The sequence below is a fragment of the Scyliorhinus torazame genome, chromosome 3, assembly GCF_047496885.1.
Source record: "Scyliorhinus torazame isolate Kashiwa2021f chromosome 3, sScyTor2.1, whole genome shotgun sequence".
NCBI classification, from domain to species: domain Eukaryota; kingdom Metazoa; phylum Chordata; class Chondrichthyes; order Carcharhiniformes; family Scyliorhinidae; genus Scyliorhinus; species Scyliorhinus torazame.
Genome location: NC_092709.1, coordinates 280278948 through 280351036, shown reverse-complemented (window position 1 = coordinate 280351036; position 72089 = coordinate 280278948). Strand labels below are relative to the sequence as shown.

The 72089-nt window shown below is 46.1% G+C and overlaps 1 protein-coding gene across 1 annotated transcript; it reads right to left on the bottom strand.

Moving 5' to 3' along the window:
• Positions 1 to 19944: 19944 nt before the first annotated feature.
• Positions 19945 to 57774, bottom strand: LOC140409139 (complement C1q tumor necrosis factor-related protein 3-like). The gene is made up of 6 exons (XM_072497312.1): positions 57616 to 57774; positions 53322 to 53436; positions 49117 to 49271; positions 42578 to 42707; positions 26732 to 26831; positions 19945 to 21120 (listed from the first exon to the last, which is right to left on the bottom strand). The coding sequence occupies exons 1-6, from the start codon at positions 57700 to 57702 to the stop codon at positions 20961 to 20963; spliced, it is 747 nt and encodes a 248-aa protein (XP_072353413.1). The 5' UTR covers positions 57703 to 57774; the 3' UTR covers positions 19945 to 20960.
• Positions 57775 to 72089: the final 14315 nt, after the last annotated feature.

Here is a 72089-nt window from a genome sequence, read left to right as displayed (position 1 = left end):
CATCCCCATCTTCATCCCCAAGGCCTTTTTCCAAAACATAGACAGGCTAATCATGGCGTTTGTGTGTGTGTGTGGGGGGGGGGGGCAAGAACGTAAGAATTCCCAAGCCGACACTGCAAAGAGGGAAAGTCAGAGGGGGCCTGGTTCTACCGAACCTACAATACTACCACTGGGCAGCAACGGCAGAAAAAGTGAGGGGAAGGTTACAAGAACCCGACACAGATTGAGTACAAATGGAGGAGGCATCCTGTAAAGGAACGACCCTCCGAGCCCTGGCTACAGCAGCACTCCCATCCCCCTCAATAAGATACACAACAAGCCCAGTGGTAGCGGCCACGCTGAGTACGTGGACCCAGTTGAGACAGCACTTTGGGATAATCAAAATGTCCCTTATGGCACCCATCTGCGGCAATCACAGATTCCCCCAGCCACCTTCAAAAGATGGAGGCGGGACAAGGGCACACTGATGGGCGGGGACTTCTACGTAGGCCGCAGACTGGCGACACTGGACGAACTGACAAGGAAGTGGAACTAGCAAGAGGACAGGAATTGAGACACCTCCAAATAAATCACTTCTTCTGCAAAGAGACAGTAGGGTACCCCGGGGCCCCAGAAAGCACATTACTAGAGGACCTGATAGGCACAAGCAGCGAGAAGTGGGGCTATGTGGGAAAATATATGGACAGCTACTGGACAGAGCCCGAACACCACTGGACGGGACCAGACAAAAATGGGAGGACGAAGTATGGGCTGGAGCAGGGGGAAATATTTGGATACATGCAGTTCGAGACTTTGCCAGAAAGGAGATTCAGAGCTCCCCAGTAGAGTCGGTTTCCACATTGCTGGAGGAGGCGCTGACGACAGGGGGACTAGAGAAGGGGGTAGTATCGGCGGTTTATGGGGCTATTTTGGAAGAGGAGAAGGCGCCGCTGAAAGGGATCAAGGCAAAGTGGGAGGAAGAGTTGGGTTAGGTGGATTGGCCATGATAAATTGCCCTTAGTGTCCAAAATTGCCCTTAGTGTTGGGTGGGCGGTGTTGACCTTGGGTAGGGTGCTCTTTCCAAGAGCCGGTGCAGACTCGATGGGCCGAATGGCCTCCTTCTGCACTGTAAATTCTATGGTGTGAGGTGTTCCGGAGGGTGAATGCCTAGACTTTGTGTGTGAGGTTGCGGCTGATACAGCTGAAGGTGATATATAGAGCACATCTTACAAGGGCGAGGATGAGCCGGCTGCTTGAGGGGGTAGAAGATGTGTGTGAATGTTGCGGGGGGCAGGGGGGGGGGGCCCGCAAACCCCATTCATATGTTTTGGTCCTGTCTAAAGCTGGAGGATTACTGGAAGGAGGTGTTGAGGGTAATCTCTAAAGTGGTGCACGTGAAACTGGACCCGGGCCCTCGGGAGGCCATATTCGGGGTGTTGGACCAGCCGGGTTTGGAAACGGGTGCGGAGGCAAATGTTGTAGCCTTCGCCTCGTTGATTGCCTGAAGGCGGATCCTGTTAGGGTGGAGATCAACCTCTCCACCCTGTGCCCTGGCGTGGCGGGGGACCTGCTGGAATTATTGACTCTTGAGAAGGTCAAATTTGAACTGAGGGAAAGGTTGGAGGGGTTCTACAACTCATGGGAGTTATTCATTCTGCACCTTCGAGAATTGGATTACATCGAACATTAGGGGGGGTCTGGGAGGTTGCGGGGAGGGGGGGGATAGTATGTGTTCATGGTGACTACGGGTAATTCCTGATTCCTTTTTGTCATTTGCTTATGTTAACATGCGGGCTAATGTTTGGGGGTTTGGTGGGAGGATGGGATCGTTGTTATTGATATGGGGATTGGCATTGCAGTCGTTACTGATTATTGTTTATTGTTGGGTGTAAATTTGGGAGAAAATGTGAAAAAGGAGGAGAATAAAAATATTTTTGAAAAAATTTCTGCTGATGGTTTAAGATCTCACTGCATCCGCTGAAAAAATAAAGAAATTTGTCCTCAAACTCGCCATGTTTGGTCTTTAAATGTCTTTGAAGTTTTGAGGGTTTTAAAGTTTCAATTGCACGGCGCGGGCAGTACAGTAGCATAGGGGTTAGCACAGTTGCTTCATATCTCCAGGGTCCCAGGTTTGATTCCCGGCTTGGGTCACTGTCTGTGTGGAGTCTGCACGTTCTCCCCTTGTGTATGTGGGTTTCCTCTAGGTGCTCTGGTTTCTTCCCACAGTCCAAAGATGTGCAGGTTAGGTGGATTGGCCATGTTAAATTGCCCTTAGTGTCCAAGAAAAGGGTAAGTGGGGTTACTGGGTTCCAGGGATGAGGTGGGGGTGTGGGCTTGGGTGGGGTGCTCTTTCCAAGGGCTGGTGCAGACCCGATGGGCCGAGTGGCCTTCTTCTGCACTGAAAATTCTATGATTCTATGATTTGCCAGTGCTTCCATGCATACAACTCACATGAACTTTGAATCCTGATTTGCACTGGAACAATTAATAACCCATACCTCAAGTAATCATCTTTTTCTGCTTTGAAACCAGCACAATGGAGGAATCTCTCTCACACCATAACACGTGATGTCTGTGCACAGGATGTGTGACCTGCTCTCTGCTGCTGCTTCTGGTGGGAGGACTCCATCATTTGCAGAAGAAAACTGGCCCGGGACAGTGCGTTGACGTCAGGAGGAGGCTCCATCTATCATGCATGGCTGGCAATCTCAAATGTCCGTCGTGGCCGGCTTTTTTAAAAGCCAGCCGCATTGTTGGCCATCCCTCCTGCGATCGGAAACTCCGCAACCGAGCACCATGGACCTCCCGAAACCAGATCGCAACCCACCCGCGGGTCGCGACCCTGAGTTTGAAAACCCCTGTCCTAGCCTATGTCACTCAGCGGGGTGCAGTGCTCCAACTGTGAGATGTGGCAGATCTGTGATGCTTCCAGCGTTCCGGTCGACTACATCTGTAGCAAGTGTAACCAATGGTAGCTCCTCACAGACCGCGCAATTCGGTTGGAGCAGCAATTGGATGCACTTAGGAGCATGCAGGTGGCGGAAAGCGTCATAGATAGGAGTTATAGAGGCATGGTCACACCCAATGTGCAGGCAGAGAGATGGGTGACCACCAGAAGGGGCAGACAGTCAGTGCAGGAACCCCTGTGGTTGTCCTCTCGAACAGGTTACCGCTTTGGATACTGTTGGGGCGAATAGCCTATCAGGGGAAAACAGCAGCAGCCAGAGCAGTGGCACCACGGCTGGCTCTGATGTTCAGCAGGGAAGGTCAAAACGCAGAAGAGCAATATTCATAGGGGACTCTGTAGTCAGGGGCACAGATAGGCGCTTCTGTGGACGTGAAAGAGATTCCAGGATGGTATGTTGCCTCCCTGGTGCCAGGGTCCAGGATGTCTCAGAATGGGTAGCGGGCATCCTGAAGAGGGAGGGCAAACAGGCAGAGGTCGTTGTACATATTGGTACTAACGACATAGGCAAGAAGGGGCATGAGCTCCTGCAGCAGGAGTTAAGGGAGCTAGGCAGAAAGTTAAAAGACAGGACCTCTAGGGTTGTAATCTCGGGATTGCTCCCTGTGCCACGTGCCAGTGAGGCTAGAAATAGGAAGATAGAGCAGCTAAACACGTGGCTAAATAGCTGGTGTAGGAGGGAGGGTTTCTGTTATCTGGACCACTGGGAGCTCTTCCGGGGCAGGTGTGGCCTGTATAAGAAGGACGGGTTGCATCTAAACGGAGTTGCGCTGATGGTTAGGGAGAATATCACAGCTGTACTACGGGAGGACACCTCAGAGGGCAGAGAGGCTATATGGGTAGAGATCAGGAATAAGAAAGGCGCAGTCACAATGTTGGGAGTTTACTACAGGCCTCCCAACAGCCAGCGGGAGATAGAGGAGCAGATAGGTAGACAGATTTTGGAAAGGAGTAAAAGCAACAGGGTTGTTGCGATGGGAGACTTCAACTTTCCCAATATTGACTGGGACTCACTTAGTGCTAGGGGCTTGAACAGGGCAGAGTTTGTAAGGAGCATCCATAAGGACTTCTTAAAACAATATGTAGATACTCCAACGAGGGAAGGGGCTGTACTGGACCTGGTATTGGGGAATGAGACCGGCCAGGTGGTAGAAGTTTCAGTCGGGGAGCATTTTGGGAACAGTGACCATAATTCAGTAAGTTTTAAAGTGCTGGTTGACAAGGATAAGAGTGGTCCTAGGGTGAATGTGCTAAATTGGGGGAAGGCTAATTATAACAATATTAGGCGGGAACTGAAGAACCTAGATTGGGGCGGATGTTTGAGGGTAAATCAACATATGACATGTGGAGGCTTTCAAAAGTCAGTTGAAAGGAATTCAGGGCCGGCATGTTCCTGTGCGGAAAAAATTCTACAAAATTATGAGGGGCATAGACAGAGTGGATACTCAGAGGCTTTTTTCCTGGGTAGAGGAGTCAATTACTAGGGGGCATATGTTTAAGGTGCGAGGGGCAAGGTTTAGAGGAGATGTACGAGGCAATTTTTTTACACAGAGGGTAGAGGATGCCTGGAACCCGCTGCCGGAGGAGGTGGTGGAAGCAGGGACGATAGTGACATTTAAAGGGCATCTTGACAAATACATGAATAGGATGGGAATAGAGGGATACGGACCCAGGAAGTGTAGAAGATTTTATTTTAGACGGGCAGCATGGTCGGCTCAGGCTTGGAGGGCCGAAGGGCCTGCTCCTGTGCTGTACTTTTCTTTGTTCTTTGTTCTATCTATATCCATCTGTAAAATCTTTGTCTCCGCTTCACTGCCTGCTTTCCCACCTATTTTAGTATCATTCGCAGAGTTTACTCTGTTACTCTGTCCCTGTTTGCAGATCATTTATACAGATTGTAAACAGATGGTATGCCTTATTTTTTTCCTTTAGGTTATCTTTAACATCCTTGCTTAGTCACAGATGCATTTTCCCCCTCTTACAATCTTCCTTCCTCTCTGAAATATATTTTAGTTGGGAGGAATTGAATATCTCCTTAAATATCTGCCACTGTTCATCAATTGTCTTGCCTTTTAATCTCTGTCCAGTCCACTAGGTCCAAATCTGTCCTCATGCCTTGTAATTACTGTTGTTTTACACCAGTGTGTGGGACTCAAGTTTATTGCCCTCAAACTGAATTTGAAATTCAAGCATGCAATGATCTCTTTTCCCTACAGGATCCTTTACTGTAAGATAATTAATTAATCCCATCTCATTACACAATACTAAATACAAAACAACCTGCTCCCTGGTTAGTTTGACAACATATTGCTCAAAGAAACAATCTCTAATACACTCTATGAACTCCCCTTTGAGGCTACCCTTGCCAATTATATTAATCCAGTCTATATGTGTACTAAAATCACGCATGGTTATTGTCCTACCTTTCCTATAAACCCCCCATATTTCTTGGTATATACTGTCTTACTGAGGAATTAAGGGATCTGTAGATTAATAATAAGAATTATCTTTATTGTCATAAGTAGACTTACATTGCAATAAAATTTCTGTGAAAAGCCCCTTGTCACCACATTCCGGCACCTGATCGGGTACACAGAGGGAGAATTCAGAATGTCCAAATTAGCTAACAGCACGTCTTTCAGGACTAGTGAGAGGAAACCGGAGCACCCGGAGGAAACCCACGCAGACACAGGGAGAACGTGCAGACTCCAAAAAGAAAGTGACCCAGCTGGTAATCGAACCTGGGACTCTGGCGCTGTGAAGCCACAGTGCTAACCACTGTGCTACAGTGCCGCCCACCAGGAATTCTTTTCACTTGCTAATCCTTAATTCTACCCAGACTGATTCTCTATTTAGATCTCCAGTGTCAATGTAATTTCTCACTACAGCACTGATCCCTTCCTTTACACCACCTCTTTTCCCCTTCTGTCTATCCATCTGAACTACTGAGTACCCTTGGATATTCAACTCCCGGACCTGGTCTCCTTGTAACCATGTCTCAGTAATTGCCACCAGGTAATATCCCATTGTCTCTATTTGCATTGTTCACTCATTAATGTTTTTCTGAATGCTACGCACATTCAGATAGAAAGCCTCTATGATCATCCTATTAATAATTTTCCCTACTCGTGTATGACTCCCTGGTATAATATGACATTCACACGCTCGAGCCCTTCTTTTCATTATCTTGTAACAATTAGCCCATTCATTAATCTGTACATCTACCTTTTCCTTACACTTTGATTTTTTAAATTTTCGTGCGACTGAAGCACCCCACCCCCCTCCCCATTCCACCACAACTATTTAGTTTAAAGACCTCTCTACAGCCCTAGTTATTCAATTTTCCAGTACACTGGTCACAACATGTTTCAAATGATCAAGAAACTTTATTCTTTGATCTTCTTCAGCACCTTCTGCTCTTCCAACATCTGCCATTTTTATTTCCCGTGCTTCCTCTTCTCTATCAGTAGTGGTTTTTCTTCCAGGCACCAAGCCTTGCCCTCTTTCCGTCATCTTCTTTTGTGAGCTCCTTCCCTGCCTTTTATTTGGCAACTTTTTTTTTCTTTTCAAGCCCTTTCCACTCTTTCCTATACATTTCCTGGTGCTCTACAGCTTTCCTCATTTCCTCAGAATGGTCCAGATTCATCCCAGAGACATTTTCATATTTAACTGCTTATCACTAACTATTGGAAGTTTTATGAAGGGCTCCTATGCACCTCCCCTTGATTCGGGTTAGAGGATGGGTAGTCTGCAAGAAGTGAATCATGATCACTTGCCAAGATGAGTACAAAATTAGCAACACTCAAGAAACTAACTCCCATCCAAGCTAAGTTGTCCGCTCGATTGGATGTTCATTCACTAACCTAAGCTTATACTGCCGCCAATACCAATCCATTGTGTTCACAGTTTGCACTGGCTATGGAATGCGTCAGCAGCTCGCCAAGTCTTCTCCAGTGGCATCTCCCCAATCCCCAACACCTAGAAGGGCAAGGCCAACAGGTGCATGGGAACAACATTACATCCAAACTATACAACATCCTGATTTGGAGATATATTACTGTTCCTTTATATTCACTGGATCAAAATTCTAGTTCTCCCTTCCATGAATATAATATGATTAAATTTGAAATCAAGTTAGGAACGGAGAAGCAAGAGTTGAAAGATAAGTTTTAAATGTAATTGGAATAAACTTCAAAGGGCTGAGGAATAAATTGAACACATGAAATTCGATAGAATTGTTTCTGCATGAAAGAATTGATTCACCATTCAACAATTGTCTATGCTGAGGTTTGCCAATATTCTGTGAACCTTAGAATCAATAATTGTGAGCTCTATAATTAACACAGGTAATGAGAGCAAGTTACCTCAGGAGAGCTGTCTCTGAAGTATAGTATATGCTGGAATCTCCTTCAATTGAGATGCTTCACTCAGTCCCTTTTATGTCATTATCTGATGTGCTTGTAAAGAACTGATCCAAATGGAAAATATCTCTTCATGAAAGTGGAGTTTTACTTGGAAGTAAAATAAAGATACACAGTTTGATATGTAAGACCGTTTCCATGTTTATAAATCAGTGAGAGTGCTCTTCAGCAAAATACACATATTTTGTGCCTTGTGGAGATGATGTCATGAGACTTTCCTGCAAAGAATCAATTTGGAAAAAGATGGCCTGAGTATTTGGGGCTGGTTTAGCACAGTGGGCTAAACGGCTGGCTTGTAATGCAGAACAATGCCAGCAGGGCAGGTTCAATTCCCGTACCGGCCTCCCCGAACAGGCGCCGGAATGTGATGACTAGGGGCTTTTCACAGTAACTTCATTGAAGCCTACTTGTGACAATAAGCTAATATTATTATTATTTATAAAACATTGTTGAGGAAATTGCAGATCCTGAAGTCTAGATCTCCAAAATGATGGGGAGGTGATGGCATAGTGGTATTGTCACTGGACCAGTTAACCAGAGACCCAGAGTAATGCTCTGGGGACCCAGGACAAATCCCGCCACTGCAGATGGTGAAATGTGAATTCAATAAAAAAAATAATGATGATTATGAAACCATCATCGTAAAAACCCATCTGGTTCACTAATGTCCTTTAGGGAAGCTGTTCTTACTTACCTGCTCTGGCCTACATGTGACTCCATATCCACAGCAATGTGGTTGACTCGTAACTGCACCTTCAAGGGCAATTTGGGATGGGCAATAAATGCTGGCACAGCCTGCAATACCTACATCCCATGAATGAATTTTTAAAAATTCTCCTCTGCGTACATTTAGTTGCTTAAGGGAACACTTCCTTCACATCTCTTACATTTCTGATATTTAGCCTCATCAGAATAGTGGCACAGTGATTAGCGCTGTTGCCTCACAACACCATGGAAATGAATTCAATCCCAGCCTTGGATGACTGTCTGTGTGGAGTTTGCACGTTCTCCCCATGTTTGCGTGGGTTTCCGCTGGGTGCTCCGGTTTCCTCCCACAGTCCAAAGATATGCAGGTTATGTGGGTTGGCTATGCTAAATTGCCCCTTAGTGTTCAGGGGTATGCAGGTTAGGTGGGATTATGGGAATAGGGCAAGGGAGTGGGCCTAGGTAGGGTGTGCTCTTTCCGAGGGTCGGTGCAGACTCGACAGGCTGAATGGCCTCCTTCCGCACATTAGGGTTTCTATGATTCTATGATCAGCCTGATGAAAGTTAATTACATTTCCAGCATTTGATAAAGTGCCACATCAAGGGTTATTGCAGAAAATATAAAAGCTCATGAAATATTGTGTAACATATTGGTATGGATTCAAGGTTGGCTGACTGGCAGGAAACAGAGAGTTGGCATAAATGGGTCTTTTTCTGGTTGGCAGGATTTGATGGGTGATGTGCCACAAGGGACCGTGCCTCAACCTTGTACAATTTATATAAATGATTTGGATGAAGGGACTGAAGGTGTGGTTGTTCAATTTGCTGCTGACACAAAAATAGGAAGCAAAGTAGGTTGTGAAGAGGACATAAAAAGGCTACAAAAGTATTTAGATAGATTAAATGAGTGAACAAAGATCTGGAAAATGGAGTATAATGTGGGGACGTGTGAAATCTTCTCTGTCAGAGGGTCGTGAATCTTTGGAACTCTCTTCCTCAAAAGGGAGTGGAAAAAGAGTCGTTCAATATTTTTAAGAAGGAGCGAGCCAGATTTTTGATAAACAAGGGGATGATAGGTTATTGTGTGTAGGTGGGAATGTGAAGTTGAAGTTAGAATCAGGTCCGCCATGATCTTATTGAATGCATAGCTGGCTTGAGGGGCCAGTGATCTACTCCTGCTCCTAATTCATATGTATGGTGTAATTTAACTCGCTGAAATAACATCAGCTCAATTGATATGGAAAGATTGGGAGGAAGGTCTTGAGTGACATCTCAGCAAGATTTTTTCAACCAGGTCAACTGAGTTGCAATTATTTGTTTCCTAAACGGAAAAGCAGGAAATTAAATTTTGATTGAGATTTTGTCATGTGTACCGAGGTACATTGAAAAATATTGTTCGGCATGCAGTCCAGGCAGATCGCTCCATACATAAAAAACATTTAACATACGATAGATGCATGATGTAAATACATAGACATAGACACTGGTTGAAGCATACGGAGTAAGTACAGTGCTACAACTGGAGAGATCAGTTCAGTCTATAAGAGGGTCATTCAGGTGTCTGGCAACAGTGGGGAAAAAGCTGTTTTTGAATCTGTTGGTGTGTGTTCTCAGACTTTTATATCTTCTGCCCGATGGAAGAAGTTGGAAGAGGGAATAACACGGGTGGGAGAGGTCTTTAAAAAGGCTGCCCACTTTCCCAAGGCATCGGGTGGTGTAGACAGAGTCAATGGATGGCAGGTGAGTTTGCGTGATGGTCTGGGCTGTGTTCACGATTCTCTGTAGTTTCTTATGGTCTTGGGCCGAGCAGTTGCCATACTGTGATGCAGCTGTCGGGCTTTCTTAGTCGTAGCGTCGACATGGGTGGACCAGGACAGATTGTTGGTGATGTTTACACCTAGGAATTTGAAGCTGTCAATCATCTCCACTTCGGCACCGTTGATGCAGACAGGGGTGTGTATGACACTTTTCTTCCAGAAGTCGGTGACCAGCTCCTTGGTTTTGCTGACATTGACGGAGAGATTGTTGTCATTGCACCACATCACTATGTTCTCTATCTACCTCCTGTACTCTGGCTGATCATTGCTTGAGATCTGACTCACTACAGTCGTGTCATCAGCAAAGGTGAGGTGAGAGTGATTGTCTTTGACATCAAGGCAGCATTTGACCGAGTATGGCATCAAGGAGCCCTATTGCCAAAAATCTCTCCACTGATTGGAGTCATACCTGCCACTAAGGAAGATGGTGATGGTGGTTGGATGTCAATCATCTCAGCTCTGGGACATCACTGCAGGAGCTCCCCAGGGTAGAATCCAAGGTTCCACCATCTTCAGCTGCTTCATCCACGACCGCCCTTCCATCATAAGGCCAGAAGTGGGGATGTTTGCGCATGACTGTGTAATGTTCAGGACCATTCATGACTCCTCAGATAATGAAGCAGCTCATGTCCAAATGCAGCAAGTCCTGTACAATATCCCTTCGGGCACTAGCCACCACCCCACTCCCTATCCCCCTACCAAGTACTCGTGATCCCTGTGGTAGTTGCCACACTAAGGAACTGGAACCAGCTCAGACCCCGCTACAAACTTGGTGACATGACTGTTACAGCCCCCATCTGCAGAAACCATAGATTCACCCTGGCGAAAATAGATGCCACCTACAAAACTTGGAGAAAGGACAAAGGGGAACTGACAGTAAGGGACAGTACATGGACAGTAGAATAGCAACCCTGGGGGAACTAACGGAGAAGCTCCAGCTTCCGAAAAGGAACAAGCTCCGGTACTTGCAGCCACCAGACTTCATCCGCGAGGAGGCTGCAGCATTGCCATAGAGGGCTCCCTTCAACAAGGGAGCAGACAAGTCCTTGCAGACATGGCACCATGTGGAGGAAGAGGATACCCATTCCCGGTGGCCATCAAGTCATCGCTGCCTTGAACGTCTATGCCTACGGATCATTCCAGGACTCGAGCAGGGACATGTGTGGCATCCCACAAGCTACAGTCCACAAATGCACCCGTGGAGTCACGGATGCCCTGTTTGCCCGGGCAGTGAACCATTTACTCTTTGACATGGACCAGGCCCAACAAGATGCCAACAAAGCAGGATTCTCCATCATTGAAGGGATGCCCCTGGTCCGGGCCTAATAGATGGCACGCATGTCACCCTGCGCTCAACAGGCCATCTGAGAGTGCCCTTCATCAACAGGAAGGGGTTGCACTCGTTGAACGTCCAGCTCATGTGCGTCCACCACATGAAGATTATGCAGGTGTGTGCACGCTTCCCAGGGCGGCATCCCCGAATCGTGGCACTGGTCTCTTCGGTGGCATGACTGCGAGCTGAGTGGGTTTGGCTGTGCAGGAGCGGTTTAAGTGCTGTTCTCCCTTGTTAGCAGGGGGCTGGTGAGCCCGGTCCCGGCAAATCAGTTGGTGGGACCATCATTTGTGGCGTGAAGCCCATGGGGTTTCGTTAATGTACCAATTAAAATTCATCGCTGTGACGGCCTCAAAGAATTTAGCATCGGGAAGTGCATGGCAGTCCCACTCGTTACCACACTTGGAAACCTTTTGGTTAAATCGCGCCCATAGTGTCTAGGTTGAATTCAAAGGTGTATAATATTTACTGCTATTATTTTGGTAGAAACAACTGTATAGTCGGATCATTTGTGTGATACATTTGTTTGCTATAAAATGAAAATCTTACAGTAAAATAAATAAAAATGAATCGCAAAATGTTGGTGAGCAGGTGCAGCAGGTAATTAAGAAGGCAAATGGAATGTTGTCCTTAATTGCTAGAGGGATGGAGTTTAAAATCAGGGTGGTTATGTTGCAGCTGTATAGGGTCCTGGTGAAGTAACACCTGGAATAGTGTGTACAGGTTTGGTCTCCTTACTTGAGAAAGGATGTACTGGCACTGGAGGGTGTGCAGAGGAGATTCACTAGGTTGATTCAAGAGCTGAGAGGATTGGTTTATGTGGAGAGGCTGAGTAGACTGGGTTTATACTCATTGGAATTTGGGGGAATGAGGTGGGGCTCTTATAGAAACGCATAAAATTATGAAGGGAATAAATAAGATAGAAGCAGGGAGGTTGTTTCTACTGGTGGGTGTAACTAGAACCCGGGGCCATAGCCTCAAAATAAGGGGGAGCAGATTTAGGACTGAGCTGAGGAGGAACTTCTTCACCCAAAAGGTCGTGAATCTGTGGCGTTCCCTGCCCTGTGAAGCAGTTGAGGATACCTCATTAAATGTTTTTAAGGCAAAGATAGATAGATTTTTGAGCAGTAAAGGAATTAAGGGTTATAGTGTGTGGACGGGTAAGTGGAGCTGAATCCACAAAAAGATCAGCCATGGTCTTATTAAATGGCGGAGCAGGTTTGAGGGGCCAGATGGCCTACTCCTGCTCCTAGGTCATATATTCTTATGTCATGTTCTTCAAATATTCTTTTAAAAGTCTAAAAGGGGTGCAGGGAAGAAAGATGAGGGATATGTGTGCTTAACCCCTCAGAGTAGAAGGGCAGGTTGAGAAAGTGGTTGAAAGGGCTGGTTTAGCACAGGGCTAAATCGCTGGCTTTGAAAGCAGACCAAGGCAGGCCAGCAGCACAGTCAATTCCCGTACCAGCCTCCCCGAACAGGTGCCGGAATGTGGCAACTAGGGGCTTTTCACAGTAACTTCATTTGAAGCCTACTTGTGACAATAAGCGATTTTCATTTCATTTTATTTTCATTTCATTTCATTTCATTTCAAACCATATGGAATCCTGGGTTTTAGAATTTTGTTTTCATTATTCTTCCATGGGATGTGGCAGATTCAGTTATGGCTTTCAAAGTGTGATGGACTGTATGGGCAAAGTGTGTACTTTTTAAGGTAGACCCTAATTGAAAAGGGAAAATTAGAAAAGTAACGGGCCCTCTCAGTTGCTCAGGAAACTAAGACTGAAACTGAGATGGGAAACCTGAAGATTTGCCTGAAACTAAGTAAAAAGAGTCGTCAAAGCTCAGTAGTTAATAAATCAAGTGGTGCTGTGCAGGCAGACTCTAGAGGAACGTAGCTGAGAATAAGCAAAGCTAAGTTACTTCATTTGCTTGTGCTACTTGAAGATGACATTGGTGGATCTTCAGCATCCAGAACATGGTAAGCAGAATTGATGAGGTTCTGCAGATGTATGCCATACTTGATGAAGACTGTGCCCATGGAACCCAGCTTGGTTGGTTGTGTCACAGTCAGGGAAGAAGAGGAGCTGATATTCTTTGTGAGAAAGGTGGATTTTTGAAGGACTTTGTGACTGAAATTGCTTACCTATCTGCTGGGTGGAGTGCTGAAGCAATTCATAAGATCCATTTTAGTTGTATCTGCCATTTGATGTGCATTTTCTTGTTTATATTTGATGCATTTCTCCTGCTTATTCATATTTAACTGACATTGATTCTGGGTTTTAGAGTGCAGCAGGCTATCTAAGATAACATTTAGTGTTCGCTTTTTTGACTCATGCAGAGTAAAACATTTATTTTGTGTTAAACCATGGAATCTTGTGGCTTCATTGAGTCAGTAAATACCTGGGATTTCAGAATTCTACTTTTTCTTTAAAAAAAATTACTGTCTTATCTGAGAACATAAAATTTGGTGCTCTGTAGGATTTTGAATTCACAGACAGACACAAGTGCTGGGATTGGCTAAAGATAAGCTAACAGGGTTTCATAGTAAACTTTACTGTGGCCTATTGGACAGCAGAATGGCTTTGCCAATTGCTGAGACCTTCCTTGAGAGGGTATATCTGTCCATGAGTGATTTGCAGCAATTAACAAAGGCTGAATTAGTAGCATTAACAGAAAAATTAAAGATAAAGGCAGGGATTAATGAAACAGTAATAATTGAGACAATAGAACAACCTTTGGGATTACAAGAAAAACTGGACCCAGATACATCGCAGATTGAGTTAGATAGAATTTGTTTGCAGATGAAGCAACTTGGACTCAAAAGAGCTGAAAAATATAAATAAAAGCAATTGAGAAGTTGAATTAGGATTTCAAAGAGAAAGAGAAGCAAAAAACCTTTAACTGGAGAGGGAAGGGAACTTCATTTGTGTGGACAGTGAATGACTGGTAGATTGGATTCATCTCCATGTTTTGATTTTGCTAGAAATATTTGCCTTCTGCCTGAATTTAGCGAGGAGGGAGTTGAAAGGTACATTTGAGAAAATTGTCACAAAACTAGAAAATGCTGGAAAGACTCAGCAGGTCTGTGGAGAGGTAAACTGAGTTAATGCTTCAAATCTATATGATCCTTCCTCAGAGCTGAAATGTTAACTGTTTTTCTTCACATTGGCTTTTTAAAAATAAGAAACTGTCGTGGGGCTCCCTCCAAGGGTGCACAAATTAAGTATAGCCCCCGGAGGGAGAGGGACATGCACTGTCCTGGCACAGGTTGGCATTACCAGGTTGTTGGCAGTGCCAGGGCAGGCCCTTGTTGGAGCTCCATGGGGAAAGGTTTCCATTTATGTGTGGTTGGGGGTAGAGAAGAGCAGACAGCGAGGGGGGACCTTGCAGGCATGGGGGGCAGCGGCCACTGGGGGGGGGGGGGGGGGGGGGACCTGTGATACTTCCGCGATGGTGGAGTCCCTGATGATTGTACGGGCGCAACTCCCAATTATTGTGCTGAGGGAGGATTGTAGGTGTGGGGGAGGCCCCAGTACCTCTGTGGTAATCTTGGGGGGAGGGGTTTAACATTCTGTTCTGATCGGGGACCCTTTAAAGGTGGCGCCCCGATCTCTGTGCAACCGTGTGCTGGTTCTATAAGGCACTGCCCCGCCAGAGTGTTAGCACAAACCATGCCCACTCATATTTTTTCTGTAAAGAGGCACACGATCTGGAGAGAAAACTCCCTCTGAGCGACTGGAGATCAACATGCCAGTTTTCAGTCTGAACCTGACAAAATATGATAAGATTTCACCTTATATGTTTCAATAAGATCATCCCTCATTCTTCTATACTCCAATGGATACAGGCCTAAAGTTTTTTTAATTTGTTCATGGGATGTGGGCATCACAGGCTCTGCCAGCATTTACTGCACATCCCTAATTGCCCTTGGGGGGGGGGGCAGTTAAGAGTCAACCATGTTGCTGTGGATCTGGAGTCACATGTAGGCCAGACCAGATAAGGATGACAGATTTCCTTCCCTAATTGACATTAGTGAACCAGGTAGGTAGGTTTTTGTGACAATTGACAATAGTTTCATGGTCATCATTATACTTTTAATTCCAGAATTTTATTGAATTCAAATTTCACCACCTGCCATGGTGGGATTCGAACCCAGAGCCCCTGAGCATGATCCTGGGTCTTTGGATTAGTAGTCTCGTGACAATACCACTCCCAGATCCCACTATACCACTGAGTTCTGTGATCTTGCTCCATTTAAGTAAGATACTGCTTTTCCATTCTTCCTACCAAAATGGACAAGTTCACATTTACCCAAATTGTACTCCACCTGCCAAATGTTTACCGCTTCACATAACTTTTTTTTTAACAAACAATTTTATTGAGGTATTTTTGGCATTGTAAACAGTAACAATATACATTAGTGTGCAAATATCAATTACCAAAACATAGTGCAAATAACAGTTCCTCTCTCGCAAATAGACCTGCCTATTCTTCCCCCCTACTCTACACTATTCTACCCCTCCCCCCCCCCACCCCGCTGACGATTAGTTCCTCGCGAAGACGTCGATGAATGGTTGCCACCTCTGGCGAACCCCAATAGTGATCCTCGTAAGACGAACTTGATTTTTTCCAAGCCGAGAAAACTTGGCATGTCCGACAGCCATACTTCGGTTTTTGGGAGCTCTGAGTCCCTCCAGGCCAACAGTATTCTTCGCCGGGCTACCATGGAAGCAAAGGCTACAACGTCGGCCTCTATCACCTCCTGGACTCCCGGGTCCTCCGACACCCCACAAATCGCCACCTCCGGACTCATCACCACCCTTGGTTTCAGTACCAGGGACATGACGTCTGCAAATCCCTGCCAGTATCCCCTGAGTTTTGGGCACGCCCAGAACATGTTGACCTGGTTTGCTGGTCCTCCCGCACATCTCACAGACTTGTCCTCCAGCCCAAAGAATTTACTCATCCGGGCCACGGTCATGTGGGTCCGGTGAACTACCTTGAACTGGATCAGGCCGAGCCTGGCACATGTTGCGGTTGCATTTACCCTCCTCAGAGCGTCTGCCCATACCCCTCCCTCCAACTCCCCACCAAGCTCCTCCTCCCACTTGAGTTTCAGTTCCTCAGTCCCTGTGTCCTCTGCTCCCATAAGCTCCTTATAAATATACGAGATTCTCCCCTCTCCTACCTCGCCCCTGGAAACTATGCTGTCCTGGATCCCCCTTGGTGAAAGGCGTGGAAAGGACATGACCTGTCTACGTACGAAATCCCGCACCTGCAAGTACTGAAAGTAATTTCCACTTGCCAGCCCGAACTTCTCCTCCAGCGCCCTCATGCTCGCGAAGCTCCCTTCCAGGAACAAGTCGCCCATCCTTCCCACCTCCGCCATGCTCGAAACCCGCCGTCCATCTTCCCCGGGACAAATCGGTGGTTGTCGCATATTGGGGACCAGACCGACGCTCCAACTTCCCCCGCATGCTTCCTCCATTGGCCCCAAATCCGCAGAGCCGCCACCACTGTAGGGCTGGTGGAGTACCTGGCCGGCAGGAGCGGCAGAGGAGCCGTGACCAGGGCTGACAAGGTGGTGCCCCTGCATGAAGCAGACTCCACCCGCTCCCAAACCGACCCCGTACCCACCATCCATTTCCTTATCATGGCTATGTTAGCCACCCAGTTGTAGTTGCTGAGGTTCGGCAACGCCAGTCATGCCTCGCTACGGTTCCACTCCAGCATCCCCCTCTTTACCCGCGGGGACTTCCCCGCCCAAACAAATCCCAGGGTAATTTTATTGATCCTTTTAAAGAAGGACCGCGGAATGAAAATAGGGAGACGCTGAAAAATAAACAGGAATCTCGGGAGAATCATCATCTTCACCGTCTGTACTCTCCCCGCTAGTGACAGCGGGAGCGCATCCCATCTCCGAAACTCGCTCCTCATTTGCTCCACCAGCCTAGACAAGTTCAACTTATGCATCTTGCCCCAGTCCCGTGCCACTTGTATCCCTAAATACCTAAAACTTTCCCCAACCAGCCTAAACGGTAGCTCCCTCAGCCTATTCTCCTGACCCCTCGCCTGCACCACAAACATCTTGCTCTTTGCCATGTTCAACTTGTACCCCGAAAACCAGCCAAATTCCCCTAGGATTTCCATAATCCCGTCCATCCCTGCCACTGGATCTGACACGTACAAAAGCAGGTCATCCGCGTAGAGCGAGACTTTGTGTTCTACCCCCCCCCCCCCCCCCCCCCCCGACCATTCCCTTCCATCCCCTTGCCGCTCTCAGAGCAATTGCCAGCGGTTCTATGGTCAACGCAAACAGCAATGGAGAGAGGGGGCATCCCTGTCTTGTCCCACGGTATAGTCGAAAATACTCAGATGTCGTCCGGTTCGTCCTTACACTAGCCTCCGGGGCCTGATATAGCAGTCTAACCCAGTCCACAAAGCCTTCCCCAAACCCAAACCGTCCCAGCACCTCCCATAAATAGTCCCACTCGCTTCACATAACTTGTCAATATCCCTCTGCGGATTCTCTGCCGCCTGTGACAACTTACTTTCCTCCCTACCTTGCTGTTATTGGAAGGTTTAGCTACTAAACATCTGGTCGCTTCATCCAAATCATTGATGTATACTGTAAAAAGTTGAAGAACCAACACTGATCCCTGCGGCACTCTTATTAGTTACAGTTTACCGATCTGAATGAGACCCATTGATCCCTACCCTCTATTCCTTGTGTCCTACATTACTACAAGCGTTTAATGGCCTATAAATAACTCCTAACAACATTTGCTGCCCCTTACTGTTTCTTAGCTCCACCCAAACTAATTCTACATCTTGATCATCTGAGCGAAGATCACCTCTCACTGTTTAAATGGGTTTGTTAAATTTTTCTTTATAGAAATAACCTCAATAATGAGGGAATCCCTAAAGGAAAGAAAAATGTGTTTGTCTAAAATCTCTGGTAAAGGTTATTGGCTCTTGGGTTTTTGTGGACAAATCAAGAAATTTAAACCCAAAAATAAGATTCAAAATTACAGAACACCACGTATTCAATTACCAGTGGACTGGTCAGAGGAGAATATGGCTACTTCCTATTTATCAGCAGAATGGGCTGAAACATAAAATGCAACAACAATCTGCATTTTAATGACTCCAACCAGAATTCTATAACAATGGAATTTTATTTATTCATTCACAGGTCAAAGGCCAGGGGCTGGTTTAGCACAGTTGGCTAAACAGCTGGCTTGTAATGCAGAACAAGGCCAGCAGCACGGGTTCAATTCCCTTACTGGCCTCGCCGAATGGAATGTGGTGACTAGGGGATTTTCACAGGAACTTCATTGAAGCCTACTTGTGACAATATCCGATTATTATTATTTGCCTGGGATTTTCTGGCCGCACCATGGCAAATCCGTTGCAGAGGATGTGGTGGGTTAGCCAAAAATCCATTGACTTCTGACGGGACCAGAAGATCTCGGTGGTGGACGGGGCTGGAAAAGATTACCTTAGTTTCTCTACTGCATTAGTATAACATAGTTCATGACCTCTGGATGACCCACTGCACTTTACAGCCAATAATAGAATTTTGAAATGTAATCATTAAGGAAATGTGGCAGCAAATTTTCTCACAGCAAGCTCTCTCAAACCACACCATATAATGACTAGGTTTTAGTGATGTTGGCTGAAGAATTATAATCGACAAGGCCAGCGGGAAGAAGTTCCTTGCTCTCCTTCCAAGTATTCAAAACTTCTCTTAGGTCTACTGGCGGTTGAAGATCATAGCCAGGATTTTGTGGTCTCAAAATGGAATGTGTCCTCCCGGCGGTTGTGGCGAGCCTTGTAAATCTCCGTTCAGCTCGGTCGGTCTGTAAAAATCGCCTGCCAAGAGAGGCCATAAAATCCTGGCCCAGCAGGTCTCTGATTTGTTATGTTCTCGGTGTAACATAAGCGGCTTTTTTGTGGTGCACTTGACAAAGGAAGGTTCAGACGTGGAGATAACTTCAACGCGTTTATTCAACTATTTACACTTCTATTACTCAGGTTCGACACTACTGCTAATCCTACTATAGCTACCCAGACTGACTAACCAGTTGCGGCAATCCACGTGGTGGGTGTAATATTGAATCAACCCTGTGTCTGTACTCACTGACTGTCTCCACTGGAAAGAGGCAGATCATGTGTGTGGTGTCCTTTAAATATAGGTTGGTGTAATGCCCTCTTGTGGTGATGTCACCTCTGTGTGTATCGTGAATGTCCATTGGTCATGTCCTATCTAACTGATCTATTGGTTGAGTGTGTGATGTCTCTTGTGCTCCCTCTAGTGTCTAGCTAGCCTACATGCATTTACATTGATGCACATCACCACAGTCTCCATTTTAAGGTCTCATCTGAAAGCCGCCAACTCTGACAGTGCAACAATCCCTCAGTATTGCTCTGGCATGGCAGCCAAGAATTTGCCCTCAATACATTGATTCTCTGTACCTGCTGCAGTGAATGGAGATGGCTCAGCATCAAATTCTCCATCCTAGCTGGTAATGGTAGCGAGGCGGACTCACAATGGTGAATCCCGTCCCAAGGCTGCAAAGGGTCACCAGGTTATACTGAGGTATTTAAGATGCAAGAAAACAAAGTTAGGCCAAAATAAAATGTGATCAGATATACAATAAAAAAAACACACCAACTAACATATCAGTATAACCACTCATAGTAAGTCAAGGATCAATGACATTATGTATATAGATTTATTTGCTGGCATTGTACAATCTCAATCACAAAAGATGTTCACCCTGGACCTTTATTCTCATGTCTGCTTTCCACATGTCAATTAAAATGTAATAATACGTTTCCAATTTAAAAAAATGTATTCCTGAAATTATCATCTTTATAGATACAGACTTGCCATAAAGTGTCTGAATTTACTAAAACATTTAACGTTACTTAAAATTTCTACTGGAATTAAATGTTTTAACGCCATGTATTTAGCTGTGTTATTGCTAACGTGTGTATTTTTAATGATTAATTACTGTAGGGCTCAACTTTTCACTTCTTAGACAGCACAGAAATAGATTTGTGTATGGACATATCCAACTTGTGACCGTGCCCAAAATTATAACCTTGTTTGTCGCTAGGAGCCAAAGTTCATATGCAAATTTGTTATGCCACACACTCTTGCACCACCGTGGTGAGCTATGCACGGAGACTTAGAGCAGATGGCAGTCAAAGAATATTCATGTGTTTCTCCCAGGTTTTGTCCACCTTCAATGTTACAAAACACTAGGACGAGCAGGGCAACTAACCGACTGGGCTATTGGCTATTTTTGCACCCGAGTCCATAATGTACACATGAGAGTGGCTTCTTGCGCACGCATCTAAACTGTGCATCTGCTTTTAGGCTGTCTTTTGTCTCCTTCATGAGGGGAAATTTTGAGTAGTGATGCAAGAAATGTCAGTGTGCCCTCATTTTGACCAGAGTGAAATTTATGCATGGACCAAATATACCTTTTCTAGTACCAGTAATCAGAGATAAGGATGGAGGAGGGCAGGATTATAATGAAAATACTTGAAAACATTGGTGCAAACGCAAACTCAGAAGGAAGAAATGGGCTTTTTATGTTTTCATGAATCTTCTCTCATTACTCTGAAAAGCCCATGGGATGGAGGGTTAATTTGATCAGAATGTTTAATTATATTCTCATTATGGTGCATGTAATATTATTAAGAGACAACATTAATAATCAAGGTTCTTAGTTATCCTCAAAAAGGAGAAAGCCAGAAAATGTACAGTATCTTTGGTGGTCGCCATGCAAAGCTCCGTTTCCCATCCGCAGCCAAACTTCATCTCCTGTTTCAAGCTTAAGCACTCCACTGTTCCCTGAAGTATCATGTTTGCCCTTGGATTCAGAACTGTAAGGGGACAAAAAAAAAATCAAACATGTGATATTTTTCTCACGAGGTGGTCTCAATCATCCATACCATTTGTTAAAATGACAAAACAGAAAAATAATTATAAATATTAATTGATTTAAAGATGTACAGGATATTAGCACAAATGGGGAAACTAGTTTGGATGAGATACTAAAACACAGCCCTAGAACTTGGGACATTTGACATTTCATGTCAAAGATTGCTGAGAGGCTGGGAAGCATTCGGGATGATAGAGCACCAGAGGCACAATCACAGCCGGTGTCATTTGTGACTTTGATGACATGGCAACAGATATGAGGACTTTGGAGAGAAAATGATGGAAGAACAGAGAGATCCAGGATGAATTATTTTGAGACAGTATTTGGGTGGAGAGAACTGTTTACATTATAAGAAAAAATAATGGCCGGGAATCTGCAGCCGTTTGTGCGGTGGGATTCTCTGACCCTGCTGGCAGTACACCCCCGCTGCATTTCCCAGCGGCGTGTGTTGGCTTCAATGGGAAACCCCATTGACAGCGGTGGGAGCAGAGAATCCCGCCGTTAGCGAATGGTGAACCGCCTCCCGCTGCTGAGAAATGTGTGGCTGGGAGTCTGGACAATCCCACCCAATACACATTGGGCGGGATTCTCCACTCCCACGGCGAAGTGGCCGCGCCGTCGTGAACGCCGTCGAGGTTCACGACGGCGCGGAACGGCCCCGGTCCAGACCGATTCAGGCCCTGACAATGGGCCAGGATCGGGGCCGCGTCATCTACACGCGCCAGGCCTTGTCGCCCGTGTAAAAGCGGCACCGCATAGATGACGCGGCCGGCGCCGCATAACGGGCGTCATCCGCGCATGCGCGGGTTGGCCGGCGCCAACCCGCGCATGCGTGGTTGCCGTCCTCTCTAAGTCTGCCCCGCAAGAAGATGCGGGACGGATCTTGCGGCGCCGCGGAAGGAAGGAGGTCCTCCTTCAGAGAGGACGGCCCAACGATCGGTGGGCACCGATCGCGGACCACCCCACATTCCAGGTGAAGCCCGGTGCAGGATCCCCCCTCGCCCCCCCACAGGCCGCCCCCCCCAGCGTTCACGCACCACCCACGACTGCAGCGACCAGGTGTGGACGGCGCCGGGGGGAACCCGCCGTTTTGGCCTGGCCGCTCGGCCCATCCGGGCCTCAGAATGGCGGGGGTGCTGGACAATCGCCATTTTGGGTGTCTCCGGCGATTCTCCGGCCTGCGGCCCGCGAAACTCGACCGGGCTGTTCCCGCCGCTTGGGAGAATCGCGGGAGGACGTTGGACCGGCGTCCCCGGAAATTTTGGCGGCCCAGGCGAATCTCCCCACCGGCGAGGGAATGGAGAATCGCGCCCATTGTAGCAACTTTCATGACCTCAGAAGGAAGCTTAACAATGAGAACTTAACTGAATAGGTAAAAAAAACATGGAAATTGACAAATAGAAGCAGCAATTCAGACAGAAAAAGAAACGGGCGAAATTCTCCGGATACGGCGCGATGTCCGCCGACTGGCGCCCAAAACGGCGCAAATCAGTCGGGCATCGCGCCGCCCCAAAGGTGCGGAATGCTCCGCATCTTTGGGGGCCGAGCCCCAACCTTAAGGGGCTAGGTCGGCGCCGGACAAATTTCGGCCCCGCCAGCTGGCGGAAAAGGCCTTTGGTGCCCCGCCAGCTGGCACGTAAATGACATCTCCGGGCGGCGCATGCGCGGGAGCGTTAGCGGCCGCCGACGGCATTCCCGCGCATGCGCATTGGAGGGAGTCTCTTCTGCCTCCGCCATGGTGGAGACTGTGGCGGAGGCAGAAGGGAAAGAGTGCCCCCACGGCACAGGCCCGCCCACGGATCAGTGGGCCGCGATCGTGGGCCAGGCCACCGTGGGGGCACCCCCTGGGGCCAGATCGCCCCGCGTCCCCCCAGGACCCTGGAGCCCGCCCGCGCTGCCTTGTCCCGCCAGTAAGGTAGGTGGTTTAATCTACGCCGGCGGGACAGGCATTTTAGCGGCGGGACTTCGGCCCATCTGGGCTGGAGAATCGCGGGGGGGGGGGGCCCGGCCAACCGGCGCGGCGCGATTCCCAACCCCGCCAAATGTCCGGTGCCGGAGAATTCGGCAACCGGCGGGGGCGGGATTTACGCCAGCCCCCGGTGATTCTCCGACCTGGCGGGGGGTCGGAGAATCTCGCCCCTGATTCTGGTCGTGGTTCAGTGGACTCAAGTTATTGCCCGCAGAACGGTGGGTTTAGGGGGAATGTTTATGGGCACTAAAGACCTGGGGCTGGATTCTCCGATTCTGCGACTGTCTGCAGGATCCGACTGGTCTAACAACCCAAAAATCGGCGCCGCCCCCGCACTGATGCTCCGCCCAGCAGGGGGCGCACAGCCGCGTCGCGCAAAGCCCCCGGCTTTACCTGCCAATACTGACGCAGAATAGGCGGATCCGTGGCTGCGCATGTGCACAACGGCGGCCAGTGGAGGCCGCACCGTACAACATGGTGCCGGCCGTGCACGGACCCGGCCTGCCAAAACCTGCCCCCCTGTAACCTCCCTCACGAAGTCTGCACCACCCCCCACCAATCCCCCAGTCCCCGTCGAACCCCCCCCCCCCTGCCATCATAACGGCTCCCCCCCCCGACTGTGGCGGCACTGGACACAGTCCGCAGCTGCCATGCCAAGGTAACGAATAGTGAGAGCACAAGTGTCCCACGCCATCGGGAAGTCGGCCCATCTGGGACAGAGCTTCGGGAAGGGCCTCAGTTGACATCCTGAGGCATTCCAATAGCGTGCAGCGTACGCCTCGAGTCCGCCATTTTTGAGGGGAAGGAGCATCGGGAAAACGGCTCCGGCCCCAATTCTGGCATAAAAGTGCAATCTCCGGCCAATCGCCGAACGCGATTTTGGCATTGCCGATCAGAGAATCCCGCCCAACTTTCTTTTGGCCTCGTCAAGGAAGACCCCATTGAGGCCGCTCTTTAAATCATTTCCTGCACTGCAAGCTCAGCTCATCAGTGCAGGAAGACTACTTGCTCAGCGGGGCGCCATTTTTGAAGGCAGCTCCAATCTTTTGACCCCACCCCCCCCCTCCCTGGATCCCAACTGCGGCTTCAGGATCCCCACTTCACCCAACCTACCTTTTCCAGGGTCTTCGAACCCCTTCACCCCACCTCTTTTGGGCAAAGCCACCCCAGTCTCAATCTCCGATACATGAAACTTAGCACACATTGGCATTGCCAGCCTGGAACGCTGGAAGTGTTCCTGCCAGCCTAACAGTGCCTCCCAAGCATGCTGGCAGTGCCAAGGTGCCCAAGTGCAAGGGAAGTGCCAGGGTACCACCCTGCCCAGTTTTTGAACACCCGGGGGCCTCAACTCCCCAGTGAGACACCCTGTGGTGCATCATAACTGGTTTGCAACTTAACGAACCAGTATTGAACTGCACCTGGTTGAATGCTCACGATGCCGGTGAATCCCGGGCCCCGGGTGAATTGTGCGAGGGCATATTTAAATGAGCCTAATGACTCATTTAAATATGCACTCTCGGATCTCGCCCAGCGAGAGTGAGATTCAGGTTGCAAAGCACCACAAAATTCCATAGAATCTTGTGAGATGTTCCCGATTCTCGATGAAGGGCTCTCGCGAGATTCAATAATCTTATCCTGACATCGGGTCAGGGAGCAAGTAGTAATGAACTGCCCGTGCCAGAAGGGGGTACCTGTTACTGAAGTTCCTGTTAATGTTGGTCCGGTGGAAGCATCTCAGACTACAGAATTACACCACTTTACAAGGATTAGAAAAAACCCTCAAAGACCCGATTTATAATTGTCGACCTCATGTGCATAATGTTAGAATTCAGGACTGAGTAACTTAGTTATTGAAGATTGCATAAAGGAGTTAAAGGGGAGGGATATGGTGATTTGTGGGGATTGTCCCTTTAAGGACAACACATCAGAAGAGGGTCACTTGGCTTGGGGTCCAATTGGGACTGAGAGTGAATAATCACCTCAGGGAGTGAGGTCCACTCTTAGGAAGAAGTCATCTAGAAGACATGTAGGGGATTGGGGGACTGGTATATTTTGTGTTTCTAACAAAGTCTGAGAAATTGCACCATTACAACTTTAAACCCCCAAAGGGATTTATCAAACAATAAATGTTAATCTGAATAGAAGCATTGAGAGATTTACAGTTGCAACAAGATTGACTATCAGAAGATAGAAAGTAGAAAACAGAAGCATCTAGTGTGGTAAACGTTAATGTGAAGTAGACCAAGGTACAGCTTTCTAAATATTAATCCTTATGTGACAACTGCATTTTGTCTTGATAATTTACCTCCATGCGATCGCTACATGAATTGGAATAAAACAAAAATACTTTACAAAATATGACAGGGAAAAAAAAAATTCAAGATGCACAGCCACTCAAATGTAGATACAAGAAAAAAAACACCAGACGTCAGGTACGATGGAAGTTAACAAGATTCACAGTGAATTTAAGATTAAACTAAAATAACAGAAAAGTAACAAGATTAGCAGGAGTCTAGAGACATTGAGGTGTGAATGGCCATACCAGAAACATTATTTACCAGAGATCAGTGGGGCTGTACAAATGGTAACTTCTAAACGTAAGGAATTTGAGCGAGGTAGACAGAAGAATCCACAAAGGGGAATATCAAAGAGATTGAACAGTGCAACTGCCAGCAGTCTCATTGGGGAGAGAGGCTAGTTCTCCATCCAACAGCCAGACAGGCCAATTCCAACTGTGATCCGAGCCATGAAGGCCTGTTCCAGCTTACATTTGGATACACGGGAGTTTGCATATATGTTTCTTGAAAAGACGCAGAGGAGACGTTTTCCCAGACTTGGTCACCTAAGCGGTATTGTGTGGTAACTATTAACTGGATTTGACCGACAGAGTTACTGGGGAAAAGGGGTGTCTCAAGTGAGTTCAGGGAACATGAGTATATTCCTGGAACAAGAGGTAATTTCAGAAAATACAGTGTGTTTAGTTATTCATATACTTAAGTGTCATAGTGCATATTACTCTTTTATCATGTGTTTTTTCTTTTACTTTGCAAAATATTCTTTATTAATTATTTACACAGTGGCTGGGCTGGTTCCTCACTGGGCTGTATGTAGCTCTTCACAATATTCCGAAGGAAAATAGATCACTATGAACCAATGTTGCAAGTTATCCTTCGGGCTTATGAGATGCTCTTGCAGGTAACATCGGTGGGGTTCTTAACACCCAAGATACTTGCATTGGAGTTGAATAGATTAGCCATTTACTGAACAAATATGAGGTGTCATGTATCAAAATGAGATGAGTGATTTTCTGGAACTGAACTTAGTTTTTGATCCTATTAATGAAAGAGGCCAATGCTATGATACTCAATGCACAAATATGCTTCCTTCTTATCAAATATTGTTCTGTGCATTATTTTCCATGTACCAGCTTAGTGGCGACCACAGATTTTGGGAATAGAGCAGAGTTGAGTTGTATACCATTAACATCTCATCGGAAGTCCGCAGACTGTATGGGAAACCTCTAAACCTTGACTTTAAAATTAAAGTGCTAAGATTCACTAGAGTTTTGAATTTTGGTTCATACCTATACATGCTTATGATTGCATTTCCATTGTGCATTAGGAAGACAGAGGTTTCTTCTACATCTTCATGCTTCATCATGTTGAAAATAAAGAAATAAACACCTGTAATAAAATAAAACAAATTAATTTGCATTGTTGATATCCTTGCCAATTATAATTCATTACGTTTTTTTGGTCATTTCAGAAAGATGCATTTGTAGCAATTAGGGTGGAGTCCTCGGTCCAGCCATCTTTAATTGTTTTATCAATGAAATTGCAGAATTTGTGTGGTCCATATAAACTGAATATAAAGGTAAGTCTCACCCTGTTAACTGTAGGGGCATTTTAGCAATGTGGCAAGTGTTAACTACCATCAATTAACTTTCGTCTTTAAAAACCTAACAACTGCAAGTGTTCAGTATCATTCCTTCAATTATTATTGTTGTCAGAGATATTAAAAACATCTTTACAAATTACATTTTTAAATTTTGTTTTCTGTCTCTTTACTTTCCCTCCATTTCATCTAATTTGTCAATAAAGTCACCCACTTTAATTTACATTGTTTTGTTAGTCTTTGAACTCTTTGTTTCTCAATCCTTCTGTCTGATTGGTTAATGAATATTCAGTTGCTTCCTCTGTTCACTGATGTTCCACATGCCTGATTTCCCAAACTGTGATGTTATGAGCTTGTATTTTCAGCAAAATCTTTGACATGTAAACATCTTAGGGCAAGCCTTACTCATGGCAGGCACCATTACAAATCTGGACTTTGAAACCCAATACTGTAACTTTTAGTTCATTATTATGTGCCATTCTTGTATTGATCGCTACCTTAGTATTGCCCTGAATTTATAAAAGAATAGCTCAATACCTTGAATATTTTTGTTTAAAATCTAAGGCACTCATATACTTCATAGAAAATAATTTGCTGATCGAATGTAGAACTTCCAGTTCATATGCAATACTTAATAGAGTCTCCTGGTTCTCGTTACAGCAGCAGCAGTTAACCCCGTGAGCATTTTACATATTACAACCTTCAAACATCTGTATGCTTTGGAAAATATGTTACAAAGCCATAATTTAAATGTCATGCTTGTGTGGAAAATTAAAACATGTTAACTTCACAATAATAAATTGAATGCAAATAGGTATTTTTTGCTGTGTGTCATTCCTTCCAATCTTCCCATTCCTTCGCATGCTCTAATGCCAGCGCGGAACAAATGTTGTACAAAGCTCTTCTGCTAAAAGTCAAGACTGCGTAGTGTTGGAATAATCTCTTAAATCTAAGGCTTTCTGAGGAAACCCAACATAGTAACATATGTTCTGCCCTTATAATCCAAGCAATAATATTCGGAGAATCAAATAAAAATACAGCAGATGCTAGAAATTCAAAATAAAAACAGAATGTGCCGAATGTGCAGAATGTGTGTGGAGAGAGAAGCAAAGAAGAGTCATATTGGACAGGAAACATTAACACTGAGGTGAATTGAACCCGTGCTGTTGGCCTTGTTCTGCATCACAAACCAGCTGACCAGCCAACTGAACTAACAGGGAGGTTATCAAGAGTGGGCAGAAATGTGGGGTTGAGATTCTAATCGGATGATTTTATTGATACAGAGCTGGCTAGGTCATAGAAGGCAGAGAGTAGCAATGGAAGGGTGCTTTTCTAATTGGAGGGCTGTGACCAGTGGTGTTCCGCAGGGATCAGTGCTGGGACCTTTGCTTTTCGTAGCATATATAAATGATTTGGAGGAAACTGTAACTGGTCTGATTAGTAAGTTTGCAGACGACATAAACATAGAACATAGAACATAGAAAAATACAGCACAGAACAGGCCCTTCGGCCCACGATGTTGTGCCGAACCTTTGTCCTAGATTAATCATAGATTAACATTGAATTTACAGTGCAGAAGGAGGCCATTCGGCCCTTTGAGTCTGCACCGGCTCTTGGAAAGAGCACCCTGCCCAAACTCAACACTTCCACCCAACACCAAGGGCAATTTGGACATTAAGGGCAATTTATCATTGGCCAATTCACCTAACCCGCACATCTTTGGACTGTGGGAGGAAACCGGAGCACCCGGAGGAAACCCACGCAGACACGGGGAGGACGTGCAGACTCCGCACAGACAGTGACCCAAGCCGGAATCGAACCTGGGACCCTGGAGCTGTGAAGCAATTGTGCTATCCACAATGCTACTGTGCTGCCCTTGAGAACAAATAAATCTACACTATATCATTTTACCTTAATCCATGTACCTATCCAACAGCTGCTTGAAGGTCCCTAATGTTTCCGACTCAACTACTTCCACAGGCAGTGCATTCCATGCCCCCACTACTCTCTGGGTAAAGAACCTACCTCTGATATCCCTCCTATATCTTCCACCTTTCACCTTAAATTTATGTCCCCTTGTAATGGTTTGTTCCACCCGGGGAAAAAGTCTCTGACTGTCTACTCTATCTATTCCCCTGATCATCTTATAAACCTCTATCAAGTCGCCCCTCATCCTTCTCCGTTCTAATGAGAAAAGGCCTAGCACCCTCAACCTTTCCTCGTAAGACCTACTCTCCATTCCAGGCAACATCCTGGTAAATCTTCTTTGCACCTTTTCCAAAGCTTCCACATCCTTCCTAAAATGAGGCGACCAGAACTGTACACAGTACTCCAAATGTGGCCTTACCAAAGTTTTGTACAGCTGCATCATCACCTCACGGCTCTTAAATTCAATCCCTCTGTTAATGAACGCGAGCACACCATAGGCCTTCTTCACAGCTCTATCCACTTGAGTGGCAACTTTCAAAGATGTATGAACATAGACCCCAAGATCTCTCTGCTCCCCCACATTGCCAAGAACTCTACCGTTAACCCTGTATTCCGCATTCATATTTGTCCTTCCAAAATGGACAACCTCACACTTTTCAGGGTTAAACTCCATCTGCCACTTCTCAGCCCAGCTCTGCATCCTATCTATGTCTCTTTGCAGCCGACAACAGCCCTCCTTACTATCCACAACTCCACCAATCTTCGTATCGTCTGCAAATTTACTGACCCACCCTTCAACTCCCTCATCCAAGTCATTAATGAAAATCACAAACAGCAGAGGACCCAGAACTGATCCCTGCGGTACGCCACTGGTAACTGGGATCCAGGCTGAATATTTGCCATCCACCACCACTCTCTGACTTCTATCGGTTAGCCAGTTCGTTATCCAACTGGCCAAATTTCCCACTATCCCATGCCTCCTTACTTTCTGCATAAGCCTACCATGGGGAACTTTATCAAATGCCTTACTAAAATCCATGTACACTACATCCACTGCTTTACCTTCATCCACATGCTTGGTCACCTCCTCAAAGAATTCAATAAGATTTGTAAGGCAAGACCTACCCCTCACAAATCCGTGCTGACTATCCCTAATCAAGCAGTGTCTTTCCAGATGCTCAGAAATCCTATCCTTCAGTACCCTTTCCATTACTTTGCCTACCACCGAAGTAAGACTAACTGGCCTGTAATTCCCAGGGTTATCCCTAGTCCCTTTTTTGAACAGGGGCACGACATTCGCCACTCTCCAATCCCCTGGTACCACCCCTGTTGACAGTGAGGACGAAAAGATCATTGCCAACGGCTCTGCAATTTCATCTCTTGCCTCCCATAGAATCCTTGGATATATCCCGTCAGGCCCGGGGGACTTGTCTATCCTCAAGTTTTTCAAAATGCCCAACACATCTTCCTTCCTAACAAGTATTTCCTCGAGCTTACCAATCTGTTTCACACTGTCCTCTCCAACAATATCGCCCCTCTCATTTGTGAATACAGAAGAAACGTATTCGTTCAAGACCTCTCCTATCTCTTCAGACTCAATACACAATCTCCCGCTACTGTCCTTGATCGGACCTACCCTCGCTCTAGTCATTCTCATATTTCTCACATATGTGTAAAAGGCCTTGGGGTTTTCCTTGATCCTACCCGCCAAAGATTGTTCATGCCCTCTCTTAGCTCTCCTAATCCCTTTCTTCAGTTCCCTCCTGGCTATCTTGTATCCCTCCAATGCCCTGTCTGAACCTTGTTTCCTCAGCCTTACATAAGTCACCTTTTTCCTCTTAACAAGACATTCAACCTCTCTTGTCAACCATGGTTCCCTCACTCGACCATCTCTTCCCTGCCTGACAGGGACATGCATATCAAGGACACGTAGCACCTGTTCCTTGAACAAGTTCCACATTTCACTTGTGTCCTTCCCTGCCAGCCTATGTTCCCAACTTATGCACTTCAATTCTTGTCTGACAACATCGTATTTACCCTTCCCCCAATTGTAAACCTTGCCCTGTTGCACGTACCTATCCCTCTCCATTACTAAAGTGAAAGTCACAGAATTGTGGTCACTATCTCCCAAATGCTCCCCCACTAACAAATCTATCACTTGCCCTGGCTCATTACCCAGTACTAAATCCAATATTGCCCCTCCTCTGGTCGGACAATCTACATACTGTGTTAGAAAAGCTTCCTGGACACACTGCACAACCACCACCCCATCCAAACTATTTGATCTGAAGAGTTTCCACTCAATATTTGGGAAGTTAAAGTCGCCCATGACTACTACCCTATGACTTCTGCACCTTTCCAAAATCTGTTTCCCAATCTGTTCCTCCACATCTCTGCTATTATTGGGGGGCCTATAGAAAACTCCTAACAAGGTGACTGCTCCTTTCCTATTTCTGACTTCAACCCATACTACCTCAATAGGGTGATACTCCTCGAACTGCCTTTCTGCAGCTGTTATACTATCTCTAATTAATAATGCCACCCCCCCACCTCTTTTACCACCCTCCCTAATCTTATTGAAACATCTATAACCAGGGACCTCCAACAACCATTTCTGCCCCTCTTCTATCCAAGTTTCCGTGATGGCCACCACATCGTAGTCCCAAGTACCGATCCATGCCTTAAGTTCACCCACCTGTTGGTGGAATTGCGGATAGCGATGAGGACTGTCATACAGCAGGATTTAGATCGTTTGCAGACTTGGGCGGAGAGATGACAAATGAAGTTTAATCCGGACAAATGTGAGGTATTGCATTTTGGAAGGTCTAATACAGGTAGCAAATATACAATGAATGGTAGAACCCTCAAGAATATTGACAGTCAGAGAGATCTAGGTGTACAGGTCCACAGGTCACTGAAAGGGGCAACACATGTGGAGAAGGTAGTCAAGAAGGCATACGGCATGCTTGCCTTCATTGGCCGGGGCATTGAGTATAAAAATTGGCAAGTCATGTTGCAGCTGTATAGAACCTTAGTTAGGCCACACTTGGAGTACAGTGTTCAATTCTGGTCGCCACACTACCAGAAGGATGTGGAGGCTTTGGAGAGGGTGCAGAAGAGATTTACCAGGATGTTGCGTGTTATAAAGGGCATTAGCTATGAGGAGAGGCTGAATAAACCCGGTTTGTTATCACTGGAACAAAGGAGGTTGAGGGACGACCTGATAGAGGTCTACAAAATTATGAGGCGCATAGACAGAATGGATGGTCAGAGACTTTTTCCCATGGGAGAGGGATCAATTACGAGGGGGCATAGGTTTAAGGTGAGATGTACGAGGCAAGTTTTCTACACCATAGAAAGACATAGAAAGCATCCTATCTGGCTGCATCACAGCCTGGTATGGCAACTGCTCGGCCCAGGACCGCAAGAAACTTCAGAGAGTCGTGAACACCGCCCAGTCCATCACACAAACCTGCCTCCCATCCATTGGCTTCATCTACACCTCCCACTGCCTGGGGAAAGCGGGCATCTTAATAAAAGACCCCCTCCCACCCGGCTTACTCACTCTTCCAACTTCTTCCATTGAGCAGGAGATACAGAAGTCTGAGAACACGCACGAACAGACTCAAAAACAGCTTCTTCCCCACTGTTGCCAGACTCCTAAATGACCCTCTTATGGACTGACGTCATTAACACTACACCCTGTATGCTTCATCCGATGCCAGTGCTTATGTAGTTACATTGTATATGTTGTGTTGCCCTATTATGTATTTTATTTTATTCACTTTTCTTCCCATGTGCTTAATGACCTGTTCAGCTGCTCGCAGAAAAATGCTTTTCACTGAACCTGGGTACACGTGACAATAAACAAATCCAATCCAATCCACAGAGGGTAATGGGTGCCTGGAAATCGCTACCGGAGGAGGTGGTGGAAGCAGGGACGATAGTGACTTAAGGGGTATCTTAACAAATACATGAATAGAATGGGAATAGAGGGCTATGGACCCCGGAAGTGTAGAAGATTTTAGTTTTGGCGGGCAGTATGGTCGGTGCAGGCTTGTAGGGCCGAAGGGCCTGTTCCTGTGCTGTACTTTTCTTTGTTCTTTGAACAGCAGAGTGGACTCAGGTGGCCTACTCTCAACTAATTCTTACAGCTGGCAGCATCTTGGAGAGCAAAGTTTCAGGCTGGTGACTTGCTCCGATTAGTTTGAACAAAGGATCGTTCACCTGAAATATTGTTTATATCTCCACAGGTATTGTTAGACCTGCTGAGTATTTCCGAATAGCTTTCATAAAGTCCTTCCTGATGCCACACCTGAACAACAAACTAGCTTTTAAAGCAGAGATAGATAGGTTCTTGATCAATAAGGGGATCAGGGGTTATGAGGATGAGAAAAATAACAGCCATGATTGAATGGCAGAGCAGACTCGATGGGCCGAGTGGCCTTGTTCTGCTCCTCTGTCTTATGGTTTTATGGAATTCTCCGCCAGTGGGATTCTCCGCTCTGCCGGCAGCACACTCCCGCCTGTGGGTTTCCCAGTGGCATACGTTGACTACAATGGGAAATCCCATTGGCCAGCGGCGGGATTGGAGAATCCCGCTGTCAGTGACAGCACGTCGCCAAGAAACATGCAGCTGGGGAGAGGGAGAATTCATCCCACTGTTTCTCTCGCCACAGATGCCACCAAGCTGCCTCACGACTAGTCAAACTGGTTAGTGAAAGGGGGGGTCACTCATATTATCATAACATTTACATCCATACAAATTTATTAATTAAGGTTCACACCCTTGGTAGGTGTGAATCTTGTGATGTCACCGGCGCGGGACAGGGAAAATCAGGGAAACGTCTCCCCAGCGATTCTCATGAGAATTCCCGCCTACGCTGCAGATCCGGTGCAAGGCACAAAATCGCCCCCACTCTCTATGAAATGAGAAAATCTTAACCAATGTAAGAAACATCTTCCATCCTGCTCCTTCAATGCCCATTCCAACAAAGACACAGAAAAGCAAATCTAACAGATTTCTGCAGTCTCTCGATCCACATTGCTTCTAATGAAAAAACAGCATTACCTCTGCCTGGTATTGTGCTATCAAAAGATACAGGGGGTTCATAAAAAAGGTCTGCATATATCCATATCAATTAAAAAGCAACAGGGTTCTAAACACAAATAAAAGAGGTAGATAAAATAATTAAAGCTCTTGATAATAAAAGCAAAATACTGTGGATGCTGAAAATCTGAAACAAAACCAGAGCTCAGCAGCTCTGGCAACATCTGTGGAGAGAGAAACAGAGTTAACGTTTTGGGTTCGGCAGAACATGGAAGCTTTAAGCAAAGAATGGCAATTGGACATCAGTGAATTGCGCAGAACATACAGTTAGATAGATACTCTGGATCTTAGTTTGACTCATATTTGCATGGAACTGTAGAAAATCTTTCAGAAGGTGAAATGAGGTCAGTGCAAGAACAGATTATACACAGAAATGGCAGCCTAAATGGCCCTTTCTCATGTTCATAAATTCTCTCATTTCTTTCCGGTTTCTTTGTCACTAAATTACCTGCTGCTCTACTTTAATCAAATTGTATTTATGGAGTTTGTCAGATTCATGAATTAACTGAAGGTTCTGTGTTATTCTAATCATCTGCTCGCACAAGATTTAGCACCAGTGACTCCTCTCAAATGAATAATTTTTCACTGGTTACAAATTGTAACATAACACACCCCACAGAATGTTAAAAATGTCTTATTAATGAAACCTGTCAAGTTAAATGATCTAGATATGAAAATGCCATCATGCCATTCACAGCTTCAATTAGTATTAAAAAGTAAATAATGATCATTTAAGCTGATCTGCTTATCATCCGACAAAACAGCATGGAGTGCTAAACGTTTCATAACAAGGATCCATACTCGCTTCTGTTTGGAAAGGAAACAAAATAAACCTTTATCGTCTGAATCATTTATGGTTATGTAACACAGCTGCCAGAACAATTTTCAAGCAAGCAGGTCCTTAGCAACAAAGAATATAGAAGCAAGGTGCCTGTAATAATAAACCTCCAACACTTCCCCAGTGGTCAATGAGGCAAGTAATCATTCAAAATGTCAAACATATTACTCAACCACTTCAGAGCAATTATGAAGTAGAATGGTTCAATAAAATTTGATGGAAGCTTCTTCTCGTTCCATCAACTTTGTTATCGAGAAACTTTGTTATCAAGATGTTTGGTAGGTAAAGACATCTTCTAATTTGAAGATGAGGTGTGAAATATTACTGTGTAATTAGTGGAACATGAATGCATTGAATGCATGGGAAATGATGTAGATCGTGTGGCAAAAGTAAAGCATAAATATTACTGTTAAATTGCAGGGAAATGAAAGAAATTAATATTTGCTGAAGATAGGTGCAAAAAAAAATTCACAGAGGCATGAACCTTAAGGCACAGGATGCGGTCAGTGGGAGAGTACGCAGGCAAGTTCATTTCACACCCACTGTGCAGCAGGATGAGGATTGCACAGGAAATACAGCACAGAAACAAGCTACTCAACCCATGCTCCACTCGCTTCTCCTCCCATCTAGCCTCATTTAAATCTCCTGTTGTAACCCTCTATACTCTTCTCCCTCACATGCATTTCTAGTTTCCCCTTAATTACACTTGCATTATTTACCTTCACCACTCCCTATCGTAGTGAGTTCCACATTCTTAACATTCTTTGGGTGAAGAGGTTTCTTCTGATATCACGATTGGATTTCTTGGTGACTATCTTACAATAATATAATAATATAATAATCTTTATTAGCATCACAGTAGGCTTACATTAACACTGCAATGAAGTTACTGTGAAAATCCCCTAGTCGCCATATTCTGGTGCCTGTTCGGGTACACTGAGGGACAATTCAAAATGTCCAATTCATCTCGGAACTTGTGGGAGGAAACCGGAGCACCCAGAGGAAACCCACGCAGACACAGGGATAACGTGCAGAATCCACACGGCAGTGACCCAAACCGGGAATCGAACCTGGGTCCCTGGTGCTGTTAAGCAACAGTGCTAACCACTGTGCTACCGTACTATATTCAAGCTATACTCTTCTCTCTGTGTCCACTCTATCCAACATTTCATAATTTTAAAGACTTCTATTAGGTCACCCTACAGCCTTCTTTTTTCAAAAGTAAAGACACCCAATCTTTTTATGATATGTACACAAACACATTCTGGCATCATTTGGCAGGCTTCATTGATATGTCACTGTTTGACTTCTTGCCCACTAAACTCAGAGGAATTAATAATGGGCATTATCCAATTCGCTTCCCTCATCAAATTGAATTCAACTCCCTAAAACTCTTAGAGGTGTTTGGCAGGAAACGTTTGGAGATTGCACAAACTTTTAAAAAAAAAATTTAATGAGGTATGGGCGTCTTGGCTAGGCTAGCATTTATTTCCCACTCCTATATACCCTTCAGAGGGTGGAGGTGAGATTCAATCATTGCAATCCCTGAGGTATAGGTACACACAATGCTGTTAGGGAGGAATTTCTCGGATTTTGACCCAGCAACAGTGAAGGAACAGCGATATATTTCCAAGTCAGGGTGGTGAGTGACTTAGAGGGGATCTTCCAGGTGGTGAGGTTCCCAGGTATCTGCTGTTCTTGCCCTTCTAGATGGTCATGCCGTGGGTTTGGCAGCTGCTGCGTGAGGAACTTTGGTGAGTTCCTGCACTGCATCTTGTAGATGATACACACTGTTGGCATTGTTTGTCAGTAGTGGAGGGATTGAATATTTCTGGAAGGGGTAGCAATCAAGCAAGCTGTTTTGTTCTGGTGGTGACGAGCTTCTTGCATGTTGTTAGAGCTGCACTCATCCAGGCAAGTCCTGACCTGTACCTTGTAGATGGTTGACAGGCTTTGGGGGGTCAGGAGGTGAGTTACTTGCTGCAGGATTCCTTTTGATCTTCTCTGGTAGCCACAGTATTTATATGGCTAGTCCAGTTCAGTTTCTAGTCAATGGTAATCTCACAGGATGTTGATTGTGGGGGATTCAGCGATGGTAATACTATTGAATATAAAGGGTGATTGTTAGACCCTCTCTTGTTGGAGGTGGTCATTGTCTGGCACTTGTGCAGCATGAACGTTACTTGCCACTTGTCAGCCCAAACCTAGATATTGTTCAGGTCCTGCTGCATTTGGACATGACCTGCTTCAGTATATGAGAAGTCGTGAATGGTGCTGAACATTGTGCGGTCATCTGCGAACATCCCCACTTTTAAAAAAATATATAAAACAATGACATTGTATAGTACTGTACAAAAAAGAAAAGCAAATAACACATAGTACAAACTAAAACTCCATTCTCGCAAGGACCTGCCTAAACCACCCCTACTCTACTCTACCCTAGGCCCCCCCCTGCTGATGGTTAATTCTCCGCGAAGAAGTCAATGAACGGCAGCCACCTCCGGGCGAATCCCGATAGTGAACCTCTCAAGGCGAACTTCACTTTCTCTAGACCGAGAGTCGCCATGTCCGATAGCCATACTTTGGTCTTCGGGGGCCTTGAGTCCCTCCACGCCAACAGTATTCGTCGCTAGGCTACCAGGGAAGCGAATGCCAAGACGTCGGCCTCCTTCTCATCCTGGACTCCCAGGTCTTCCGACACCCCAAAGATTGGCACCTCAGGACTCATTACTACCCCAGTTTTCAAAACCCGGGACATGATGCCCGCGAATCCCTGCCAGTACCCCCTGAGTTTAGGGCGCGACCAGAACGTGTGCCCGTGATTAGCCGGCCCACTGGCGCATCTGGCACACTTGTCCTCCAGACCGAAGAATTTACTCATCCGGTCCACCGTCATGTGGGCCCGTTGCACGACCTTAAACTGGATCAGGCTGAGCCTGGCGCATGTTGCGGTCGTGTTTACTCTGCTCAGGGCTTCTGCCCAAATACCGTCCTCCATCTCCCCCCCGAGCTCCTCTTCACATTTAAGTTCAGGTCCTCAGTCTGTGTATCCTCTGCTCCCATTAGTTCTTTGTAAATATCTGAGACTCTACCCTCACCTACCTCTCCCCTTGATACTACCCTGTCCTGCCTCCCCTTTGGCAGGAGACGTGGGAAGGACAGCACCAGCCTGCGCACGAAATCCCTCACCTGCAAGTATCTAAAGTCATTCCCTCCTGCCAGCCCAAACTTCTCCTCCAACGCCCTCATGCTCGGGAAACTCCCTTCCAGGAACAGATCACCCACCCTCGCAATCCCCGCCCTCCGCCACAGTCGATACCTACCGTCCATGTTCCCCGGGGCAAATCGGTGATTGCCGCAGATTGGGGTCCACACCAAACCAATGCTCTCACTTCCCCTATATGCCTCCTCCACTGGCCCCAGATCCGAAGAGCCGCTACCACTGTAGGGCTGGTGGAGTACTGCGCCGGCGGGAGAGGCAGAGGCGCCGTTACCAGGGCTGCCAAACTGGTGCCCCTGCACGAAGCAGCCTTCATCCGCTCCCAAACTGACCCCGTACCCACCATCCATTTCCTTATCATCACTATGTTGGCCGCCCAGTAGTAGTTGCTGAAGTTCGGCAACGCCAGCCCCCCTCTGGCGCAGAGGAATGGTGTGAACCACTCCGGCATTGGGCCGCCCCGAAGGTGCAGAATCCTCCGCACCTTCAGGGGCGAGGCTGATGCCGGAGTGTTTGGCGCCGCGGCGGCTGGTGGTGAAGGGGCTTGGCGCCATGGCAACCGGCGCCAAAGGGCCTCCGCCGGCCGGCGCGAGTTGGCGCATGCGCGGGAGCGGCAGCATGTGCTGGCATCATCCCAGCACATGCGCAGGGGGGTTCTTCTCCGCACCGGCCATGGCGGAGGTTGACAGTGGCCGTTGTGGAGGGAAAGAGTGCCCCCATGGCACAGGCCCGCCCGCAAATCAGTGGGCCCTGATCGTGGGGCAGGCCACCGTGGGGGCACCCCCCAGGGCCAGATCCCCCCACGCCCCCCTCGAGGACTCTGCAGGCAGCACGTGGAGCCAGGTCCCGCCGGTAAGGACCTGTTGTGATTTACGTCGGCAGGACCCATGGAAAACGGACAGCCACCACTTGGCCCATCGCGGGCCGGAGAATCGCTGGGGTGGCCGCTGCCAGCAGCAGCCGACCGGCGCACCACGATTCCCGCTCCTGCCAAAAGCCCGGCGCCGGAGAATTCGGCAGCCTGCGGGGGCGGGATTCCCGCTGCTCCCCGGAAATTCTCCGACCCGCGGTGGTCGGAGAATCCTGCCCATCTTCTTTTGCGCTAGATAGGACTCCAACCAGCGGAGAATTTACCCCCGATTCCTGTTGACTCCAGTTTTACCAAGGCTCATTGATGCCATACTCAGTCAAATGCTGCCTTGATGTCAAGGGCAATCATTCTCATGGGGAGGCGGTGGCGTAGTGGTATAGTCACTGGACTAGTAATCCAGAGACCCAGAGTACTCTGGGGGTTCCAGGTTCCCGCCACTGCAGATGGTGAAAATTGAATTCAATAAAAACTTAGAATTAAAAGTCTAATGATACCATGAAACCATTGTCGATTGTCATAAAAAAATCTGGTTCACTAATGTACTTTAGGGAAATAAATATGCCACCTTTACCTGGTCTGGCTTACATGTGACTCCAGACCTACTGCAATGTGAGCTGAGTGACCCTGGCTGAACCCAAATTAAGCGTCCATGAGCAGGTTATTGATGACTAAGTGCAGCTTGATAGCACTGTTGATAATTACTTCCATCACTTTGCTGATGATGAGAATAAACTAATGTGGTGGTAATTGGCCAGGTTGGATTTCTCCTGTCTCGGACATGCTTTTCCACATTGTCAGGAAGATGCCAGTGTTGTATCTGTACTGGAACAGCTTGGCTAGGGGTGCAGCAAGTTAGAATTATTATTGCCGGGATGTTGTTAAGGCCCATAACATATGCAATATCCAGTGCCTTCTGCCATTTCTTGATATCACATGGAGTGAATGGAATTGACTGCAGACTGACATCTGTGATGCTGGGGACTCCAGAGGAGGCCGCGATGGACCATTCACTCGGCATTTCTGGCTGAAGATTGTTGCCAATATCTTTTGCACAGATGTGCTGGGCTCCTCTATCAATGAGAATGGGGATATATGTGGAGCTTCCTCTCCAGTGAGTTGTTAAATTCTCCACCACCATTCACGGCTGGCTGTGGCAGGACTGCAGAGCTTAGATCTGATTGTTGGTTGTGGAATTGCTCATCTCTGTCTATTATTTGCTGCTCATGTTGTTTGGCATGCAAGTAGTCGTGTGTAGCACCTTCACCAGGTTGGCACCTCATTTTTAGGTATGTCAGGAGTTGCTCCTGCACTCTTCATTGAACCAGGGTTGATCCTCTGGCTTGGTGGTAATGATAGAGTGGATACTATGCTGAGCCATGAGCTTACAGACCGTGTTTGGATTTAATTCTGCTGCTGCTGATGGCCTACAGTGCCTCATAGATGCCCAGTCTTGAATTGCCAGGTCTGTTCGAGGTCTATCCCATTTAGCATGGTGGTAATGCCACACAACATGATGGAGGATATCCTCAATGTGAAAGCGGGACAAGGACTGTACGGTGGTCACTCCCACTGACACTGTCAAGGACAGATGCACCTGCAGCAGGGAGGTTGGTAAGGATGGGGTCAAGTATGTTTTTCCCTCTTGTTGGTTCCCTTACCACTTGCTGCAGACCCAGTCAACTGCTATGTCCTTTAGGACCTGACCAACTCAGTCTGTGGTGGCACTACTGAGACACTCGTGCTGATGGACATTGAAATCCCATCCAGAGTACATTCTGTGCCTCTGCCATCGTCAGTGCCTCCTCCAAGTGGCATTCAACATGGAGGAGAACTGATTCATCAGCTGATGGTAGATGGTACTTGGTAATCAGCAGGACGTTTCTTTGCCCATGTTTGACCTGAATACATGAGGCTTCATGGGATCGAGAGTCAATGTTGAGGACTCCCCGGGAAGCTCCCTCCCCACTGTATACCGCTGTGCCTGGGTTGTCTGCTGGGTCTGTCCTGCCAGTGAGACAGGACATACCCAGTAATGGTGAAGGTCATGTCTGGGACATTATCTGTAAGGTATGATTCTGTGAGTTTGACTACGTCAGGCTGCTGCTCGACTAGTCTGTGAGACAGCTCTCCCAATTTTGGTACAAGCCCGCAGATGTTAGTCAGGAAGACTTTGGAAGGTCAAGAGTTTGATGGAATACTCTCCACTTGCCTGAATATGTACAACTCCAAAAACACTCAAGAGCTTTATATCATACAAAGGACAAAGCAGCCCGCTTGATTGGCACCCCATCCACACCTTCAGCATTCACTCCCTCTACCAGTGAAGCACAGTGGAAGCAGTGTGCAAATTCTACATGATACACTGCAGCAACTGACCAAAACTCCTTGGACCCCTATCATCCAGAAGGACAAGGGCAGCAGATGTGTGGGAACACCGCCACCTGCAAGTCACACTCCAAGCCACTCACCACCCTGATTTGGAACTATGTGGCGACTGCCACTGGTAAAATTTCTGGAACTTTTTTCCCAACAGTATTGGAGTGTACCTACACCACATGAATGGCAGTGGTTCACAAACACTTTCTCAAGTGTGATTAGAGATGGACAATAAATGCTGGCCTAGAGAGTGATGTCTGCATCTCATGAAAGAATAACTAAAAATAAAAGGTAGTCCTTTTAGCCCTTCAATCCTGCTCTGCATTTTCTATTAGATTTTGGCTGATCTGTCCATTACAAGGAGACATAAATTTAAGGCGAATGGTGGAAGATATAGGGGGGGTGTCAGAGGTAGGTTCTTTACCCAGAGAGTAGTGGGGGCATAGAATGCACTGCCTGTGGAAGTAGTTGATCGGAAACATTAGGGACCTTCAAGCGGCTATTGGATAGATACATGGATTACGGTAGAATGATATAGTGTAGATTAATTTGTTCTTAAGGGCAGCATTGTGGATAGCACAATTGCTTCACAGCTCCAGGGTCCCAGGTTCGGTTCCGGCTTGGGTCACTGTCTGTGCGGTGTCTGCACATCCTCCCCGTGTGTGCGTGGGTTTCCTGCGGGTGCTCAGGTTTCCTCCCACATGCCAAAGATGTGCAGGTCAGGTGGATTGGCCATGATAAATTGCCCTGAGTGTCCAAAATTGACCTTAATGTTGGGTGGGGTTACTGGGTTATGGGGATAGGGTGGAGGTGTTGACCTTGGGTAGGGTGCTCTTTCCAAGAGCCGGTGCAGACTCGATGGGCCGAATGGCCTCCTTCTGCACTGTAAATTCTATGACAATCTATGATTAATCTCGGACAAAGGTTCGGCACAACATCGTAGGCCGAAGGGCCTATTCTGTGCTGTATTTTTCTATGTTCTATGTATCATAACTTCATATTTACACCTCTGCTCTATATCCCTTGAAAGCATTATCCAACAAATATCTATGTGTCTCAGACCTAAAAGTTTCAATTGTCCGAGCATCTGTGGCCTTTTGAGGTAGATAATCCTAGATTTTGATTACTCTTTCTCTGAAAAAGTGAAAACACATTACGCACAGGTTTGCAACTGTAACATCATCAACTTACCTGCTATTGGCGCAGTAAATCTTCCAGTCATAACATCAAAATAGCTTCCAACATTGGTCTCCACACTGCTGAAAATAATACCGCTGTTCTGGTTTGTGAAATGGGTTGCCAAGGACGCCATAAAAGCAACCTATGTTAATTAAAAATAGATTAAACTGAACAATGAAGTAATGCTTGATTTGTGCAAATTCGCCAATGTGATTAAAATTTTTGGCACGTTGTGGCAATGATTTTTAGCAGCCAGTTACTTTCAGATCGGTGAAAATCTCAATCCATACACTCTGGGCAGGTGCAAGTCTATATGCTTGACCTGAAAGGCTTGCTTAGATATTAATGCTAGTAAAGAGCCAAATATGTGACTGGCTCTGCGAAATCAAAGAGATTAAATGTTTATTTCAGAAAGATTCCAGCTTGGCAAATACTCTATTGGGAATTTTTTAAGGTTTTGCACTGAATCATTCATGCGTACGCACTAACTCATGTGATGGTCAGAAAATATACACACGAACATACAAAAGAAGTAGGCCACTCAGCACCTCAAACCTGTCCGCTATTCAATGATATCATAGCTGATCTGATTGGACCATCAACCCCACATTCTCGACTACCACTATAACTTTTCACCCCTTTCTTCATCAAGAACCTGTCGACTTCTGCCTTAAAAATATTCAAAGACTCTGCTCCCAGTGCCTTTTGAAGAAGAGAGTTGCAAAGATTCACAACCCTCTGAGAGGAAAAAATGATCCTCAACTCTGTCCTAAATTGGGGGAATCCTTGGGCTGGGATGGTTGGGCTGGGAAACCTTGGGCGGGGTTCTCCGTAGCCCGATGCTGAAATCGTGATCGGCGATCAGGTGGAGAATGGATTCCGACATTGGAATCGGGGCCGGCAGCAGTTTGCGCTGGTTCGCCATGCTCCGCCCCTTCCAAAACATTGTCACCATGGCGCAGTGTCAAGGCCTTTGGCGCATCATTGGCCAGCCCATCCGCGATGCTCTGCCCTCGATGGGCCGAGTTGCCGACTGCGTGGGACACGTGTGGTCTCAGCGTTCGGAACCCGGTGTGCTGGCTGCTGACAGTGTCCAGCACCGCCACACTCGGCTGGGAGCCATGCCGCTGGCTGGGACGGGGGCTTCTACTAGGCTGGGAAGACTGGTGGGGGGGGGGGTGGTCACGCTTGGCGGGTTGGGTTCGCTCACGGCCGGCGCCATGTTGTATGGCGCGACCAGTGCAGGTCATCAGCCATGCACATGCGTGGCCCGGGACCCGGCATTCTCCGGCTGTTTGCGGCGCGATCCACGGGAGTTTCCCTCGGCGCCGGTGCTAGCCCATCATCGGTACCAGAATCGGTGAGGGGTTGGCGCCGATTTTCCTGTCGTGAAACTCCCGCGGATTCTCCGTTCGAGCCGGCACTTAGCTGCAGAAATATAGAACCCAGCCCCTTATTTTTAAGCAGTGACCGCTAGTTCTACAGGCGAAAACACCCTCTCCACATTCACCCTGTCAGCAACTTTCATAACCCCACCTTTGTTCCCTTCATCCAAGTCAATTATACAAATTGAAAAAAGCTGAAGCTCCAGAACTGATCCCTATGGCACACCATGGGCAAGATTCTCTGGCCTCCCCAAGATTCTCAGGCCAAGATTTCTTGGTGGCGGGAGACAGCCCTCTGTTGGTCGGTGGCAAGAATTTCTGTTTCCGCTGCTGTCAAGAGAATTTCTTATTGAATCCACCCCATCCCGCTGGGAGATCACACGGCATGAACAGCCAGAAAATGTTGCTTTTTAAAAATATTCTGTCCAACCTTCTGACCTGTCACCCAGCTTTGCAAAATTATATGCTTTGTGATACTATCATTAATTTTTTTAGTTTCCCATGGATGGTGGGTCCTCTGGTTGGAATTTTTCTTTTGCATTTGACTGTATCTATTCTGTGTATTCTGAAATATCCCTTTAAATGCCTGTTACTACATCTCTATTGACCTATTCCTTAGTTTAATTTGCCAGTTCATTTAAGCAAGCTTTGTGTTCATTCCCTCAGTGTTTAAGTTTAAAATACTAGCCTTGGAACACTCTTCTCTCCCTCAAATTGAATGTAAAATTCAATCTTATTATGATCACTGCTATCTAGGGGCACCTTCAGTATGAAGTCTTTAATTAATCCCATCCCATTGCACAATACCAGGTCTGGTATAGGTTTCTCTCTGGCTGGTGCCAGAATGTGTTGTTCTAAGAATCCATCGCAATAACGCTCTTTGAATTCCTCATTGAGGCTATATTTGTCCACCTGATTTTCCAAGTCTGTACGCGAATTAAAATCGCCCATGTTTATCCTGCATGACATTCACCTAAACATGTCTCACATTGCTTGATTAGATATTATTCAGTGTGGTCAATTTTAACTGGAGGCACACTCAGAGAAAGCATGGTGGAAGGGAATTCCTGGAAAAACTCAATAAGAGGCCCAAGCCATTTTAATTCCTGGGGCCCTTCGACTGTACCTTAATTCCATTCATAGGAGCATAGGAAATAAGAATGGGAAAAGGCTATTCGGCCCATTGAGCCTGTCCCAACATTCAAATAGATCATGGCGGATCATTTACCTCAAGGTCATCATTCCCACACTATCCCCATATCTTTTGATGTTATTAGTATCCTGAAACATTGAACATGTTCAATGATTAAGCTTCCACAGGGAGAGGGGGAGGGAATTCCAAAGATTCACCACCCTCTGATTGAAGAGATCACTCCTTATCTCTGCCTTTAATGGCCTGTCCTCTGTTGGAGCAGGCTCAATGGGCCGAATAGTCTTTTCCCGTTCTTATTCTGAGACTGTGTCCTCTGTTCTAGACTCATCAACCAGGGGAAACATCCTGGGAGGGTGTGGTAAACCACTGTTAGTGCATTATATGTATTGTGGTAAACTGTTACTGTACTACATGTATTGTGGTAAACCCACTGCCTGATGGCTCTGCCTCCCCTTGGGCTCGGTATAAAGGTGGCTAACCTCCGGCCCTGCTCCAGTTCGGGATCAGTGGCCAGGAGGCTTTCTGTTTAGCTTGTTAAAGCCACAGTTTCGTTCACTACTCGTCTTGTGTTAATTGATGGCACATCAGAGGGATTCACCATTTGTGAGACTATGCCGATGCAGAATTCATGGATTTTCACGACAGCAAAACTGGCACCGAACCTGGATCAATTCAGCGACTGTGAAGGGGCTAGCACTGGCACCATGTGGAACACAATCTATTCCAATGAAAAACGGTGCCCAATTCACCGGGTCCGTGATTGACACTCGGGAGGCTGACAAGCTACAGCTGCATATACACATTACAATCCCCGCACACACTCACCCAGCCAATAAGATGGCACTGGTTGTGCTGCAGCGTGCCCATACAGCTGATGGGTCAGCTGGGGCCAGAGGGCACCAGGGGGTGTCCTGGGGGGACACCTATACAACCCGTGTTCACAGTGGGCTGTTAGCGACATGTGCACCTGCATGGCTGCCTTGCTGGCTGCAGCAATGGTTTTCCGTGCCCGTCCACCCCGACCCCACAGCCCACCTGCTGGCCACCCCCCTCTACACCACTGGCCCTGGCAGAAGCCCGCCGGCACAACTGTCAGCAAACTATGGCGATGTTGGACACTTTCTGCACCCCCTCTTTCCCCCTCAATGGCCATGTCGCTGGTTTCATGATTTTTAAAAGCACAAGTGAACCGTGCTGTCGGGAACTCGGCCCATTGGAGGCGGAACATCACGGGGGCCCCAGAGATTACAAGGTCGAGCCCGCTAATGACATGTGATCGCTGTTTACTTTATGTGCATTCCGGACCGCATTGACGCCGCTGTTGAGGTGACGGAGAATAGAGATTTGCCGTCAAATCGGCGCCCACTGCGATTTTAGCATCGGGAACCTATTCTCCGCCCAATCAAGTTTGCGGCGTCGGCCAAAGGAGAATTCCATCCCCTATCCAAATCCACCCTGTCAGGTCCTGTAAGAATTTTATACGTTTCAATGTGATCAACCTTAATTTTTAAAAACTCTACAGAATACAGGCCCTGCAGTTTATTAAATCCCTCCTCATTAAACAATCCATCATCCCAGAGATTAGACTGGTGAGCCTCCATTACACTCCCTCCATGGCAAGTACATCTTTCCTTAGGTAAAGGGAGCAAAACACAATACTCCAGGTAAAGTCTCCACAAAGCTGTATCCAATTTCTGCTTTTGATCTATATTTAGCTAATGCCTGAAATAAGGTCCAATACAGATCCTGGGAAGCATCCTGTTATAATCCCCATGAGGATCATGGTGAACCAATCATTGATCTCCTTTTGGGACTCATGGAACATGAACTACATAGGTAGGGGTCAGAGGCCAACCAGCTGGGGCTCGTTAAGGCAGGGGAGAAAAGCAGACCCAATTCATGGCTTTTAAAAGCAGGCCCAACTCAGCCTGATCAGCTTTATCCACCCAGCAAAGTCTGCACTGGGAGTGAGATGTTGTATTAAGTATGTAATTGTAAATAAATTCATCTTTGTTCACGACAGCTTGCTTATGAGCTATTATACGTCCCTTTTTACAATCCCCCAATCAGTATAGATTTCCTTTACCACTACCCTCCTCTTCCCCAACCAATTAGCAGCCCATATCCCAAATGTATCTCTCATTTCATGTGCTCTATGGTTTACTAGTAATTGCTGTGTGAAACTTTATCAAATGCCCTTTGGAATTCTATATGGAAAACATCCATAAACATTCCCCTGTCCACTTTGTTAATGAACTCCTCAAAAGGATCTGCAAGATTAATCAGAAATGATCTACCTTGACAAATCCAAATAGACTCTCTTTGTTCAACTCATACTTTCTTCAAATGCTCAGCCAGTCTGCCCACCCTTTCAATTCAAAAAAGCCTTCTCCGAACCTTCCGCTTTGATTCTTCTTCATTAACCTACTCCTTCTTTAATGACTGCTCAGTTATTTTTGCTTTTATGGGGCAACTTTCATTTACGTAGTAAGATTTAAATAGTAGCATCACAGGAATGTTATTCAACAGAGTTTTAAAATGAGGCACATAACAGATATTAAGACAGATGATGAACAGCTTGGTCAAAGAGGTAGGTTTTAAGGAGCATATTATAGGAATAAAAATAATCTTTGTTAATGTCACAAGTAGACTTACATTAACACTCCAATTAAGTTACTGTGAAAATCCCCTAGTCGCCACACTCCGGTGCCTGTTCGGGTACACTGAGGGAAAATTCGGAATGTCCAGTTCACCTAACAAGCACATCGTTCGGGACTTGTGGGAGCACCCTGAGGAAACCCACGCAGACACGGGGAGAACATGCAGACTCCGCACAGACAGTGATCCAAATGAGTGTTGGAGTGGAGAGGTTTGGGGAGGAAAAACAAAATCAAGGACCAGGGCAGCTGAAGGCACAGCCACAAATGGACAGAGAAAAGGCGTATTGTATTAATGGTGCCCTGAAAATATAAGTTATTGTTTGCAATAAAATTTCTCTTCTGGTGGTTACTGTTACAGGACAACCTGTATTAAGGATATTACTGTAATGTGTCATGCACAAGAAGAATTCTTCCATCTTTGCAAAACAATATTAATTCAGTCAGGCTAATAAGCAACTTCATACTTTTATGTCTCAATGAGAAAACTATTCATTGTCACAATTGAGCAATAACAGAAAACACATATATTGCACAAAATTTCAAAAGTATCCTGGATTTATATCGTTCTATTACTTGTATTCCATTAAAAAAAACAGGAATCAAATTCCTAACAATTAAGTGGTGGCACGGCAGTAGAGGTGTACTAACAAAGATTGCTCGTAACTGACATAAAAAAGGCCAATCTCAGTATAAGATACATTTGGAGCCAATTAGAAAAATGGCCTGCATATTGAGCTTGAAGGTAAAATAATAATAATGGCAATATGCAAAATGTTGTCACAAATTAGCACTGCTAATTCATAATGTCTGCTAATTGCATGGTGACACAGTAATATAAACCACCCTCTTGAGAAATAAGATAGAACATATCTGTCATTGTTTTGCTCCAACATTTAATTTTATTTTCTTTGTGGGATGTTGGCATTGCTGGCAATACGAGCATTTGTTGCCCACCCCTAATTCCCCCTTAACTCAGTAGCTTGGTAGGCCATTTCAGAGAGCAGGGAAGAGTCAATGATATTGCTGTGGATCTGGAGCCATGTTTCGTCAGGCCACGTAAGGATGGCAGATTTCCTTCCCCATCAGGAAGGTGAACCAGATGTTTACAATAATCGATGATCACAATCACCGAGGCCTGCTTTCAATTTCAGATTTTGCTAATCAATGTCTACCAGCTGCTGGGGTGGGATTTGAACGATTGTTACGAAAGCATTAGTCTGGGCCTCTGGATTCCTAGCCCAGTGCCATTACCACTCCACCACCACCTCACCCATATTGACTAGCTATTGTCCAACAATTTTACACAATACTGTCCTGTAAAATGTATTGTGAACAAAATAATGACATTCTTACTTTGAGTTCTGATGGGATCCCAGCTTGTCCCTTCTCTCCCTTAATGCCTTGAATTCCACGTTCTCCTCGGGGTCCAAAACCCCCTTTAAGGCCTTGATCACCCTTCTCTCCCTCATGTCCTGGGAGTCCATTATTTCCATTATTTCCATGGTTTCCTATTCAATTACAGAAAGTCATACTCGAGGAGTCAATTGGTATTTGATTGCCAGCTGCTGTATTCAGTCAGTAGCTTCTTGAACAATTATGCCTCAAGGCTAAAAATAAACTAAATCTAAATTCTCCAGTGGTTCAGGTGACAATTGCACAGGTAGTGAGTGTACTGTGGGTGGGATTTTCCCGTCCTCCGCAGCGTGTTTTCTGGTGGTGGTGGTGGCCTGTTATTGGCTGCCGGCAGGGTTTGTGGTCCGGTCGATGACTACAGCGTTTTGCGTGGCTCGCCTGTCCCACCGTCGGGGAACCTGCTGTAGGGGGTTGCCTTTCGCGAGACTGGAAGATCCAGCCAGCAGAAAGAACCAGAAAATCCCAACCTCCAGAGTCCATTATAAAAGATTTTATAGCAGAGGACTTGGAAAACAGTGGCAGGGCCAGTCAGCATGAAATTATGAGAGGGAAATCATTCTTGGCAAATCTACTGGAATTCTTTGAGGATGTAACTACTAGGATGGATGAGAGGTGCCAATGGATATGGTTTATTTGGACTTTCAGAAGGCTTTCAACAAAGTCCCACATGAGAGATTAGTGAGTCAAATTAACGCGCATGGGATTAGGGATAATGTGTTGAGATGGATAGGTAACTGGTTGGCAGACAGGAAACAAAGGGTAGGAATAAATCAATGCTAGGACCACAGCTATTCACAATACATATTAATGATTTAGATGAGGGAACTGAATGTAATATCTCCAAATTTGCAGATAACACAAAGCTGGGTGGGAGGGTGAGCTGTGACCTGGATGTAGAGATGCTTCTGTGTGAGGTGGACAAGCAAATGAATGGCAGATGCAGTATTATGTGGATAAATGTGAGGTTATCCACTTCGGTAGCAAAAGCAGGAGGCTGCACAGACCCTTCGAAAGAGCACTTTACCTAGGCAATTCCCCTCACCCCAATCAGGTAACCATGTGCATTATTCATAGCCAGTCAACCTAACCTGCACATTTTTGGACTGTTGGAGGAAACCAGAGCACCCGAAGGAAACCCATGCAGACAAAGGGAGAACATACTAACTCCACACAGTCAGCCAAGGCCAGAATTGAACCGGGCTCCATGGCGCTGTGAGGCAACAGTGCTAACCACTGTGCCACCATGCTGTTCTTGCTATGGAGGGAGTGCAACAAAGGTTTACCAGACTGATTCCTGGGATAGCAGGACTGACATTTGAGGAGAGATTGAATCAGTTAGGATTGCATTCACTGGAGTTCAGAAGAATGAGGGGGGAGTCGCATAGAAATCTATAAAACTCTAATTGATAGGGTTGATGCAGAAATGGGGTGGTCCTGATGGAGGGAAAGCCCAAAAACAGGGATCACTGTCTAAAGATATGGAGTAACCATTTCTTCACCCAGAGAGTAGTGAGCCTCTGGAATTCATTACTACAGAAAGCAGTTGAGGCCAAAACATTGGATGTTTTCAAGACGTTAGATACAACTCTCGGGCTAAAGGGCTCAAAGGATATGGGGGAAAAGCGGGAATAGGTTACTGAGTTGAATAATCTACCAAAAATGTGAAGGTTAGATGAATTGGTCATGCTAAATTGTCCCTTAGTGTCAAAAACTTTAAGGTGGGGTTACGGGCTAGAGTGGAGGCAAGGGCCCAGATAAGGTGCTCCTTCGGAGGATTGGTGCAGGCATGATGGGCCGAATGGCCTTCTGCACTGTAGGGATTTTATGAATGGCGGTGCAGGCTCTAAGGACTGAATGGCCTCCCCCTGCTCCTATTTTCCGTGTTTCTCGGTTTGTGTGTGTTTTGCTTCAACTGCAACAAGTCATAGATAGGCTCCAAGAAGGGCAGCACGGTAGCACAAGTGGATAGCACTGTGGCTTCATAGGTCTAGGGTTCCAGGTTTGATTCCCCGCTGGGTCTCTGTCTGCACGTTCTCCCTGTGCCTGCGTGGGCTTCCTCCGGGTACTTCGGTTTCCTCCCACAATCCAAAGACATGCAGGTTAGGTGGATTGGCCGAAATAAATTGCCCTTAGTGAATAAAAAAGTTTAGGAGGGTTTATTGGGTTACGGGGATATGGTGGACGTGTGGACTTAAGTGGGTCGGTGCAGAATCGATAGGCAGAATGGCCTCCTTCTGCACTGTATGTTCTATGTTCTAAGAATAGACATAGAAATAGTAGAGGGAATTTGATGCACAGAAGTGTGAGGTGTTGCATTTTGGCAGAACGGTTAGGGAGAGGCAATATTAAATTAATGGAAGTATTCTGAAGAGTGTGCAGAGATGGGGGATCTCAGGGTACATGTGCATAGATCTTTAAGGTGGCAAGAGCCATGGAGAGATTTGTTAATAAATCATGTGGGACCTTGTGCGTCATAACTAGAGGCATTGAGTAGAAGTGCAGGAGGTCATGCTGAGCCACTATAAAGTTCTGGTTAAGCCATAACTCGAGTGTTGTACCCAGTTCTAATTGCACTTCAGGAAGGACGTGAGTGTCCTTGATATTGTTCAGAGAAGAATTACCAGAATGGTTTCTTGAACAAAATATTTTAGCCACGAAGTGAGCTTGGAAAATAAGGGATTCTCTTTTGAGCAACGGAGACTGAGTGGTGAGTTAATAGAGATGTGTAAGATTATAACAGGTTTGGATAAGGTAGGCAAAGAAAACTGTTCCTGTTAGCTATTGGTGCAAGGACTAAGGGTCACTGATGAGGAAGGGAATGTGAGGAAGAACTAGTTTATACAATGAGTGATAATGACCTGGAACTCTGATCCAGCCAAAGTCAACCCCTCTCAGCAGGTTCACCAAACATTCCGTAGACATGAACCAGAAATCCTGCTGGTGGCCAATGACTCACCAGATGAAAACCTGCCACAGTGGGGAGGGGGGTGGGGGGGTATAATTTTTTACTCATCCGTGGGATGCTAGCAAGATCATCATTAGTTACCCATCCTAAGTGCCTTGGTAGGCAATTTCAGGGGGAAGCTAAGAGTCAAGATCCAGAGTCCTATTTAGGCCAGACCAGGTAAGGTCAGCAGATTGTAATAATAATAATCTTTATTATTGTCACAAGTAGGCTAACATTGACACTGTGAAAAGCCCCTATTCGCCACATTCGGCGCCTGTTCAGGTACACAGAGGGAAAATTCAGAATATCCAAATTACCTAACAGCACGTCTTTCGGGACTTGTGGGATGAAACCGGAGCACCTGGAGCAAACCCATGCAGACACGGGTAGAATGTGCAGGCTCCACACAGACAGTGACCCAAGCCGGGAATCGAACCTGGGACCCTGGTGTTGTGAAGCAACAGTGCTAACCATTGTGCTACCATGCCGCCCAATGTTTAGAGAACCAGACAGGTTTTACAGCAACGATGATAGTTTCATGGTCAGTAATTATTACTGAGAATACTTTTAGATTACAGAATTATTAATTGAATTTAAATTCCACCAGTTGTTATAACAGGATTTGAACCATGTCCTCAGAGCATTAGCCTAGACGTTTGGATTGCCCGTCCAGTGATATGACCAGTACATTACCATCTCCCACCATCCCCTTCTATAAGGAAGCTTGTTGACTTGCTGCAATTCATCTTGTAGGTGGCACACACTGCTGTCATTGGGCACCAGTGATGGAGGGAACAAATGCTTAAGTTGATTGTTGGGTTGTGTGCAGTTTTGTCCTAGATGGTGTCAAGATTCTTGAGTATTTTTGGAGCTACACACATCTAGACATGTGGCGGGTATTCCATCAGAATCCTGACTTTACGTGGAAATTTGGAAGGCTTCTTCCTCTGCAATTAAGCAAACCTCAGCTTCTCCAATAAGGGGATAAATACATGTGAGGGTCTTAATTCCCTGCAGGGGAATAGCCTGATGAGACTCACTGGGTAGATTCACAAGAAGAATACTCATTTGAGTGAGATGCCGGAGGGCTTACTGGTCATTATGAAGGTTGGCCTCCAATCATTAACTGCAGGAATAAAGAACAAGTTAAAATTGGAGAAGAAAAATGAAACATTGAAAAGCACAAGTAATAACTCACCCGGAATGCCAGCTTGGCCAGTAGGACCAGGCCATCCACGAGGACCAGGCTCTGCTCGGTGACAACAGTGGCTACACTCGAAATGAGCAGGTCTATCCACAACCTCATGTTGTTCCTCAAAATAGAAAATTAATTTTTAATTTGCAAGTATAATTTAACAAAAATCTAAACTGGCAAGCTAAAAAAAGTCACTCAAGGCAACTGATATGATTTTAGGAGAACAAATTTTATTTATTATTTTACAAATTTTGTGGTAGCTCCTTGAATGAAGAAATTGAGTATATATAATGGCTACTGTTATATTCAAATAAATCAAGTATGTCAACATCATATCAGAATTGATAAAAACAATAAAGGCGGTTTTTGAAATTATGATTAAAAAACAGCATGTCAATGGTGCTTTTTCATATTAAAGTGAAAATCAGTCAGAAAACTAATGGTAAGGAACAGATACTCCATGAGAAGAAAGTTGTCACAAGTTTTCAGATGATTTTTATTCCTCCTGAATTAGCTTCACAAGAATGGAAGGAATCTTGCCCAGGAGCTTCATGAAGTTGCTGCATTTGCACATTAATTGTCCATTAAACACAGTACAGAACAACATGTAAGTACCCTTTAAGCAATGTGAAATGTTTGATGACTAGCAATCACCCTCTTAAAAATGGAGTCTCATCCCTTCAAGTTGAGAATTGTTGTTGGAGATTTCAAAAACTTAAATTGTACATTTTTATTTTTTCTTCTTTTACTCTGTTTTTTCTGTCTCATAATCTTATCTTTCTTTCCCTCGCTTTGGGTAGAAGTTAATCCTTCCTGGTGGGGAGGATAGAGGTGAGGGTCATTTAATCAGGCAGAAGGATGTGAGATGGGACCTGCTCAGCTCAGTTGGGTCCAGGGCTGGAAGGCTCATCCACAGTCTTCCCCCTTGGGCATTAATTTAAGCCAATAATGCAACTTAGGGCCTCATCCTGCCAGCATTTGTATTCAACCAGCAGCGAGGTGGATAGTTGCCAGACAGGGAGCCTGAAAACCAAACCTGTTTGGTGGGCCTCCCTTGTTCGTGATAAAGGCTGACATCTGCTGAGGGATGCCCTTCTTCTGATCTCCTTCCAGCCCATGGGTAGGCTATGGTGTAGTGGTATTGTCACTGGACTAGTAATCCAGACTCCCAGCGTAATGACTTGGAGAACCGGGTTCAAATCCCACAATGGCAGATGGTGAAATTTGAATTCAATAAAAATCTGAAATTAAAAGTCTAATGGTGACCATTAAATCATTCGGGAAGGAAATCTGCCATCCTTACCTGGTCTGGCCTATCTGTGACTCCAGACCCACAGCAGTGTGGTTGACTCTTAAAAAATACCACTCAGTTCGGGGTTGCACAACAAATGCTGGCCTTGCCTGTCACGCCCACATCTCATGAAAGAATTTAAGAAAGGAACACCCATCCCACACTCTCTCAACAGTGGCCTGTATCTTTTGTCAATTCCAGGGTACCACTACTGGTGGTGCTGACAATTAATGAAGAGTTGCTGATCGCATTAGCTGGCAGCTCTTGAGAGAGGTAGGATTAGGACCCTAAATTCTGCTTAAGACCTGATCTTGGCCAATTAAGTGCCTTATGGGCACTGAATTCAAGCAGATCCTTCCCTGGTAGAGGTGATGTAATCAAACAAAATCCCATCACCAACAATAAATTTCATCCCTTATTTCTCTTCATATGCCTGAGCTGACATTGAATTTACTCATTCTAATTGAACCCACTTCTCGGCCCTCTTTCTGTTTATTTCTCAACCCTTTAATCCCATTGATTAATGTGATATTTTGTTGGCTCTGCTGGTCACCAATGTCCCAGATGTCCCATTGCCCTCACTGTACATCAACGTGTGCTTCCAGCAACTGACAGGGCAAAAATAATAAATGTCCCATTGGGAATGTTGTTCACCAAATCCTGGACTGTTAATGTACAGATTGTGAGAAACTTCATTGTAAGGCAAGCACGTTCTCCCCGTGTCTGTGTGTGTTTCCTCCGGGTGCTCCACTTTACTCCCACAGTCCAAAGATGTGCAGGTTAGGTGGATTGGCCATGCTTAATTGCCCTTAGTGATCAAAGAGGTTGGGCTGGGTTGCTGATTTGCAGGGGTGGGGTGGAGGTGGGGTTCTCCTTCCAGGGGCCGTTGCGGACTCAATGGGCCGGGTGGCCTCCTTCTGCACTGTAGATTCTACGATTCTATGAAGTGGATGATCAGCAGTTAAAATTCCTTTGCCACACAATCCATGGGTTTTACAATGGCATCTGACGCAAGGTGTGTTAGTGCGCAGTGAGGATTGTAAATGATTCTCTGGGTTAAATTTTCCATCCCTTCCCGCTAGCTGGATCTTCCAGTCATGCTCATGGAGATCACCCCCTCCCCCCACCGTAGCGGGTCACCTAGTGGCAAGGCCGTCTAACAACGCAAAGTGCCAATGGCACCAGCAGGACCGAGAGATCCCGCTGCCAGTCAATGCTGCGCTGCCTCCACCACCCAAAAACATCCCTTACTCATTTTTTCTCTTATATTCTGTATACGGGAAACTCTGTGGACAAAATTTTCCCATGCTTTGGCAGAGTGGAGCAGCAAGTGAAAAAAACGGCTTTAAAACCACCTTCCTCAAATACACTGTATTGTTCGGCTCATAGCTGAAAAAACAATAAAAGGGGCAGGTCCCATGGCATCATGTTGGCACGGTCGGCTTTGATTGAGCACCCCCCACCCCTCCGTCAGCCATTTAGGTTTTAAAAGATTGGGGTGCCCCTTTTAAAGGGAGCCCTGATGCAAAAAAAGAACCCCTCCCCCAAACTTAGTTCCAAATTGAGTTCATTTTAGCTTTTCTGTCTGCTCTCACAATGGTGTTAGAATATGAAATACATTGCTGTACGTAGCTTTTGAAGTCAAATGAATCACAAAATCTGCGAGGGAATTAGATAAAATTTCAAGAAGATAAATATTAAAGTGAATGAGGAAAATCAGGGGCGTTACATGGAAGAAGACAGCACTGACATAGAACAAGCTACTCCAGTGCTAAAATTCTTATGACAGACTGCTGGAGGTGTCGGTTTTGTTCATGTTATTTGCTCTATTTTTGACATGTTTGAATCACACCAACAGTTACATTTTTTTGGTTTTGATAGTTCAGGTTTGAAATCAGTGTTTTTAGAAATTCATATTACTTGCTTGGCTATAATGCTGCATTTACTGAGAAAGATTGTTCAGTGAAATTCATAAAATATGCTCCGCTTTGACTGAGTTACATATTGAATTTGTATGATCAAGAATATTTCAGTCACTGCTCAATGCACATTTTTGTGAGGCAAATCACTGCTGTATAATCATAGAGAAAAGTTGTCGTTCATGTAATTATGCGGTGCAGAATTTAGACTAAAGCATACCAGAAACAATTTGTAATCTATATTGTCCATTTCTCCTGAGTACATTGCCAAATGTTATATTTTCGAAATACTTGATGCTGCCCTACCCTACCACTCTTAAACCTTTCCAAACTAATCTGAGAATAGATAATCATAACTAATTCATACATCAAAATGGTAAATCTTCGACAGGTAACATAGCCAAGCAGGGTTATAACAAATTTAAAGTTATAATTAATCATCATGCATGATCTTAAATTCAAAATGTGGGGAAAAGCAAAAGAAAATTCATTTATACATTTCAAATGCCACATTATTTAGGAAATAGGAAAGAATGTGTTTTAAATTGCTCGTCTTTTTAATGGGTTAATTATAAGATCTTTTCTTATTCAATCTGGGAAGTATTCATTCCTGTTTCAACAGTTGGTTTTGTTTAATTTTACAACAAATGCACAAATTCAGGAGTAAACCCATAATAAACATACAAAGATGTCTCTCTTTTTTCCCGGCAACAAATAAGAAATATTGGAATTTCGACCTAGAGAAATGCATTGACTTAAAAACGACTAAACTTTGTTGTCCCAAAATTCAAATTGTCCCAGTTTAAGCCAGATGAAGCCAAATTGCCTCGGGACTGTTACTGCCTTTGTGTATAAAATCAATTCGGAGTACCTGGATGCTATTAGGAGTTGGCTGTTCTATCATCTTAGTTTCAAATTTGTTTCTTTTTGGCTTATTTTGTACTTTTCCTGTCTTGTCAGCTGCAGTCGGTCTGGAATTTACCCCACCTGTATGGTTTACAGCTTCAGCCTGTTCGCTCTTTAAATACCTGGAAGTTTCCTGGTTTTCAACTACTTTTGTCAAGTTTGCAATATCTTTCAGGCTCACCTCCGAGTATTCTTCCAGACACAGGCAAAAGGGTAGAAAGAGGAAAATGAGCAGGCACCAGCATTCACAAGTCTTCAGTGCCATCATAGCCTTTGGGATGAGGCCAGCAGTAAGATGTTAGTCTTATCCTTCAGTCACATGCAATCCCTCTGAAGCCTGCACCGAGTGTACAATTATATAGTGCGAGTAGGCTCCTGGTACAGGAAATTCTGGAACAGCCCAGTGATATATAATCACTCAACTGTGCTCAGTCAAACCTATCGAAAAAAAAATGGTTCATGTTACTTAAATGTGGTGTGACCTATTCATTAGTTAACCACAGTCACACACAAGAGGTGAATTTGCATGGATTAGTATTGATAGCTCCCTTGTTTCCTGCATTTTGGTGTCAGTTATCCATTTAACATTCGGAGTAGATCTGTTTTTGTTCAAGTGTGAAATACTTTGTTGAAAGTGAGAATTTGTGACTAATGCAGAACTTTCCTAACTGGAACCTTGTGGTAATCTCATTATATGGCTATTTTTAACTGGATAAATGCATGGCTTGATTTTTAAATAAAAGACCTGACATTTCGAGCTTTGTTAACCTGACCAGCTATTAAATATGTTGCACAAAATTTATTTAAAAGGAAACGAATAAAGCTTGAAAGAACTTGCACAAAATTCAATTGATTTTTTGTGATCCAGTTGGATTTTCTTACAATTTGTTTTGTGTAACTGTGCTTTCATTTCTGTCAATGTGATTAATGGTACTGCCCCAAGAATGATGTTGTTGAACATTGAGACTTATGCCAATGGGTGACTCATTACAAAACCAGACATTATGCGATGTATAAAAATACATAGATTTTTAGATTGCGATGTGAATTTCCCAGGTGTCTTAAGGAACAGTTAAAAATCTCAAAGAGTTCTCTTGTTAAGTGATCTGAACAAGCAATATCTATCTGATTAAGCAAATACCTTTCATATAAATATAAAGGATGGAAAAATGTTTGTGAAATTATAATATAAAATATCCTGAAGATTATGGGCTTGATGTTACCTTGCATTGGCGGGTATAAAACTGGTGGAAATGAATCACCAGGCCATTATACACTCCATCTAATTCCTTTCTGGAAAGAAAGAAATGCCAGGTAGAGTGCATAAAGAGGAATTGATTTGCTCTCACTAGTTTTCCTTCCAGTGGCGAAAGCTTAAATCTACATCACTGGGCGGAATCTTACCAAATTTTTTCAAAGTGTCAGGCTGAGATTTACCAGAATGTTGCCTGGTATGGAGGGCATTAGCTATGAGGAGCGGTTGAATAAACTTGGTTTGTTCTCACTGGAACGAAGGAGGTTGAGGGGAGACCTGATAGAGGTATACAAAATTATGAGGGGCATAGACAGAGTGGATAGTCAGAGGCTTTTCCCCGGGGTAGAGGGGTCAATTACTAGGGGGCATAGGTTTAAGGTGAGAGGGGCAAGGTTTAGAGTAGATGTACGAGGCAAGTTTTTTACGCAGAGGGTAGTGGGTGCCTGGAACTCGCTACCGGAGGAGGTGGTGGAAGCAGGGACGATAGTGACATTTAAGGGGCATCTTGACAAATACATGAATAGGATGGGAATAGAGGGTTACGGACCCAGGAAGTGTAGAAGATTGTAGTTTAGTTGGGCAGCATGGTCGGCACGGGCTTGGAGGGCCGAAGGGCCTGTTCCTGTGCTGTACATTTCTTTGTTCTTTGTTCTTTGAGACTGAAAACCAGCTTGAAGCTCTTCAGCTGCACAGACCAGTTTTCTCCCGAGGTCTTGAGCCTCACTAACTAAACAAAATGAGTGGACGGGGTTTACGCAGCCACGATGGTCAGGCGGAGCCTGTTCGAGCCAGCAATACTGACCACAGATATTGGCATGCCATCCTCAAAGGGTGCCCAGATCGGAATTTAAAATAAACATTCCCCCCCCCCCTCCATCACAGAGGTATCGGGGGCTCTCCTCCCCCTCCGGGTAATCATCGGGAGCTTCCCCGCACCCACCTTCCACAGCCCCCGACAACCATTACTGGCATTGATCCCCCCCCATCCCTGACATAGGGCATCCCCCCCAGCCCCACGATTATCACTGGCATTACAGCCCCCCACGACAATTATCGCCAGCATTCACCCCCCCCCCCCCCCCCCCCCGACATTCATCGTCAGCATTTCCCCCCTTCACCACCGTGAATGTATTGCTAGCATTCTCCACCCTCAATGTCTGGTGTGTCCCCGCCCCCCCCCCCCCTCCCCCAAATACATTTACACCAACCATTCTAGGTCCAATTGAGCTACCACTAAGGCCCACCCCGACAATGCCCCTGGCACCATCCCTGGTACAGATTGGCACTGCCAGATTGTCATGATGCCAACCTGGCAAAGCCCATCGTGCCAGGGACTATAAAGATTATTATATGTCCATGTGACCCTGGTACATAGCTGCTGTGACAGGGCAGCCCAGTCCTGTGCCTCCGCCACCACCTGCATAGTGTGCGGCAGGTCTTGGACATCTTGACGCATGTCCGATACCTTTGCCCCCAGTGCCTCCATCGTGGACATCACTCATGTGGTGTTGGCCTGGGTGGCATGCATTGTCGGCATCGCCTCCTGCCCCTGCATGCTGGAGGGATCTCCTTGACTGGTTCCCGTTTCACCAAACTGTTGGGAACCATGCTGAAGTGTGAATATTTAGCGAGGGTCTTCATGTGGTGTGGGGCCTGTTAATAATATTTAGCTGTATTCAAATCCATTTAAATGATGTTCCTGGCCTTTGTTGGCATGAATCTCACAATGATGCCGGCACGGAGCTGGGAAAATTGGGAAATATGATCTCTCCAAGGAATTTCCATTTCCTAAATCTCGACAGATTTTCCACCCACGTCACCATTCTCACTGACGCCGATTGCAGGCTGAAAATCTCCCCCAATATTTCTACATTTATTTACAGGTTTCCTTTAGGAGTGCTGGCTTTTGGCAAACTGATATAAATTTTTTTTAATTTCATTTTTTGTGGGATGTCGGCATCGCTGGCTCAGCCAGTTTTTCTTGTCTATTCCTAATGAATAATGGAGATGGAGAGCCTGGAAATACATGAGGGGCTGTCAGCAACCATCCAGCCTGCAGGTGCAGCTGGAAGAGCCCAACCACCTGCAGGAGCAGGAGATGATGCCGACAATGCATGCCATCCAGGTCAACACCGCATGAGCGATGTCCACGGCGGAGGCCTTGGGGGCAAAGGTATCAGCCATTCGGCCATGGGTCAAGATGTCCAAGGCCTGGCGCACGCTGTGTGGGTGGTGGCCGAGGCACAGGTCAGGGCTGCCTTGCCACACGCAACTATGTATCGGACCACCTGGACATATAATTATCTTTATTGTCACAAATAGGCTTACATTAACACAGCAATGAAGTTACTGTGATACGCCCCTAGTCACCACACTTCAGCAACTGTTCGGGTACTCTGAAGGAGAATTCAGAATGTCCAAATTACCTATCATCACGTCTTTCGGGACTTGTGGGAGGAAACCGGAGCACCCAGAGCAGACACAGGGAGATCGTGCAGACTCCACACAGACAGTGACCCAAGCCGGGATTCAAACCTGGGACCCTGGAGTTGTGAGACAACAGTGCGAACTGTGCTGTCCACAAGGGATGAATAAATAGTATTTAAGGTACTTGAAATTAATAAAACATATCAAATTCTCTGTGGCAGATGAGGCAAAAAAATCTCTTAGAATGTGATTAAGGTCTGAAATGTTTGCCACCCATTATAGCAATGCACCAGAGCTTGGTCCAGTCACACTGGGTTATAGCTGAGGGCATTGCCTGCATTGTCAGGGTGCTGACTGACCTGCGCCAGTCCCAGAGGGAGGTGGCACAGACACTGATGGATTTTCTTTTATTGGTTCATGGGATGAGGGCGTCACTGGTTGTGCCAATAATTTATTGCCCATCCCTGAGGGCATTTAAAAGTCAACCATATTGCTGTGGATCTGGAGTCACATGTAAGACCAGGTAAGGACGACTAGTTCTTATATTTATACTGGGAACTAGTGGTGCCCTCTAGTGGTTGTGTTACACTGAGATGTAATAATTAACCCTTTACTTGTCTACATATATACATATCATTACAGTCGCCACATTCTGGCTCCTGTTCGGGCACACTGAGGGGGAATTCAGAATGTCCAATTCACCTAACAGCACGCCTTTCGGGACTTGTGGAAGGAAACTGGAGCACCTGGAGGAGACCCACGCAGACACAGAGAGAACGTGCAGACTCCACACAGACCCAAGCTGGGAATCGAATCCAGATTCTGTGATGACAGGTCGACTATCATCTGTATATAATAGGAATAGACCATCATCATCTGTATGTGTATTTCATTTAGAACATAGAACATAGAATTATAGCGCAGGACAGGCCCTTCGGCCCTCGATGTTGCGCCGACCTGTGAAACCACTCTAAAGCCCATCTACACTATTCCCTTATCATCTATATGTCTATCCAATGACCATTTAAATGTCCTTAGTGTTGGCGAGTCCACTACTTTTGCAGGCAGGGCATTCCACGTCCTTACTACTCTCTGAGTAAAGAACCTACCTCTGACATCTGTCTTATATCTATCTCCCCTCAATTTAAAGGTATGTCCCCTCGTGCTAGACATTACCATTTGAGGAAAAAGGCTCTCACTATCCACCCTATCCAATCCTCTGATCATCTTGTATGCCTCAATTAAGTCACCTCGGAACCTTCTTCTCTCTAACGAAAACAGCCTCAAGTTCCTCAGCCTTTCCTCATAAGATCTTCCCTCCATACCAGGCAACATACTGGTAAATCTCCTCTGCACCCTTTCCAATGCTTCCACATCCTTCCTGTAATGCGGCGACAAGAATTGCACACCAATGCGTGCAAATGAGGCCGCACCAGAGTGTTGTATAGCTGCAATATGACCTCATGGCTCCTAAACTCAATACCTCTACCAATAAAAGCTAACACACCGTATGCCTTCTTAACAACCCTCTCAACCTGGGTGGCAACTTTCAAGGATCTATGTACATGGACACCGAGATCTCTCTGCTCATCCACACTGCCAAGAGTCTTACCATTAGCCCAGTACTCAGTCTTCCTGTTATTCCTTCCAAAATGAATCACCTCACACTTTTCTGCATTAAACTCCATTTGCCACCTCTCAGCCCACCGCTGCAGCTTATCTGTGTCCCTCCGTAACTTGTAACATCCTTCCGCACTGTCCACAACTCTACCGACTTTAGTGTCATCTGCAAATTTACTCACCCTTCCATCTACACCCTCCTCCAGGTTATTTATAAAAATGACAAACAGCAGTGGCCCCAAAACAGATCCTTGTAGTACACCACTAGTAACAGGACTCCAGTCTGAACATTTCCCATCAACCACCACCCTTTGTCTTCTGATCCAAACTGCTAAATCACCCTGAATCCCATGCCTCCGTATTTTCTGCAGTAGCCTACCATGGGGAACCTTAACAAACGCTTTACTGAAATTCATGTACACCACATCAACTGCTTTACCCTCATCCACCTGTTTGGTCACCTTCTCAAAGAACTCTACAAGGTTTATGAGGCACGACCTACCCTTCACAAAACCGTGCTGCCTATCTCTAATCAAATTATTCCTTTCAAGATGAGTATACATTCTATCTCTTATAAACATTTTCAAGATATTCCCCACAACAGAAGTAAGCCTCACTGGTCTATAGTTACCCGGGTTATCTCTACTCCCCTTCTTGAACAAGGGGACATCATTTGCTATCCTCCAGTCTTCTGGCACTATTCCTGTAGACAAAGATGACTTAAAGATCAAGGCCAAAGGCTCAGCAATCTCCTCCCTAGCTTCCCAGAAAATCCTAGGATAAATCCCATCCGACCCAGGTGACTTATCTATTTTCACACTTTCCAGAATTGCTAACACCTCATCCTTGTGAACCTCAAGCCCTTCTAGTCTAGTAGCCTGAATCTCAGTATTCTCCTCGACAACATTGTCTTTTTCCTGTGTGAATACTGACAAAAAATATTCAGTTAGCACCTCTCCTATCTCCTCGGACTCCAAGCACAACTTCCCACTACTGTCCTTGACTGGCCCTACTCTTACCCTAGTCATTCTTTTATTCCTGACATATCTATAGAAAGTTTTAGGGTTATCCTTGATCCTACCTGCCAAAGACTTCTCATGTCACCTCCTGGCTCTTCTTAGCTCTCTCTTTAGGACCTTCCTAGCTAACTTGTAACTCTCGAGCACCCTAACTGAACCTTCATGTCTCATCTTTACATAAGTCTCCTTCTTCCTCTTGACAAGTATTTCGACAGCTTTAGTAAACCACGGTTCCCTCACTCGACCACTTCCTCCCTGCCTGACAGGTACATACTTATCAAGGACACGCAGTAGCTGTTCCTTGAACAAGCTCCACATTTCCATTGTGCCCATCCCCTGCAGTTTTCCTCTCCATCCGATGTATCCTAAGTCTTGCCTCATCGCATCACAATTGCCTTTCCCCCAGATATAACTCTTGCCCTGCTGTATATACCTATCCCTTTCCATCACTAAAGTAAATGTAATTGAATTGTGGTCATTATCACCAAAGTGCTCACCTACCTCCAAATCTAACACCTGTCCTGGTTCATTACCCAGTACCAAATCCAATATGGCCTCACCTCTCATTGGCCTATCTACATACTGTGTCAGGAAACCCTCCAGCACACATTGGACAAAAACGGACCCATCTAATGTACTTGAACTATAGCGTTTCCAGTCAATATTTGGAAAATTAAAGTCCCCCATAACAACTACCCTGTTGCTTTCGCTCCTATCCAGAATCATCTTTGCAATCCTCTCCTCTACATCTCTGGAACTTTTCGGAGGCCTATAGACAACCCCTAACAGGGTGACCTCTCCTTTCCTGTAGCTAACCTCAGCCCATACTACCTCAGTAGACGAGTCCTCATCAAACGTCCTTTCTGCCACTGTAATACTGTCCTTGACTAACAATGCCACCCCTCCCCCTCTTTTACCACCTTCCCTGAGCTTACTGAAATATCTAAATCCCGGCACCTGCAACAACCATTCCTGTCCCTGCTCTATCCATGTCTCCAAAATGGCCACAACATCGAAGTCCCAGGTACCAACCCATGCCGCAAGTTCACCCACCTTATTCCGGATGCTCCTGGCATTGAAGAAGACACACTTTAAACCACCTTCCTGCCTGCCGGTACACTCCTGCAACTTTGAAACCCTACTCATGACCTCACTATTCTCAACCTCCTGTATACTGGAGCTACAATTCAGGTTCCCAACCCCCTGCTGAACTAGTTTAAACCCTCCCGAAGAGCATTAGCAAATCCCCCCCCCCCCCCCCCCAGGATATTGGTACCCCTCTGGTCCAGGTGCAGACCATCCCGTTTGTAGAGGTCCCACCGACCCCAGAATGAGCCCCAATTATCCAGAAATCTGAAACCCTCCCTCCTGCACCATCCCTGTAGCCACGTGTTCAACTCCTCTCTCTCCCTATTCCTCGTCTCGCTATCACGTGGCACGGGTAACAACCCAGAGATAATAACTCTGTTTGTCCTGGATCTAAGTTTCCACCCTAGCTCCCTGAATTCCTGCCTTACATCCCCATCCCTTTTCCTATCTATGTCGTTGGTTTTAGTTGTATGTTTTACTGATGTATTTCAGTTGTATGTTTTACTCATACCAGCAGATGGTGTGAGTATGCAGGCACGTGACCATGACGCACCATGTGTTAGTAAGTTGTTGATAGCAGTCGTATATTAGAGTAGCTCTGTAGTATCTTAGTGTAAGTTAGTGTTAGACCATTATTTCCAGCTGTATTAATCTTAGACATTGTAGTAATCCTTCAGAGTCGCGTTAGTAATAAATAGTTGAAAACAAAGTGTAATGTTCTTTGTGAACAATATCACATCAAAATTCAACATCAGCATAATCAAAGAACATTACAGGTCCCTGGAGCTGTGAAGCAACAGTGCTAACCACTGTGCTACCATGCCGCCCTGGCTGGCAGATATGGGACTGTGTCTGGTGCAAATATTTAAAAAAACATCTCCAATGTTTTTGTTGGTCACTCAGCTGAAATGCAATCCTAACGAGAAAGGAAAGACCTTTTACCACTTAGCTTCTCTCTGTCATGTAGAGAACCTATTTCCCAAGACTGGGAAAGGGCGTCAAATCAACTGTATATTGATAATGAGATTGAAAACAAGACTGAAATAAAGTGCAGTCAATAATGTCATCTCACTTGTGGAGCAGGGCTTTCCTTTACTCTGGTCAGTAATACTTTGTTTTGGGCAAAATGTGTGATTATGGCGGCACGAAGGCAAACATTAATTCAGGATGTTAATCATTGGCAGAGGCAGTGGCTGATTTGAGAATGAACTCTACTCAGGGTCACAGGTTTCTGCCATGGGTCTTCATGTGACTGAACATGCCAAGAGGCCAGAAAGTTTCGGCCTCTGTAACAGTGGGAGATGGTGGTGTAGTGGTGAGGCCACTGGACGAGGAATCTATAGACCCAGGTTATTGGATTGGGGGCATGGGTTCAAAGCCCAATGTCACAGCTGGTGGAATGTAAAGAACCTATCTATCTCTGTCTCAAAGACACTCAGTGATTTGGCCTCCACAGCCTTCTGCGGCAAAGAGTTCCACAGATTCACCACCCTCTGGCTGAAGAAATTTCTCCTCATATCCCTTTTAAAGGATCGTCCCTTTGGTCTGAGATGGTGTCCCCTGCTTCTATTTTTCCCTGCAGGTGGAAACATCCTCTCCACGTCCACTCTACCCAGGCCTTGCAGTATCCTGTAAGTTTCAATAGGATCTCCCCCTCATCCTTCTAAACTCCAACGAGTACAGACCCAGAGTCCTCAACCATTCCTCATTCCAGGGATCATTCTTGTGACCCTCCTCTGGACCCTTTCCAAGGCCAGCGCATCCTTCCTTAGATATGGGGCCCAAAACTGCTCACAAGACTCCAAATGAGGTCTGACCAGAGCCTTCTGCAGCCTCAGAAGTACATCCCTGGTACATTCCTCTTTGATTTCAGACCCACATGTGTTGAAAACTCAATCTTCTATGTTGTTAGCAATGGTGTCTGGTGTTTCACAGCTTTTCAGCAAGTCTAGGATGCTCGGACTGCACATGGAGCTGGAAATCCGTCAAACTCACTCGGCAAATCCCAGCTTCAGTAATCAATCTGATGGAAGATGCACAAGATTGTTCATCACTTTTGATTGAAGCTTGACATAGGCTCAGAACCAAACATCAAAACATAGACTAAACAGTTTACCATGACAGACAGGAAGCACAGGTGCAACAAACATGTTTGAATGCTACGTTGGGACATGGGGCGAACTTTTCCTGAAAAATTACTAAGTGCCATTTTGGGCACGGAAACTGGTGCGATTCATGCTGGCCGTTCCGGCAAGAATCTGATCGCGATCTTCCTGCACTTAGTACAATAAATGAACCCCCACGTGAATCACACCGAATTGGAATTCCCAGGCATCTGAATCACCTGGCCTGGGGCTCAGCTGTGCACTGTTTACAAAGGGGAGCTGCATTTAAAGGGCCCCTCTCCACTCACTGCCAGTCAAGCCAGGAGAATGGAAATGCAGATCTGCTTATGCTTCCTGGAGGCAGATTTGTCCAGGCTTCTGGATGCAGTGGGGGAGAGGCGGGGCACCCTGTACACCCCAGTGTGTAGAAGACTCAGATGTAGTGAGTCTAATCCAGCCTGAGATGCAATGGCTGCGGCAATCAGTGGCTGCGGCAATCAGTGGCTGTGGCAATCAGTGGCTGTGGCAATCCGTGCTAGCAACCTGACATGGTGGCCCGTCCGTAAGAAAATGAATGATCTCATTTGAGCTGAAAGGGTGAGTTCCCACCTGTCCCCTCCTGGCATCAGTCCCATCTTTCACACCTGTAGTGTCAACATTAATCAACATTAATCCACTCCGTGACACCTCGTGGCCTCCCAGCACCAGAATCCCTTCACCCCCCCAACATCTTCCTCATATCCCCCTGGTACTCTTCATCACTACTCCATCTGGGTAGCACGGTAGCACAGTGGGTAGCACTGTTGCTTCACAGCTCTGCGGTCCCAGGTTTGTTTCCCAGCTTGGATCACTGTCTGCGCGGAGTCTGCATGTTCTCCCCGTGTCTGCATGGGTTACCTCTGGGTGCTCCGGTTTCCTCCCACAAGTCCCGAAAGCTGTTAGGTAATTTGGACATTCTAAATTCTCCCTCTGTGTACCCAAACAGGGGCCGGAGTGTGGCGATTAGGGGCTTTTCACAGTAACTTCATTGCAGTGTTAATGTAAGCCTACTTGTGACAATAAAGACTATTATATTATTATTGTTATTATCCTATCTAGGCACGGTGTCCTCATATGCCACCTGCAGTACCCCCCCGACCTGCCAGCTGTCCGGCTTACAATCTCCTCTTTGTGTCCCGCTGGAGAAGATAGCCTTATTGAAAGGGAGAGGGAGAAGACGGGTGGGGGAATGTCCGAGTTCCATCTCCTAACTCCCGATGAAGAAAGAGATGGAGATTGAAGGGGACTTACAGGAGAGATCTGCGAGTGACAGCAAGGTTGGCCTGCGCCACAGAAGTGTGGATTAACTGAACCTTCATCCATATGACCTGTCCCTTGCTTCCCAGACTCTTTTTCCTCCCTTTTGTTAAACCCATGTCTCTTGTCTTGCAGGATCAACACCTGATTAGGCAGGGCCATCTCGGGTCACCACCCCCTGCGATCCCCAGCAGCACCTCAGTGGAAAGCTCTGAGGAAAGCACCGATCAGCATCTCAGGCATCACCCGCACCAGCCAGCAGCGCACAGAAACACCTCGGTGGGCAATATTAGCAGACGGATATCTGGGTCACTACCTGGTGAGCACCACACAACTGTTGATGGGCATCAAGTGGCGGCAGGAACTTCCAAGAGAGTGGGCAGTCACAGGCCTGCTGCATCCCAGGATGCCAAGATGCCAAGTCTCCGGTAACGTTTCTCCCTGAACTGCTGGGCAGAGTTGAGAAATCCAGGAAGGGGTGTCAGCAACGTTCCTGCAACTGCAAGGCCAACTGGGGTCCAAACTCCTTCAGTGACAGGAGGTGGTGCTGGCATTGCGTGGCACCCAGACCAACACTGCAAGGGTGGAGACCGCCGTGGAAAGCCTAGGGTTGGACTGGGCAGCACGGTAGCATTGTGGATAGCACAATTGCTTCACAGCTCCAGGGTCCCAAGTTCGATTCCGGCTTGGATCACTGTCTGTGCGGAGTCTGCACATCCTCCCCGTGTGTGCATGGGTTTCCTCCGGGTGCTCCGGTTTCCTCCCACAGTCCAAAGATGTGCAGGTTAGATGGATTGGCCATGATAAATTGCCCTTATTGTCCAAAGTTGTCCTTAGTGTTGGGTGGGGTTACTGGGTTATGGGGATTGTGTGGAGGTGTTGACCTTGGGTAGGGTACTCTTTCCAAGAGCCGGTGCAGACTCGATGGGCCGAATGGTCTCCTTCTGCACTGTAAATTCTATGATAATCTATGGACATCCGAATCATGAGTGGTGGAGTCCAGGGTGTGGCTCACTCTCTGAGGACCATGGCTGAGTGCCTCAAAAGCACAGCCCAGCCACAGAGATGTATGGTCCAGATGATGTTTTTTAAAAATGTATTTTTAAATTTAATTTGCTAATAAGTCAACGCAATGTCAATTAGAGGGGTGTAGTGCTCTGACTGTGAGATGTGGCAGGCCTGGGAGGCTTCCAGCGTCCCGGATAGCATCATCTGCAGAAAGTGCACCCAACTGGGGCTCCTCACATACCGCATGGTTAGGTTGGAGCATCAGTTGGATGCACTTAGGAGCATCATAGATAGCAGTTATATAAATGTGGTCACACCCAAGGTTCAGGCAGAGAGATGGGTGACCAACAGAAGGGGCAGGCAGTCAGTGCAGGAATCCTCTGTGGTTGTCCCCCCTCTCGAACAGGTATACCCCTTTGGATACTGTCGGGGGGGGGGGGGGTAGCCTATCAGGGGAAAAGAGCAGCAGCCAGAGCAGTGGCACCACGGCTGGCTCTGATGTTCAGCCAGAGGGAAGGTCAAACCGCAGAAGAGCAATAATCATAGGGGACTCTATAGTTAGGGGGTACAAATAGGTGCTTCTGTGGACGTGAAAGAGACTCCAGGATGGTATGTTGCCTCCCTGGTGCGAGGATCCAGGATGTCTCAGAAAGGGTAGCGGGCATCCTGAAGGGGGAGGGCAAATAAGCAGAGGTTGTGGTGCATATTGGTACTAACGACATAGGCAGGAAGGGGAATGAGGTCCTGCAGCAGGAGTTCAAGGAGTTGGCAGAAAGTTACAAGACAGGATCTCAAGGTTTATAATATCGGGATTACTCCCTGTGCCAAATGCCAGTGAAGCTAAAAATAGGAAGATAGAGCAGCTAAACACGTAGCTAAACAGCTGGTGTAGGAGGGAGAGTTTCAGTTATCTGGACCACTGGGAACTCCTCCGGGGCATAAATTTCCTGGCCGCGAGGTTTGCTAGTATCGCACGGGAGGGTTTAAACTAGCATGGCAGGGAGGTGGGTACAGGAGCAATAGGTCAGAAGGTGAAAAAATTGAGGGAGAACTGGGAAATAGGGCCACTATGGCTCTGAGGAAGAGCAGACAAAGAGATGTTGCTGAAAACAGCGGGACTGGTGGCCTGAAGTGCATATGTTTTAATGCAAGAAGTATAACAGGTAAGGCAGATGAACTTGATTAGTACTTGGAACTATGATGTTGTTGCCATTACAGAGACCTGGTTGAGGGAAGGATAGGATTGGCAGCTAAACATTCCAGGGTTTAGATGTTTCAGGCGGGATAGAGGGGGGTGTAAAAGGGGTGGAGGAGTTGCGCTACTGGTTAGGGAGAATATCACAGCTGGACTGCGGGAGGGCACCTCAGAGGGCAGCGAGGCTATATGAGTATAGATCAGGTATAAGAAGGGTGCAGTTACAATGTTTGGGGTTTACTACAGGCCTCCCAACAGCCAGTGGGAGATAGAGGAGCAGATAGGTCGACAGATTTTGGAAAGGAGTAAAAGCAACAGGGTTGTTGTGATGGGAAACTTTAACTTCCCCAATATGGACTGGGACTCACTTAGTGCTTGGGGCTTGGACAGGGCAGAGTTTGTAAAGAGCATCCAGGAGGGTTTCTTAAAACAATATGTCGATAGTCCAACTAGGGAAGGGGCTGTACTGGAATAGTATTGAGGAATGAGCCTGGCCAGGTGGTAGAAGTTTCAGTAGGGGAGCATTTCGGAAACAGTGACCACAATTCAGTAAGTTTTAAAGTGCTGGTGGACAAAGATAAGAGTGGTCCTAGAGTGATTGTGCTAGATTAGGGGAAGGCTAATTATAACAATATCAGGCGGGAACTGAACATAGATTGGGGGCGGATGTTTGAGGGTAAATCAACATCTGACATGTGGGAGGCTTTCAAATGTCAGTTGAAAGGAATTCAGGACCGGCATGTTCCTGTGAGGAAGAAGGATAAATATGGCAAATTTCGGGAACCTTGGATAACAAGAGATATTGTAGGCCTCGTCAAAAAGAAAAAGGAGGCATTTGTTAGGGTTGAAGGCTGGGAACAGACAGAACCTGTGTGGAATATAAGGAAAGTAGGAAGGAACTTAAGCAAGGAGTCAGGAGAGCTAAAAGGGGTCACAAAAAGTCATTGGCAAATCGGGTTAAGGAAAATCCCAAGGCTTTTTACACGTACATCAAAAGCAAGAGGGTAGCCAGGGAAAGGGTTGGCCCACTGAAGGATAGGCAAGGGAATCTATGTGTAGAGCCAGAGGAAATGGGTGAGGTACTAAATGAATACTTTGCATCAGTCTTCACCAAAGAGAAGGAATTGGTAGATGTTGAGTCTGGAGAAGGGTGTGTAGATAGCCTAGGTCACATTGAGATCCAAAAAGACGAGGTGTTGGGCGTCTTGAAAAATATTAAGGTGGATAAGTCCCCAGGGCCTGATGGGATCTACCCCGGAATACTGAAGGAGGCTGGAGAGGAAATTGCTGAGGCCTTGATAGAAATCTTTGGATCCTCACTGTCTTCAGGTGATGTCCCGGAGGACTGGAGAATAGCTAATGTTGTTCCTTTGTTTAAGAAGGGTAGCAAGGATAATCCAGGGAACTACAGGCCGGTGAACCTACGTCAGCGGTAGGGAAATTACTGGAGAGAATTCTTCGAGACAGGATCTACTCCCATTTGGAAGCAAGTGGTCGTATTAGCGAGAGGCAGCACGGTTTTGTGAAGGGGAGGTCTGTCTCACTAACTTGATCGAGTTTTTCGAGGAGGTCATAAAGATGATTGATGCAGGTAGGGCAGTGGATGTTGTCTATATGGACTTCAGTAAGGCCTTTGACAAG

What these genes read in the sequence shown, in the direction of transcription:
- LOC140409139 (XM_072497312.1), bottom strand. Translation starts at nt 57,702, where the DNA reads ATGATGGCACTGAAGACTTGTGAATGCTGGTGCCTGCTCATTTTCCTC. An exon ending in GGATCCCATCAGAACTCAAA is followed by an intron (nt 42,708 to 49,116) that starts GTAAGAATGTCA and finishes TAATTAACATAG; the next exon opens with GTTGCTTTTATGGCGTCCTT. An exon ending in GCAATCATAAGCATGTATAG is followed by an intron (nt 21,121 to 26,731) that starts GTATGAACCAAA and finishes GTCCCCTTACAG; the next exon opens with TTCTGAATCCAAGGGCAAAC.